The 60,948-nt window shown below is 57.7% G+C and overlaps 4 protein-coding genes across 12 annotated transcripts; 2 read left to right on the forward strand and 2 right to left on the reverse strand.

Annotated features, from left to right (window-relative positions):
• The first annotated feature begins 13,835 nt into the window (after positions 1-13,835).
• Positions 13,836-27,209, forward strand: TTYH1 (tweety family member 1). Of its 2 annotated transcripts, XM_070386795.1 has the most exons (14): positions 13,836-14,043; positions 16,947-17,125; positions 18,963-19,074; positions 19,885-20,105; positions 21,924-22,019; positions 23,293-23,365; positions 23,766-23,841; positions 24,305-24,360; positions 24,514-24,606; positions 24,933-25,025; positions 26,204-26,346; positions 26,474-26,519; positions 26,676-26,756; positions 26,878-27,209. In XM_070386795.1, the coding sequence occupies exons 1-13, from the start codon at positions 13,918-13,920 to the stop codon at positions 26,712-26,714; spliced, it is 1,353 nt and encodes a 450-aa protein (XP_070242896.1). In that variant the 5' UTR covers positions 13,836-13,917; the 3' UTR covers positions 26,715-26,756; positions 26,878-27,209. The 2 variants fall into 2 exon arrangements, with proteins under 2 accessions (XP_070242896.1, XP_070242895.1); XM_070386794.1 differs by lacking the exon at positions 26,474-26,519.
• A 3,135-nt stretch (positions 27,210-30,344) lies between these two features.
• On the forward strand, positions 30,345-40,278 carry LENG8 (leukocyte receptor cluster member 8). 3 transcript variants are annotated; one of them, XM_070387206.1, is made up of 16 exons: positions 30,345-30,500; positions 32,151-32,243; positions 32,777-32,951; positions 33,276-33,377; positions 33,947-34,039; positions 34,274-34,526; positions 34,723-34,864; positions 35,007-35,195; positions 35,467-35,745; positions 35,833-35,973; positions 36,117-36,402; positions 36,809-36,910; positions 37,009-37,077; positions 37,177-37,306; positions 37,382-37,589; positions 39,083-40,278. In XM_070387206.1, the coding sequence occupies exons 2-16, from the start codon at positions 32,206-32,208 to the stop codon at positions 39,243-39,245; spliced, it is 2,370 nt and encodes a 789-aa protein (XP_070243307.1). In that variant the 5' UTR covers positions 30,345-30,500; positions 32,151-32,205; the 3' UTR covers positions 39,246-40,278. The 3 variants fall into 3 exon arrangements, with proteins under 3 accessions (XP_070243307.1, XP_070243305.1, XP_070243306.1); XM_070387204.1 differs by having other exon boundaries at positions 37,382-39,226; XM_070387205.1 differs by having other exon boundaries at positions 34,726-34,864; positions 37,382-39,226.
• Positions 40,223-42,710, reverse strand: LENG9 (leukocyte receptor cluster member 9). The gene has a single exon (XM_070387207.1). The coding sequence runs from the start codon at positions 41,910-41,912 to the stop codon at positions 40,317-40,319; it is 1,596 nt and encodes a 531-aa protein (XP_070243308.1). The 5' UTR covers positions 41,913-42,710; the 3' UTR covers positions 40,223-40,316.
• Positions 42,711-42,847: 137 nt separating this feature from the next.
• Positions 42,848-48,620, reverse strand: CDC42EP5 (CDC42 effector protein 5). 6 transcript variants are annotated; one of them, XM_070387211.1, is made up of 6 exons: positions 48,084-48,615; positions 47,716-47,857; positions 46,708-46,776; positions 44,908-44,991; positions 44,039-44,200; positions 42,848-43,379 (listed from the first exon to the last, which is right to left on the reverse strand). In XM_070387211.1, exon 6 carries the CDS (start codon positions 43,377-43,379, stop codon positions 42,918-42,920), a length of 462 nt encoding a protein of 153 aa, XP_070243312.1. In that variant the 5' UTR covers positions 44,039-44,200; positions 44,908-44,991; positions 46,708-46,776; positions 47,716-47,857; positions 48,084-48,615; the 3' UTR covers positions 42,848-42,917. The 6 variants fall into 6 exon arrangements, with proteins under 6 accessions (XP_070243312.1, XP_070243314.1, XP_070243311.1 ...); XM_070387213.1 differs by lacking the exon at positions 44,039-44,200 and having other exon boundaries at positions 48,084-48,620; XM_070387210.1 differs by lacking the exon at positions 46,708-46,776.
• Between the last annotated feature and the right edge of the window lie 12,328 nt (positions 48,621-60,948).

A 60,948-nucleotide genomic window follows, 5' to 3' on the forward strand; every position in this document is an offset into this window, starting at 1 on the left:
AAGGAAACGTGTCTGCAGTGGAGTGCTTAGTCACTCAGTCGTGTCTCACTGTCTGTGACCCCATGGACTGTGGCTCCTCTGTCCTTGGGTTCTTCAGGCAAGATTACTGGCTTGTGTTGCCATTTCCTCCCCCAGGAGATCTTCCTGACCCAGGAATCGAACCCGCGTTTCCCAAATTGCAGGTTCTTTATCTGCTGAGCCACGGGGGAAGCCCTAGGTGTCTGGCTGCTGCTGCTGCTAAGTCGCTTCAGTCGTGTCCGACTCTGTGAGACCCCAGAGACGGCAGCCCACCAGGCTCCCACATCCCTGGGATTCTCCAGGCAAGAACACTGGAGTGGGTTGCCATTTCCTTCTCCAATGCATGAAAGTGAAAAGTGAAAGTGAAGTCGCTCATTCGTGTCCAACTCTTTGCGACTGCAGCCTACCAGGCTCCTCCATCCATGGGATTTGCCAGGCAAGAGTACTGGAGTGGGGTGCCATTGCCTTCTCTGCTAGGTATCTGGGGCTGCAGAGAATTAACTTGTATCTTGGGCTCCCTCTTGCGACCACAGAGAAGAAGTTCCCTTCCTGCAGGAAGGGAAGGGAAAAAAAATTTTTTTTTAATCTGACAAATTCATTTCTCCATTCAATAAGGATTTGTTGATCCTCTGTGTATCAGACACTCTTCAAGGCTCTTGAGGTCCATCAGTAAACCAAAACAAAAACCCCTGCCCTCGAGGATCTTATCTTCTTGCGGAGGGAGTGTTGTTCAGTCTCTTAGTGAGTCTCTTTATGACCCCAGGGACTGCAGCACACCAGGCCTCCCTGTCCATCACCAACTTCCAGAGCTTGCTCAAACCCATGTCCGAGTCGGTGATGCCATCCAGACTTCTCATGCTCTGTTGTCCCCTTTTCCTCCTGCCCTCTATCTTTCCCAGCATCAGGGTCTTTCCAATGAGCTGGCTCTTTACGTCAGGTGGCCAACATACTGGGAGCTTCAGCTTCAGCCCTTCCAATGAATATTCAGAGGTTGATTTCCTTTAGGATTGACTGGCTTGATCATCTTGCTGACCAAGGGACTCTCAAGAGTCTTCTCAATAAGTAAATCCATTCCTTTTCGAAGAGGAAAAGTGATTTGGAAAAAGGAGAACATGGAGGGAAGGTCTGGGAGATCTACAATGCCTGGGGGGTGGGGAGCAGGCTGAGATGTTTATAAGATAGTCTGAGGAGGAGGAGTTGAGGATATGCGTTTGAGCAAGAGTTAGAATGAGAGACGAAGTTGGTCACTGTTCATCTGGGAGAGCACAGCTCCAAGCGGAGGGGCAGTGGGAGCAAAGGCAGCGGGGTGGGCCTGTGCAGCGGCTCATTCAAAGACCAGCAGGGAGCCCAGTGTTGCTGCTAGGGAGAGGAAAGTGCAGGGGTTAGTTCAGAGAGGCAAGGGCTGGAGGCAACAGTCACAGAGTCACTGCAATCACCCAGAGTGAGGTGGAAAGTGACAAGGCTGACTCTAAAATGAAGACATCCTGGAGTGTGGAGTCAAGTGGGCCTTAGGAAGCATCTCTGTGAACAAAGCTGGTGGAAGTGATGGAGTTCCAGTTGAGCTATTTCAAATCCAAGCTGTTAAAGTGCTGCACTCAGTATGCCAGCAAATTTTGGAAAACTCTGCAGTAGCCACAGGACTGGAGAAGGTCAGTTTTCTTTCCAATCCCAGAGCACCAGAGTGCTTCCTTTGAGATTATCCTTCAGGCCAAAGACGAGGACCATGTTGTGGGTTCAGAGTTCCCATCCCTTCCTCCCCCACATGGGTTCTGGTTTCCCTTCTCTCTGCTTTATCTTCTGTGCAGGATTTCCTGTTAAGCTTGAATTGAGTTGCACTCCCTGCCCTCCATCCCCCCAAAGACAGTGAGTATAAATACCAAGAACTAGGGCTTCCCTAGTAGCTCAGCTGGTATAGAATCCACCTGCAGTGCAGGAAACCCAGTTTGATTCCTGGATCCAGAAAATCCCCCAGAGAATGGATAGGCTACCCGATCCAGTATTCATGGGCTTCCCTGGTGGCTCAGACGGTAACGAATCTGCCTGCAATGCAGAAGACCTGGGTTCGATGCTCGGGTTAGGAAGATCTCCTGGAGAAGGGAACGGATACCCACTCCAATATTCTTGCCTATGAAGAATATTGAATCCCCACGGATAGAGTTCACAAAAAGTCAGACGTGACTGAGTGACTAAGCACACACACACACACACACACACACACACACACACACACAAAGAAAGGAAAAAGAGGAAGGAGAAAAAAACAAAGTGAAAATCCCTGCCTGTCCAGGTGAGACATACCTGCTCAGAGGGGATCCCGGGAGCCTCGAGGTTATGCTGTCTTCCTAGCTGTGTGGCTTGCATGCAATCAACAAACTGGCTTGACTTTTGTCCCACCAGCTAGATCTAAACACATCTCTAGCATCTGGACACACATACCATTTCCTGTCAAACTCCATTCATAGCCACAATGCCACGCCCAGGTTTGCTTAAACCCCACCCCTACCCATGGCTCTGTTGCCTGAAAATAAGCTCTAAGATGCCTCTCAGACTTCAGACCCTGGGAGAGCTGGCCTGCCCACCTCTCCAACCTCGTCCTCCAGAACACCCCTTCCCTTGATCCCACCAGCCACCCCCACAATACACACACACACACGTATTGGTTCTCAGTCTGCTCCTCCAAATCTAAGCTTGTCTCTGCCTCAGGACCTTTGCACAGGCTGTTATTTCTGCCTGAAACTCTCTCCCCACAGCTTCTTCTCATCCTTCAAGGACCATCTTCTATCACTTCCTCCAAAGTACCTCCCCACCATACCAAATAAAGTAGGTTTCCTGTTGCAGCCAAGGGCTTCCCTGGTGATTCAGTTGGTAAAGAATCCACCAGCAATGCAGGAGACTGGGGTTTGATCCTGGGTTGGGAAGATCCCCTGGAGAAGGAAATGGCAACCAACTCGAGTATTCTTGCCAGGGAAATCCTATGGACAGGGGAGCCTGGAGGGCTGCAGTCCATGGGATCGCAAAAGAGTCAGACACAACTTAGCGATTAAGCAACAAAACTCTGGTTATGTAAGATGTTAACATCAGGAAGCTTAAGCAAAAGGTCTGTGTACCACCTTTACAGCTCTTGTGTAGATCTAAAGTCATTTCAAAGTGACAGTGTAGGGAATTCTCTGGTGGTCCAGTGGTTGGGACTCAGAACTTTCACTGCCAAGGGTGAAACCCTGGTCAGGAAACTAAGATCCTGCATGCGGGCAAAAAAACAAAAGAGAAAGCCTTCTCAAAGGAGAGCATAAAAGGATGTTAAAAGAGGGAACAAGAAGAGCCTGGGAGGTGTCAGAAATGTACATTGCCTCGATGGGGGTAATGCTTTTACACTGTATGCTTTTTTTCCAAAGTCACCGAATGGCACGTATTAAATATGTGTGCTTTCTGTATATCACTTATATCTCTGTAAAGCTGTTCAAAACACAGCAGGGGGGATTTCCTCTATTTCTGCAGTTTGAGGCCCCAGGGGGAAAGCCCATGGACGGTAAACGCACGCATGTCCTAAAGAGTAGCTTCATGAGACTTCCCTGGGGATCCAGGGGTTAAGACTCTGTGCTTCCACAGCAGGGGGCTCAGGTTCCATCCCTGGTCTGGGGATTAAGATCCTGCAAGCTGGTGGTTGGAGAAGGAAATGGCAACCCACTCCAGTACTCTTGCCTTCAGAATCCTATGGACAGAGCAGCCCATGGGGTTGCAAAGAGTTGGACACGACTGAGCAACCAACGCACAAGCCGGTGGTGCATCTAATAAATACACAGAAGCATCAGACATGCAGCAGCCTGTATTCTAAGACATCTCAGAGCCTCCCCCTGTCGGAGATGCAGCATGGTGGAAGAAGGCTGATCCTCTGGATTTGGGGGGTGTGAGGTTGAGGTGTTAGTCACTCAGTCGTGTCCGACTCTTTGCGACCCCATGGACTGTAGCCCACCAGGCTCCTTTGTCCGTGGGATGGTCCAGGCAAGAATACTGGAACGGGCTGCCATGCCCTCCTCCAGGGGATCTTCCCAGATCCAAGGATGGAACCCCGGTCTCCTGCATTGCAGGCGGATTCTTTACCGACTGAGCCACCAGGGAAGTGGAGGTTAGGGTGAGGGGAGGTAAAGCTTAGCAGCTGGCACACACGTGCACACACACACACACAGCAGAAGCAGGTGTGATGCCGAGGACGTCGCCAGGCAGTCAGAACACCCCAGAGGCCTGCCCGAGAGGGCGAGGGCCCCGGAGGTGCCAAGGTGGAGAAGAACAGGGGCCAGCAGGGCCAGGGCAGGACAGGAGCCAGCGAGTGTGAGGGACAGGTGCGGCACGGGTGGCTTGGGCTGGAACTGCGACAGGCAGACTCCCACCACGGAGTCTGTCACCGTCTAAGTTACTTCTCCCTCGTGTCCGGGTCTGCTGCGGGCCTCCCCGGACCCGTGGGGGCATCCCACACAGGACCCGGGAGACACGGGCCAGGCCTGGAGGAAGTTTAGTGAGGCTGGTCATGGCTGCAGATACCGCACTGGTCAGAAGCGATCACGCCCACCGGCGCCTGGTGGGAAAGGATGCGCGGGAGGGATGTGAGGTTCCCGGCCGGGCCAGGACCGGCCCGCGGGAAGCGGACAACCTACACATCCCGCCTCGGCCAGGGCCACTGCGCAGCCGCAGCACACACGCTTTCCCAGTGACGGGAGCCTGCTTCCTCGCCTGGTACCCGGTTAGCCTTGCTCTCCTCCGCCCTCCTGCAGACAAGATTTCTTTTTCTTTCTTTCTTCCTTCCTCTTTTTCTTTCTTTCTGTCTCTCTCTCTCTTTCTCTCTTTTTGTATGTCAATTTTAAAAATTAGAGGGTTTTCATTGATTTACAATATCGTGTTGGTTTCAACTGTACAGAAAATATGGGCGTCCCTGGTGGCTCAGCGGGTAAAAAAAGAAAAACCCACTTGCAATGCAGGAGACCTGGGTTTGATCCCTGGATCGGAAAGATCCCCTGGAGAAGGAAATGACAACCCGCTCCAATATTCTTGCCTGGAAACTTCCATGGACAGAGGAGCCTGGCAGGCTACAGTCCATGAGATCGCAAAAGAGTAGGACACAACTTAGAGACTAAATAATAACATTAAGGAGATCAGCCCTGGGATTTCTTTGGAAGGAATGATGCTAAAGCTGAAACTCCAGTACTTTGGCCACCTCATGCCAAGAGTTGACTCATTGGAAAAGACTCTGATGCTGGGAGGGATTGGGGGCAGGAGGAGAAGGGGATGACAGAGGATGAGATGGCTGGATGGCATCACTGACTCGATGGACGTGGGTCTGGGTGAACTCAGGGAGTTGGTGATGGACAGGGAGGCCTGCATGCTGCGATTCATGGGGTCGCAAAGAGTCAGACACGACTGAGCGACTGAACTGAACTGAACTGATATATATATATATATATATATATACACACACACATATATATACATATATATATAGAAATGAATAAAGAACATTTTGTATAGAGAGAGAAAAAATTCTTTTCCATTATAGGTTATTATAAGATTGAATATAGTTCTGCTATACAGTAAATACATAGATCTCTCTTATGTGTCGTAGCTGGTATCTGTTAATCCCATACTCCTAATGTATCCTTCCCTGCCCCTCCCTTTCCCCTTTAGTAACCATAGTTTGTTTTCCATGTCTGTGAGTCTGCCTCTGTTTTGTATATAGATTCTTTTGTATTATTAGTAATTTTCAGATTCCATATTGTGATATCATGTTATTTCTCTTTCTCTGTATGAGTTCACTTAGTGTGATAGTTCTAGGCCCACCCATGTTGGCATTATTTCCCTCTTCTTTATGGCTGAAGAATACTCCATTATATGCGTCCACCATATCTTAAACCAGCCCTCTGTTGACGGACACTTGCGTTGTTTCCACATTCTGGCTATCGTACATAGTGCTGCTACGGATACTGTTGGAGAAGGCAATGGCACCCCACTCCAGTACTCTTGCCTGGAAAATCCCACGGACAGAGGAGCCTGGTAGGCTGCAGACCATGGGGTCGCGAAGAGTCGGACACGACAGAGCGACTTCACTTTCACTTTTCCCTTTCAGGCATTGGAGACGGAAATGGCAGCCCATTCCAGTGTTCTTGCCTGGAGAATCCCAGGGACGGGGAAGCCTGGTGGGCCGCCGTCTATGGGGTCGCACAGAGTCGGACACGACTGAAGCGACTTAGCAGCAGCAGCAGCAGCATGGATACTGTGTGTGTGCTCAGTCGTGTCGACCCCATGGACTGTGGCCCGCCAGGCTCCTCTGGCCATGGGATTCTGCAGGCAGGAACCCTGGCGTGAGTTGCCATTTCCTTCTCCAGGGCATCCTCCTGACCCAGGAATGGAGCCCTTCCTGCGTTTGCAGGCAGATGCTTTACCACTAGCGCCACCTGTGGGCACGGGGGTGCATGAATCTTTTTGAATTAGCGTTGCCGTGTTTTGTGTGCATCTGTCCAGGAGCGGGATTTCCGGGTCCTATGGAAGCTCTATTTGCAGTTTTTGAGGGACCTCCACACTCTTCTCCATCGTGGCTGCACCAGTTTACATTCCCAACAGCAGTGTAGGAGGGCTCCCTTCTCTCCACACCCTCTCCAGTATTTATTGTTTACAGACTTTTTGACCATGGCCATTCTGACTGCTGTGTGGTTTGCCATGAAGCTGTGAACCTCATTGTGGCTTTGGTTAGCGTTTCTCTGATAATCAGTGATGCTGAGCATCTTTTCCTGTGCCTGTTGCCCATCTGTACGTCTTCCTTACAGAAATATCAGTTTAGGGCTTTTGCCCTTTTTTTTTTTGGATTGGGTTTTTTTATATTGAATTGTATGAGCTGTTTGTGGGTAAGATTTCTTGAGACACCCAATCACAGGGTTTCCTCGGCTTCCTGACAACACCCAAATCCAGGGCAAGCTCTCTTCCTCTGACCCTGCTCAAAGTGAGCCAGTAAATCTAAAGCCAATTGTAACACCTTTCTCACACGCTCTGCCTCCCTTTCCTGGACCACCATGGCAAATAACCACAGACTCGGGGGCTTCAACAACAGAAGTTTATTTTCTGACCGTCCTGGAGGCTCAAAGTCTGCGATCAAGGCCCCGGCCCGTTTAGTTTCTTCTGAGACTTCTCTCCTTGGCCCATAAGTGCCCTCATCCTCACTGTGTCCCCAGACGGCTGGCCGTCTGTCATGTGTGTGTCCTAATCTCCTCTTCTAGTGAGGGCAGCAGTCATATTCCATTAGAGCTCCCCTCTAACAACCTCACATTAACTTCATTACCTTGTCAAAGGCCCCTTCTCCAAGTATAGTCACATCTGAGGTGCTGAGGATGACAACTTCAACATGTGAATTTGGTGGGTACCCTGGGCAGCCCATGGACTTCCCTGGTCAAGAATCCACCACCTCTTCGATCATTGGATTGGGAAGACTCCCCTGGAAGAGGAAAAGGCAACCCACCCCAGTGTTCTTGCCTGGGAAATCCCATGGACAGAGGAGCCTGGTGGGTTGCAGTCCATGGGGTTGCAGAGAGTCAGACATGACTGAGCGCTCACAGTGCAGTTCGCAGCACCCTGTTCCTTGGTCTGTGTCACCTCTCAGCCCGTGGTTCTCTCCCACTGTGATGAGTAACAAACCCAGGTTGTTCAACTGCAAGCAAGCGTGTTCCTGGCAGTCTTTGGCTAGAGAGCATCATTAGCAGCAGAAATCTGGTGCTGAGGAAGGGCAGCAGGAATTCTTGGTGGGCTTGAGGGAAGGAGGAAGGGGGATTCCCATGAGACAGAGAGACAGCAGCTGAATGCCTGGCACAACACGGGAAGGAGAGTCTGTCTCAGACTTGGACAAAGAGGGCGAGGTGAGCGGGCAAACCAGCCATGGGCTGGCCCTCTTACCCCCATCTTAGCTCAAGCCTCCCCTTGGAAAACAGGGAGTGACTGAACTAGATGCCAGGGGGGCATTCTGATATTAAATTAGGCTGGACAGTTGACCCCCTGAAATTGGGACAGGTGGAAAACCCCCAGATGGCAAGAAAAATGTAGAATATCTGCTCCTCATATAGCAACAGGGGAGGGAAAGGGGACTCAGGCAGATGGAGCGTGAAGGCAGACGGAGAAGGAATGGAACTGCTTCCTGTTCGCACCAAAGCCTAGACTTTTTTTTTTTTTTTTTACTCTATCATTAAAAAAAAAAAAAATGGGATTGCTTTATTTAAGTCAGTTTTTTATTTTAGAACAGTTTTACACTTCCAGAAAAGTTTGCAAGGACGGTACAGAGAGTTGCTATCCACCCCTGGCCCCTGTTGCCCCCGCCACTAAGATCTGACGTGGCTATGGTACCTCCGTCACAGCAAGTGAGCCTTGGTTCAGGCACGGTTGTTACCCAAGGCCCACACTTTACCTGGAGCTCCGCGGTTTTCACCTCATGTCCTTCTTCTGTTCCAGGCCCCCATCCAAGAGACTACGTGACATGTAAGTCACCGAGTCTCCCGAGGCTCCCCTGGGCTCCAGTGGTTTCTCCCCTTTTCCTTTTTTTGGATAAACTTCACAGCGTTGAAGAGGACCTGCCCAGTGTTTTGTAGGATGTTCCCCCCCCCCACTCCTTGGGGTTTTTTAAAAATAACTTTATTGATTCATTTGTGGCCGTTGGTGGGTCTTTGTTGCTGCGTGGGCTGTTCTCCAGCGGCAGAGGGCTACTCCTTACTTGCAGTGCGTGGGATTCTCATCGCGGTGGCATCTCTTGTTGCACAGCACGGCTCTAGGGCACGTGGCTTGGGTTGCAGCTCACAGGCTCAGAGTTGCAGCTCCAGAGCGCAGGCTCAGTGGCTGTGGTACTCGGGCTGAGTTGCTCATCAGCAAGTGGGATCTTCCTGGATCAGGAGTCCATGGAAAGTTTCAAACAGTCTCCTGCATTGGCAGGCAGACACTTTACCACCAAGCCACCAGGGAAGTCCCTCCCTTGGCATGTGGTGGATGCTTTTCTCACGATTAGCCTGGGGTCCGGGTCTGGGGGAGGAAAACCATGGAACTGAAATGCCAGTCTCCTCACCCCCCATCAAGGCTACGTGCTATCAACAGGACTGTTGATGCTGACCTTGAATTCCTGGCTGAGGCAGGGCTTGTCAGGTTTCTTGACTACAAACTTACTCTTTTTCTCTCACTTTCATGCTGTTCTTTTTAGAAGGATGTCATCTCGCTGAACCCACACTTAAGGAGTTGGGAGTTATGCTCCACCCTTGAGGTGGGAGTATCCACATCAATTATCTGGAATTCTGCTGTGTGGGGAATTTGCCCCTTCTCTCTCATCTATATATTACTTTATTTGATCAATCATTTACATCATTCTAGAATCACAGCCTTTTATTTCTTATTTGGGTTATAATCTAATACTACTTTATTGTGTTGCTGTAATTAGAGTCCTGGGCTTCTCAGGTGGTGCAGCGTTAAAATGGATTCACCTGCCAATGCAGGAGACGTGGGTTCACTCCCCGGGTCGGGAAGGTCCCCTGGAGGAAGGCACGGCAATCCACTCCACTATTCTGGCCTGGAGACTCCCATGGGCAGAGGAGACTGGTGGGCTAAAGTCCATGGGGTCACAAAGAGTCAAACATGACTGAGCAACTATGCATAATTATGGCCTTGCCCTTTTCTTTTCGCAACATTATGAAAAATTTCAAATAGACAAAAAAGTTGAAAGAATGTTACAGTGGGAAAAAAAAAACACACACACAAATAATCTACACTCCATGGGATTCTCCAGGCAAGAGTTCTGGAGTGGGTTGCCATTTCCTTCTCCATGGGATCTTCCCAACCCAGGGATCGAACCCAGGTCTCCCGCATTGCAGGCAGACGCTTTAACCTCTGAGCCACCAGGGAAGCCCAAATATTTCTTTGGGCTGCTTTTTTTTGGGAGGGGTGGCGGAAAGAATACTGGAGTGGGTTACCATTCCCTTTTCCAGGAGATCTCCCCAACCCAGGGATTGAACCCGGGTCTCCCACATTGTAGGCAGACGCTTTACCATCTGAACCACCAGGGAAGTCATAAAATGAGCAAAGGACCTGAACAAACAAGTTTCCAAAGAACCCTACACAGTGTTATATATCAACAATATCTCAATAAAGATGAAGCACTAAAGAATGTTCCACTGAGTAGATAGATACCCACCACCTAGACGCTACCGTGAATATTTTGCTTTATTACCTATCTATCCCCCTGTCAATCCACCTTATTTATTTTTTGATCCATTTCTGACCCATTTCAGGCTTCCCTGGTGGCTCAGAAGGTAAAGAATCTGCCTGCAATGCAGGAGACCTGGGTTCGATCCCTGGGTTGGGAAGATCCCCTGGAGAAGGAAATGGAAACCCACTCTGGTACTCTTGCCTGGAGAATCCCACGGACAGAGGAGCCTGGCAGCCATGCGGTCTTGGAGAGTCAGACACGACTGAGTGACTAACATGCACGCTGATCCATTTCAAAGGAAACTGTAGACACCATTAAACTTGCCCCCATACTTAAGCATGCATATCATTAAATGGTTCTTTTTTTCCTTGGGGTAAAATTTGCAGTGAAATGCAAAATTTGCACAAATCTCAAGTGTACTGCAAAAGAGAAGCCACCCTGTGCAACTCGAAACCTTATCAAGGTATAGAGCAATGACATCATTCTCAGAAACCCCCATCCACCCTCCTACCAGTCAGCCCTGTCCCCACCTCTAGAGGCAACGCCGTTCTGGTGGCTGTTGCCCCCAAAGGTTAAGTCTGCCTGTTATTGAGTATCATCTAAATGGACTTGTAACCATATGTACTCACAATCAGTCCATGAAACAGAAGAGTCTCCCAGAGTTTCACAGGGACCACAGGCTAAACTCTTTAGCCAGGATCTGCCCTTGTCTTTCATCAAGACAGGCTGATCAGGAGGCTTTCCTGGAGGAGGTGGCATTGCTGCCTCCCCAGGCTTCCTGCCTGCCTCTCTGGACTGCTCCTTCTCAGCCTCTTTGCAGGCCCATTTCCCTCCGCTTGCCCCTTCCACAGCGATGCTGCTCAGCGTCTGGCTAGACCAGAGCTTACAAAAACCAGCCAGCTCCAACCCACGGACAGGTTTTATTTGGCCCACACAGTATTTTTTTGTATTTGAATTAGCTTTAACATTTAAAAGCTGAGGGATTTTGCTTTTAAAAATATCCCCATTTCTGTCATCTCTTGAAAATTTGGAACATCTGGCGATGCGGTGTCCCGCTCCCCACACGGCAAGAATTGGCTGGGACAAAGTAGCAACGACCTATGCTCTGAGCACTGCCCCCATGCTGGGGGGGGCGCAGTCCTCACACACCCAAGGCCCAACTTAGATGCCTGCAGAGTCTGAGATGGTACTGGGATGCCTTTTCAGCCTAGAAATGCTCCGGGACCACCCTGGAATAACCGTAGTCTTCCCCAGGAGAAGCAGACCCGGAGAAAAACAGCAGGAGAAGGTCAAGGGGAACAAGTCTCTATCAGAGGGCATCTCAGAGTGCCCATTCATCAACGTGGTCACCATCCTCGCCGTCATCACCACCACCTTCACCACCACCGCCTTCATCATCACCCTCACCATCACCACCTTCACCACCATCACCACCGGCACCACCACCTTCATCCTCACCATCACCATCATCAACAGTCACTATTATCACCACCCTCCTCACCCTCACCATCCTCATCACATCATCACCAGGGCAGCCCCATAATTATCACCGTTGTCATTACCTTCCTGACCGCCCCTCCGGCCTCCCCCCCCCACACCCAGCCACCACCATTACCATCACCGTTATTTTTCCTCCCTGGTCATGAGATGGGCAACTGCCTCCCAGGCCTTTCTCACCAATCTGCAGCAAAATATTGGGGCCCTGTGGATGGAGCACCCCCTCCTTTCTCTGTCCCCCCCAGTCCACCTCATCTCGATACTTCAAGAGAGGCCAGGTATGGGGACCCCAGGTAGCAAAACCTAACCCAGCTCCAAAGGTGTAGGGGAACCCCTAGGACAGTTCCCTGGGAACCTAACTTCAGCAGTGACTGGCTGGGTGGTGGTGTTGAAGTGGCCGGGTCATCTCTGCTTCGGCCTGTATCAGTGTGACATCGGCAGATTCCTGATAAGACTCAGCAGACATAGTGGCTGGAAAAATACTTTATAAACTGTAAAATGAATGACAAGGGGCAAGGTGATCCTCATGCACATGGAAGTAATGATTAATCAGTTTAGAGAGGTTCTTCAACACATGGGAGGCATCCTTATAAAGATGGGAAAGTGAAAGTGAAGTTGCTCAGTCATTTCTGACTCTTTGTCACCCCATAGACTATGGCCTACCAGGCTCCTCTGTCCATGGGATTCTCCAGGCAAGAATACTGGAGTGGGTTGTCATTTCCTTCTCCAGGGGATCTTCCCAACCCAGGGATTGAATCCAGGTCTCCCACATTGGAGGCAGATGCTTTAACCTCTGAGCCACCAGGAAAGCCTATAAAGATGGGAGGAGTCCCCAAATAGATGAGTAGGGTTGTTGTTCAAGTGGGAAGAATCCTTCTACACTTATAAAGACATGTGGGTACACACTCCAGAGTGGTCTGTACACAGACATGCGGGTACGCACCCCGGAATGGTCTGTACATAGACCTGTGGGTACGCACTCTGGAGTGGTCTGTACACAGTCATGTGAGTACTCACTCTGGAGTGGTCTGTACACAGACATGAGGGTACACACTCTGGAGTGGTCTGTACACAGTCATGTGAGTACTCACTTTGGAGTGGTCTGTACACAGACATGAGGGTACACACCCTGGAATGGTCTGTACACAGATGTGTGGGGACGCACCCCGGAGTGGTCTGTACACAGACCTGTGGGGACGCACCCCGGAGTGGTCTGTACACAGACCTGTGGGGACGCACCCCGGAGTGGTCTGTACACAGACCTGTGGGGACGCACTCCGGAGTGGTCTGTACACAGACATGAGGGTATGGTACGCACTCCGGAGTGGTCTGTACACAGTCATGTGAGTACTCACTCTGGAGTGGTCTGTACACAGACATGAGGGTACAGTACGCACTCCGGAGTGGTCTGTACACAGACCTGCAGGTACACACCCTGGAATGGTCTGTACACAGATGTGTGGGTACGCACCCCGGAGTGGTCTGTACACAGACCTGTGGGGACGCACTCCGGAGTGGTCTGTACACAGACCTGTGGGGACGCACTCCGGAGTGGTCTGTACACAGTCAGGTCGGTAGGCACTCCAGAGTGGTCTATACACATAGGGAGGTTTGTGTAGAGAAGCTGTGTCCTTATACAGACTTGAGTGGGAGAAGGTTTTTCGCCCAAATGGGTTACAGGTGAGAATACGCTCATAGCAGTGAGGAATTTTACTGATGCAACAGACCATTCTTGGTAACTGATCCTTATTTGTAAAACGCTGTGCAAATACTGGCGACCTAGATACGAAGGTTCTTCCTGAAGATAAAGGGATCGTGGAGCTGTAGGGTGATACGACAGTACGCGCGGCCCTCTGCTGGATGTCGCTGTTCAGCCCAGCCCTGCCGGGCGCCTCCGAGAGCGAAGCGGTGCAGAGCGCGGGCCGCAGGTGGCGGTGGCCCCCGAGGGCGGGGGGCGCGGGGCGCCGGGCTCGCGCTGCCGCAGTGCTCTCCGCGGCCGCCAGGGGCAGCACCGGCCCCGCCCGGCCGCACCGCCCCCCTCCTCCCCCAATCTCCGCCCCCCACCCCCTCCCTCCCCCCGCGTGCTCCCCCGAGCCCCGAGCCCCGCCAGACCCCGCTCAGCCCGCGCCCGGCTCCGCAGCCCAGGCGCCCGCAGCCCCGGCGTCGGCCCCGCGGAGCCTTCCCCGGGGGCCATGGGGGCGCCCCCGGGCTACCGACCCTCTGCTTGGGTCCATTTGCTCCATCAGCTGCCCCGCGCCGACTTCCAGCTCCGACCGGTGCCCAGCGCCTTCGCGCCCCAAGAACGAGAATACCAGCAGGTGGGAGCGGTCGGGGGGTCTGTGGTGTGGCGGGGGGTGGAGGGGTGGGGGCTCCAAAGCTTCTGGGTCCCGCGGGAGAAGGGGCTGGGGACCGATTCCTGTGTTCTCTGGGGGTTGGGGCCGGGCCCGGACTTTGGGGTACCCGAGGGAGCAGGAGCGTGGTTACCCGTAGCTGGAGGTACCCTTGGGATGGGCGCAGGGAGCCAGACCCCTAGCTCCTTAAATAAGGTGGGGGCTGGGGCCTGGGCCCCAGGGTCCCAGAGGAGGGAGGGGACGGGGGGCCCATGGATTCCCGGGTTTCAGAGAGGATGCTCGAGAAGCCAGCCTCCTGGGTCGTCATCAGAGGGGTCCACCGCGTCCTAAAGGATGACCCTTCCCTCCTTGGATCGGGGCAGTCCAGTTAAACATGTCCCAGTTCAGGCGGGACCCAGGAGACAGGCGCTGGCATGGTGGAGGGGAAGAGGCTGGGGATTGCCGCGCTTCTGGGACAGAATCGAAGCCTGAAATGGGGCAGGGGGTGTGAGGGGTCTTAGGGCCAGAGCTGGGAAAACCACTTGGAGGTGCTGGGAGAGGAGACCTCCAGCCAGTCCCGGGACGGGAGGGGCAGGGGAGGGAGGCTGGGGACGAGGTTCGTTTTGGGAGCCAGAGGGTGGGGCCGGGTGGGAGCCTTCAGGAAACCAGGGTCCCTGGGGAACGGGGCCCAGCCTGGGTCAGGCTCCACTCGGGGCGAAAGAACGGGGTCCCCTGACCCAGTTTAATTCAAGTCCTTGACTTTGAGATTAATGAGCAAGGCTTGGCTGAGCTGGGGGCGGGGCGGGGGTGGGGAGGATGGTGGAGCCTCGGGTGGGTCCCGAGCTCTGCCTGTGAGGTCTGGACCTCTGATCAGTCCTGGGAAGCTCCCGGGACAGGGGGCTGGGGCTTGGCAGGCTTCGGAGGGGGGGTCCCAGGAAAGCGGAGCGGGGATGAGTGCTGTGTTCTGAGCTATTTGGGTCATGGCTGGACTGAGCCGGTAAGCAGCTCCTCCCCGCCCACTCCCCGCCACCCTCTCCCCACCACGCGGCGACCGCCAGCCCTGTGCCCATGGCCTCTGGCTTGCCCAGCCTGGTCCACCGACACCTGCTCATGGCCAAGCAGACCTGTCCACCCCGGTGCCTAGTCGGCCACCACCAGAGGCACTTGGGGAGACCCACTGCGCCCCGTTGTCAACAGTCAGGGTGACAGCTCTGGGACCCTCGGGCAGGAGGGGACATCGCCCCCTAGGGAGAGCACCCTGAGGGCACAGCTGGGAAGATAATCAGGGACTGGGCGCCACTGTGCTGGGGGGGACACACTCACACCCAGCCAGACACACATTCGCACACATGCATTCACACACAAACACACTCACATATGCACACATATACACCCATATACAGGCCTCCCAGGTGGCGCTAGTGGTAAAGAACCCGCCTGCAATGCAGGAGACATGAGACATGGGCTCAATCCCTGGGTCAGGAAGATCCCCTGGAGGAGGGCAGGGCAACCCCCTCTAGGATTCCTGCTGGAGAATCCCACGGACAGAGGAGGCTGGCGGGCTACAGTCCATGGGGTTGCACAGAGCTGGACACGACTGAGTGACTTAGCAAGCAAGCAAGCACACCCATATACAGATACACATTCTTGCAAGACTCACACATGCACACACATATATCACTCATGTAGGCACACATTCAGACACTCATGTGTTCACACACACTGACACCTACATTCACATACTACCTCTTTCACACACACACACACACACACCCCCTACCACCACCAGAGACTACTCACGGATTCAAGGAATTGTGCTCAGAACCGCACAAGTGCATACAGATCACCCCCTCACGCCTGCAGGCGCAGGCACTCCCATAGAGACACACATGCACACTCACCTACACGCCCAGCACACACACCCCAGCATGAGGACAAGGCAGAGCCAGGACTCAGCACTCGTTAGTCCAGAAGTCTGGGTGTGCTGTGGCTGCTGCCCCCGAGTGCTGTGTGGCTGAAGGGAAAGCGTGGCCCCTCTCTGGGCTTCTGGGCAGAGCCCAGAACGGCAGTGGAAAACCCTGCCTCCTACAGGAGCGCCCCGTCGTTGTGCAAGGCTCTTCTGGCTGCAACCACGGCTCCTCTCCCCACCTCTGTCCTCCCACCTTTGGTTCTGTCTCCGTCTCCATCTCTCTCTTTCCTCTGAGTCGCTCCTTCCCCCCACCCCCGCCCATCCTGGATGAGTCTCCCCCATCCTGCCTTTCTCTCCTCCCCGCCTGCTCGGCCCTCACACTCTCAGCCTCCCTGTCCCCATCTCTGAGTTGTGTGCACAGGCACACTGTCAGGGAGGCTGTCACGCCCTCCCCCTGAGGCCCGGGGTGACAGACTCACTGCGGTGGGTGTGCAGAGCTCAGCCTCTGGGGAGAGTGAGCAAGCAGGGAGTGGGGAGGACCAGCAGGAGGAGGGAGGAGGAAGCCTGCCACCCCCAGCCTCAGACACACCACCAGGAGCCCGCATCCCCCCCACCAGCCCCCTGATCCCCACGGTTCCAGGGTCCAGGTTTCTTCGTGTCCTCGGATGGGGCTTCGTCCCAACTACCTGGTTTCTCTGGGGAGGAAACTGAGGCTCAGAGAGGGGACGGGCCCTCCGAAGGTCACACAGCCTTTGGAGGGTACAGCGGAACTGAGCCCAAGACCCGGGCCTCCCAACTGGAAGCGCCCTCCAACCTTAAGCTGCACAGCCCCAGCACAGACCTGAAAACCACGGGGTGGGCTTGCCACTCATCTCGCCAGGATGCCCGCCACCTGCACCGAGATCTCAGACACAGTGCCTCCGGCCACTTGGGGAGGGCGTGCAGAGCCCCTCTGACGCCCTGTCACCCCCTCCTTCCCCAGGCCCTGCTGCTGGTGGCGGCCTTGGCAGGCCTGGGCTTGGGCCTGAGCCTCATTTTCATCGCTGTCTACCTCATCCGCTTCTGCTGCTGCCGGCCCCCCGAACCCCCCGGGGCCAAGAGCCCCCCGCCCGGGGGAGGGTGTGTCACCTGGAATTGCATCGCTGCCCTTCTCGTCGGCTGGTAATGGGGCCCCAGGGTGGGCGGGCAGGGGGACAGGGCTCCCCAAGCTCTCTATCAGCAGCCTTCCTGGTGGTATCCCAGCAGGGAGACTTGCTCTCCCATTCGATGGATGGAGAAACTGAGGCCGGGAGGGGAGACATAACTTCCCTGGCAGGATGGGGTAGGGGCTGAAGGCTGGTCAGTCAGACTGCTGGGGTTGCTGTCTCTGAGTGGAATAGCTGTGTGACCTGCGGGAGTGATATAACTCCTCCAGGCCTCAGTTTCCACATCTCTAGAATGGACACTGTTGTCACACCCACCTCCCAGTTGTGGTGAGAGTGAGTGAAATGTTCAGTGCCTGGTCCCCAGCTGGGCTCTGTAAATGTGAACTAGTGATGTCATTCGTTAACTCATTGATCCATTCATTCAGCAGTTATTTCCTGAGTATCTACAACAGTACCAGGGGAGCCTGACCAAGCCAGACAAGGGCCCTGCCCTCATGGAGCCAGTGATGGCCCCATCAGGGACGGTAGAGGGATGTCTGTGATCCTGGAGCAGACCCGAGCTGGCCTGACTCCTTCCCACGGTGACCTCGCTTGACTCAGAGTTGTCATGACTAGTTCTGAAAAGGGAGGCTCAGAGAGAGGCAACTTCTCAAGGCCGCCTAGGCCAAGTGGCAGAGTGCAGATTCAGACCCAAAAGCCCCTGGGAGCCCAGGGCCGCCTCCTGGGACACCAGCAGAGCGGAGAGGGACAGGACGCCTGAGGAGACACCCTGTGCCCAGGGCTATCTCTGCGGGCGGCCCCTCCCAGCAGGGCACCCCCACCACCCAGGACAGACCAGGGCGCTCAAGATCTGCCCCTGGAGTGGGGACTGGGGGCGGGCAGGGAGGGCCACGGCCAGAAAGATGGTTCTGCCACCCTGCAGGGAGCCCCCCTCCCCGCCCCGTGTGGGGCTTTGGGGTGTGGGTGGGGGCAAGGGCTTCCTCCTCAGGCCCTCCCGAGTTGGGGTAGACTGGGGAGGTGGACGAAGGCCCCGCGGGGGGCGGCACAGCGGCCCCGCGGCCTGGGAACAAGAGCAGCTTTGTGGGACCGTGGACAATGGGTAGCGGCCGGTGTCCGATCCCATGGCTGGGGGCGGGGCGCTGGGAGCTGTGAGGGCGTCCGGGCCTCCTCCGCCCCAGTGCGGCCCTGGCTCCCCTCCGCAAAGGGCCACAGTGCGTTGGGGGTGGGGGGAGATTGGAGACCGTATTCAGGCCCTACAATGGAGCTCTGTCTGCTGGCAACTGAGGTGAAGGAGGGGGCGCCCTGCTTCTGGCCCATCGGCCCACATTCCCTTGCTTCCCTCCCAGCTGTCCAGACACTTGGGTCCCCAGGGGAGGGGGAAGGCTGGGAGCTCCAGGCTCTGGGACCCCCAGGAGGTGGTGGCTCCATGGAACCCCCAGGAGGCGGGGCAGAGGACGGCTGGAGCCTGAAGGGACTGACACTGAGGACCCTGGATGTTTGGGGAAAAGAATAGAGGGGCTGCGGGTGGGGCTAGCAGACCCCAGAGGTGAGAACTCCCCACTCTGGGGCTGAGCACAACAGGGGTTCACTCCGGGGAGGTGCGAGTTAAATCTGGGGGCCCCCTCCCCGCCACCTCTCCACCCACCATTAGCATCACAATGACGTCCCTGGGCCGGGGGAGTGAGACTTCTCGGTTACCTTGGCAACCAGTGGGGACCAGGCTGGAGACGTTGCTTTCCCACGAAGGGCTGAACCAATGGGATGGGGTGGCAGCCACGATTGGGTGTGTGAGGAGGGGGGCGGCCCCCAGGGTCCCAGGACCGTTTGTGATTTCCCGTCCCTCCTCCTCTTAGCGCTGGCATTGGCGTCGGTTTCTATGGCAACAGTGAGACCAGCGATGGGGTGTCCCAGCTCAGCTCTGCACTACTGCATGCCAACCACACGCTCACCGCCATTGACCACCTGGTGAGGAGACCAGACACGGGCCAGACCCTAGACCGACACCCAGACTGCTTCCCCACACCTGGCCAGAAGAACCCCCCTCCCCACCCCCAGGAAGCAGGGTCTGAACTCAGAGCTGAGACCCCAGGTTCAGAATGTCAGGTTCCAACATGCAGATCTCAGACTGTCCACCCAATGCTGACAGCCAGGCAGGGCTCCATGCATGGCACCCTCAGAACCTCAGCCCAGATCTGGGACTAGGGGCTCAAACCCAGACCCCCAGACTCATTGCATCCCCAGCCCTGGGCTTCAATTCACAGCCCAAACCATTCATACACTAAACACCAAGACCCTGCCCTCAGGGCAGATCCAGGGCCAGAGACCTGGCCCCTGGCCAAGTGCGAGGCAGGAGACCTGAACGCTGAGACCCAGGACTCAGCCAGGAAGGCTCCCTCTGACCCCAACGATTCCAGACGTGAGGCCGAGACCCAGCCCGACCTCAGACCTTAGAGTTCATGTCCAGTTGCAGCCCTGGGCCGCAGAACCCAGACTTGCGACCCAGGCTCAGTCCTAGGATGCCAGGCTTCATCTCAGCCCTGGGGCTCACCCGCTCACCTCTCCAACTCCTGAAAGAAGCCACAGAAGCACACTCGCCAGACCGCAGGCCCCCTCCTTCGCTTCCTGCATCCTCAGATGCCCTAGCGCCCAATCCCAGACAGCCAGCCCTGCTCACTCCTGCTTCACCCCCGCCACCCTGGCCCCTGCCCTCCCACCCAGAGGATACCCTCCCCTGACTCCAGATGCCCCCACCCCCACCCCCACCCCCTCGCCCAGGTGCTGGAGATGGTGGAGAGGCTGGACGAGGCCGTGAGGACGGAGCTGACCACGCTGGAGGAGGTGCTGACGCAGCGCACGGAGCTGGTGGCTGCTGCCCGGGGCGCCCGGCGGCAGGCGGAAACCGTGGCCCAGCAGCTCCAGGGGCTGGCCTTCTGGCGGGGGGTGCCCCTGAGCCCCCTGCAGGTGGCCGAGGATGTGTCCTTTGTAGAGGAGTACAGGTGGGTGGCCTCTCTTCCTGTCCTGGGTGGAGAAAATTAGGCAGGAGATGAGAACAGGAGGGTCTGGGGACAGAGGCTGGCAGTTTTGGGGATGCGGGGACGGTCATTCCAGGAAGGCCACACGGAAAAGGTAACATTTGAAGGAGGGGAGAGAACCAGTTATTTGGACATCAGGCAGCCACCCATCCCAGCAGCCAACACGGTGAAGTCCTCGTCGCTTCGTCCACTAGGAATGATTTCTTTGGTTCATCTAACACCTGGGGCCCCGACCAGACATGGGGGCAGAGAGCCAGGGAAGACTTTTGTCCTAGATTCTGTGCTCCAGCAGGGAGGCAGACCCGGGTTGAAGCAGCCCATAATTTGGATGCCCACCATGGGCATCAGACAGGCCTGGGTCCCAGTGAATTCAAGTTCTGGGTTGTGACCAAGTTCAGGGGCCACGGCTCCATTTCGGGGGGCTGGGGGTAGGAGTGTAGACTTTGAAGGGGTGAAGCAGACCCACCATCTACAAGAAATAGCTGTTGGATACACCCAAGAATCTACCTGCAACGCCAGAGACACAGGAGATGTGGGTTTGATCCCTGGGTAGGGAAGATTTCCTGGAGGAGGGCATGGCAACCCACTCCAGTATTCGTGCCTGGAGAATCCTTTGCACAGAGGAGCCTGCGGGGCTACAGTCCATGGGGTCGCAAAGAGTCGGACACGACTGAGCGACTGTGCATGCGTGCACGTGTAGTCATGCACGCATATGAGACTGTCTGGCACTTGGGAGTCCTTCAGGGGACTTGGCCAGTTCTCCCAGAGGGGAAATTTTGCTGTTCGTGGAGGGTAAAGACAGAAGTGCCATCTGCCCTGTGAAACCAGTGAGGCTGGAGCACATGAGCTGTCAGTGGCCACACAGGGAACCTGGAGGTCAGCTGGAGCCACGGGGCCCAGCTTCCCCTTCCTGGAGACAGCCTGACCCTCCCACGGTCCGGGAAAGGAGTGCACAGTCAGTCCCCACGGAGGTCCGAGCAGAGGCTGCCACGGAGAAGGTGGCGGCTCCCTTGCCACTCTGCCCACGTGGGGACCTTTGAGAATGCTGCTATTTATTGAGCATCTCCCATGGGCCAGCACTGTGCTGTAGCTTCCCGGGCTTTGTCCTCTGCAGTCAGAGTGCTGATCATTAACTGATACTGAATTCTTCAGTACGCTTTAGAGTTCCCTGATTCGTGTTCAGGCTAACGGTTAGATGCACCCACATGCTCGGCACACTCCTTGGTGCTTTATGGGTTCTCTCAGCCTTACGACAGCCTCAGGAAGTAGGTGCTGCTGTTCTCCCCAAGAGTTACCAAGGGGAAACCGAGGCACAGAAGCTGTGGGCGGGCAGGAAGTGGAGGGGCTGGCATTGCGGCCCAGCCCATCTGCCTGCAGACGCCAAGCCCTTGGGTTGTGCCCTGTGATGCTGGATGCAGGCCTGAGAACAAGTCCCGCTAAGACGCTCCAGCCTGGGGTGGAGGGGCTGGGGCTCCGAGAGGCTAAATCTCAGAGAGTGCCAGTCACAGGGCTCGTGCATGGCTTGGTGCGGATGCGGTTATGGTGATCTGCCTCAGGCCCTGTGCTCTAAATGGCGATAGTGACCGGCCCCCTGTGCACCCGTTTCAGAGATGAGCTTGGCTGAGGCCTGGAGACTGGCTGTCACGGAGAGCACAGAGATCCAGGCAGAGGCGGGCCCTCGTGGGGGTGCTGTCACCTTCTGCCGTGTCCCAGTCCGGGAACCTGGACACCCGAAAGGCTGGGTTGGCTGCTTCTGCCTCACCCCTGTTGCCCCCTCCCCAGGTGGCTGGCCTACGTCCTCCTGCTGCTCCTGGAGCTGCTGGTCTGTCTCTTCACCCTCCTGGGCCTGGCGAGGCAGAGCAAGTGGCTGGTGATCGTGTAAGTCCGGGTGGCCTTCCTGGCGGTGGGGAACATCACAGGGCGAGATCCCACAGTGCTCTTGTGAGAAGGGCCGCCGTCTTTCCAAGGCTCACGCTGGTTTCATTCCCTTGTCCCACAGACCTCAGAGAGTTCCTAGGGTGGGCAGGCACATAGGGACACAGAGCAGCCCAGGAGGGGCTGGGGCAGCAGACTGTCCTTGTCACAGGGAGTGCAACAAAGTCCCAGAAAAGAAATAACAGTAATAATGCTTGTGCTGAGGATGGGGGGGCGATCACTGCCCCCTTTGGTTGCCATGACAACACTGAGAACCGAGGTGCTGTCAGAGGTCTGTCTGGCAGGCAGATGAGGGCAGAAGGCTGTCACGTGGTGCATGGAATTAAGGACCACACTCTTACTGAAAGGTTCATTCTGTATGCCTGATACTCTTCTGGAACCCTCGCGTTGACCTTACGAAGAGGTCCTTCCCATCACCCCTTTTAACAGAAAGGGAGACTGGTGATCAGAGAGGTTAGGTCACTTGCCCAGGGTTGCACAGCCAGAAAGTGCTGGAGCTGAGATTCCATCCAGGCCAGCCTATCCCACTCAGAGGAGCCCTTGTATCCTCTCTGGCCCTGAGGGGGTCCACGCTGGCACTCACCACCATCCCCACGCTCCCCCCTGGGGTAAGCAGGCCTGCTATTCCATCCAGGCCCTCCTCTGAAGCTTGGAGATGGTAAACATGGTGGACGGTCTGGGACTTGGGGCTGGGCCTTCAGTTTGACCCCCTGCAGGCACCCTTCTCACTCTCAGACCACCCTCCAATGATGATCCGTCCCCCTGCAAAGAGAAAAACCAGGAGGCGATTTCAGCCCTGCACAGCTGAGATCACTCCTGGGCTGAGCTGGAGGCTGACCAATGGGTGAAGCTGGGAGCGGGCTCCTGCGGAATTCAGAGCTGGGAATTGGGGCCCCGGGCTGGGCAGTCGCCCTCCCACGGTCCCACAGTCCAGGGCAAGGCGGGGCAGACCTGGGCAGGAGCTGCCCACACAGGGCCCTTCTCACTGCCAACCCCCTGCCCCCCCCCACCCAGTGGGGCCAGATGTTCAGTTTGACGTCACCATCTACAGGCCCATCCTCTCCCTGCCCACTGCTCTACCCCTAACTGTTATCCTCTTGGCTCCAGAGGTTGGTGGGGGAAGGGTAGGGCTGTGATGTGATCTGGGATGGGAAGCGGTGAGGTGGGAGATTAGGAACCCCAGAACTCCAATCCCACCCCTCCTCCCCCACTACAGGATGACGGTGATGAGTCTCCTGGTTCTGGTCCTGAGCTGGGGCTCCATGGGCCTGGAGGCAGCCACAGCCGTGGTGAGCACCAGGGGTGGGGTGGGGTGGGGACAGGCACCTGGGCTCCAAGACTCCAGGGGCTGAAGGCCCCTGACTCCCAGACCTGGGGACGAGGGGAACAGAGGCCTCAGATCCTGAGAGACAAGACTTGGGAGACAGGCTCACAGGTTCTGCGATTTGAAGCCAGTGTCCTAGGTGCTGAGGGGCTGGAGTCCTGGACCCCTGGGTCTGAGGAGGACGAGCTGGGGACCTGGACCCCTGGGTCTGAGGAAGAGGGGCTGGGGGCCTGGACCCCCAGGTCTGAGGAGGAGGGGCTGGGGACCTGGACCCCCGGGTCTGAGGAGGAGGGGCTGGAGGTCTGGACCCTGAGGCGTGTGAGGCGGGGGCGTGTCTGTCCGAGCCCCCTCTGTGCTGCTCTCAGGGCCTCAGTGACTTCTGCTCCAGTCCAGACAGCTACATCCTGAACCTGACCCAGGAGGAGACTGGCCTTGGCTCAGGTGATCACACCTCCGGGCTCACGCCCTGCATCCTCAGGCCTCTATGCCTGCGGTGGGGTGGGGGTGCCAGCCCTGCCCAGTTCTGCCCAGCAGAAGCTCTCAGCACCTGCCCTAGCGAGCTGGAAAAGAGGGAAGGGATAAGGACGCTGAGACAAGGGATCAGGGAGAGGGGCGGGCTAGGCCACTTGGAGAAAGTGGGTAGCCCAGTTGGGTCAGGGCAGGTGCAGAAGCAGCCCTGTGGGGTGTTCAGATCAGCGCGTTCGGGCTGTGGCTGCAGCAGAAGGGAGTCCGCTGGAGCAGAGGGAGTGGGGGCTCGGAGGCCTGGGGGGCTTGGAGGGCGAGGCCAGCCGGACCACAGGAGGGCTCTGAGAGGGGAGGGTGGAAAGTGTGGCCCTGCCCCGCCGCCTGTCCGCGGGGAGGATCCCGGGGCTTACGGCCTCCCCCGTCTTCGCTCCCGCTTCAGACATCCTGAACTACTACTTCCTCTGCAACCAGGCCGTCTCCAACCCCTTTCAACAGGTTAGGGCTGCGGGCGAGGGAGCCGGGGGAGGAGGGTGCGGCTGGGGCCTGGATCTAGGGACCCCGGGGTGGGAGGAGAGGAGGCGGGGGGTGGGGCGGGTGGCGGGGGTGGTCAACCGCTGGGCCCTCCTCCCTCCCTCCGTCTTCTCGCAGAGGCTGACTCTGTCCCAGCGAGCTCTGGCCAACATCCACTCCCAGCTGCAGGGCCTGGAGCGGGAAGCTGTGCCCCAGTTCCCTTCTGCGCAGGTCGGCGGGCCGGGTGCTCCCCCTACACCCCAACTCCCAGACGGGGGAGGGGGCGGGGCCTGGAGCGGTGGGCGGAGTCTTAGGAAGGGGCGGGTCACCGGTTGTGGGAGGGGCCCGCCTAAGGGGAAGGCCGAGGGCTGTGAGTGGGGCCCCGGGGAAAGGGGCGGGCGGGGCGGGCGGGGCCTGAATGTGTGGGTGGAGTCAGGAAGGGGCGGACCGGCGGTTGTGGGCGGGGCCCAGGGCGTGGGGCGGACAGAGGGGTGGGGCCTGGTGCGGTGGGCGGAGCCCGGAGAGTTCCTGGGATAACAACCCCCTTCCCACCGCAGAAGCCTGTGCTGTCCTTGGAGGAGACGCTGAACGTAACAGAAGGAAACTTCCACCAGTTGGTGGCACTGCTACATTGTCGTGGCCTGCACAAGGTGACACCTGTCCCCCTCCCCGAGTTATGCTCCCAGGGGACCCTCTGCCTGGACCCGGAAACCTAGGCCTCTCCATGTGGCTTCCTGCCCCTACCCTCAACAACCCTTCCTCCAGCAAGTCCTTCTGGACTCCAAGCACAGCTCACGCTAGCACCTCTGCTCCCGACGGCGGCAGAGCCTCTTCCCTCTCCCCACAGCAGCCGCAGCCCAGTGAGCCTTTTAAACACAATCTGATCTTCTTCCTCCGCTTAGAAGCCTCCAGCAGTTCCCCCAGCCTGCGGATTAAAGTCCTGGCTTCTCGCCTGACTTCCAGGGGCCCATGTGGTTAGCCCTGGCTGGTTTCCGGCCTCAGCCCTTTGCACCCCCATCCTCCCCGTCCCCCTCCTCCTCAGGGAGCGGGCATGGACCTCCCACCGCAGAGTTCCTTCCTGCCTGTACCATCTCTGCTGTAGCGGGGAGGGGAGGGGCGCCCGGTACTGTCCAAACCGCCGCTCTCATCAGCTCCACGTGGTCTGAGTGACCTTCTGGGGCTTGGTTACCGAAGTTGCCCCGGCGCTTGGAGCAGCGCCTGGCACCGAGCAGGCCGTCTGTCATTCATGCCAGTTCCTGCTGAATGACTGAGAGTCCGGCATTCAGGAATCGCTGGTTTCTAGGGATGACAGCCGTGTCAGCCAGTGTTTCCTGAGCAGGCGTTACCGTGCAGGGGGGCAGGTCTACGCCAGTTGTTTTGCTAAAGCCTTCTTCTCAGTGTTGTTCTAAGCCAGGGATTTTTGCCCCGGGGGACAGTGTGTGGAGGCATCCTTGGGAGTCTCAGCCCCAGAAGAGAGTGCTGTGGGAAGAGGCCAGGGATGCACCCCCGCCCCTCAACACACACACACACAGTGTGGGGAGTGTCCGGGATGAGACGTCTGGCACCCAATAAGGGCCAAGCTGCAGCGCGGCTGGGCGTGCGGTGGTGGGTTCTCAGTGATGGACAGGAAGTTGTGACTTGGGGTCATGCCTGCAGGTGTGATAAATGACAGTGACCACAGCACCTACCGTGCGCTGAGTGCTTTCTGTGACAGGGGAGGAAACTGTGGCACAGAGAGGCTGACGGATTTTCTCAGTGAGGCACAGCCGGGTGGACGGTCCGGGCCATGGGTATTGCCCGCTGACCCCTCCCGTCTCTCCCGCCCCAGGATTATGGCTCAGCCCTGCGTGGCCTGTGTGAAGACACCCTGGAAGGACTGCTCTTTTTGCTTCTCTTCTCCCTCCTGTCTGCTGGGGCCCTGGCCACTGTCCTCTGCAGCCTGCCCCGAGCCTGGGCCCTCTTCCCACCCAGGTCAGGAGGGGAGGGGGCCGAAGTCCTGGGGGAGGGGATGAGGGAGCACCATTGAGCCACTGCTGGGGACCACGCTCTCATGGGCCCCCCTTCCTGCTTCTCTGCTACGCCCCTTGTTGCACCCCAGTGACGACTATGAGGACACAGATGATGATGACCCTTTCAACCCTCAGGTACCGGGCCCCTGGGTCTGAGGGAGGAAGGGCTGGGGGCATGGACCCCCTGGTCTGACGGAAGAGGGGCTGGGGGCCTGGAGTCCTGGTTTGAGGGCACACATTGCCAAGCCATTTCCCTAATCATGCCCTCCCCTGCTCACGTCTCCCTGGCAGGAATCCAAGCGCTTCGTGCAGTGGCAGTCATCAATCTGAGCCCTTTTTCCAGTCCAGACTGGAGCCTGGTCTCCATCTCTGGTGAGTGTCTAGACTGACACCCCAGCTCCCAAGCTGGCCTCCAGCCCCTGACCGCACCTCCTTCCCTCATTCCTTCTCTCCCTCCCACCTGCATCTGGTCTGTTTTTGCCTCTCTCTGCAGTTCCTTCCCCGGCTGCCGGAGAAGACCCCACTAATCCAGCCTCACTGGGCTCCCACCACTAACAACGCCCTGGCCACGGATACCTTAAACAGGACTGCCTCCCTGCCCTTCCCCTCTCTGTGTCCTTAGCCCTGGAAGTAAGCCCGGAGGGCAGGCCTGGGCCTAGGGCCTTGGTGGGGAGAGAGGAGAAAGCCAGCCCCGCCACCCCTCATCCCTGGAGGGATGAGAGTGCCCTCTAGCCCCCGCCACACCCCAGAGGACTTAGGGCCCCTGCTCTCCACTTGCAGCACCCAACCTGGGAATGGGCTGATTTGAAATAAAAGGGAAGACTTTATTTTACAAGCAGCTGGGTCCTTATTTCTCCCTGATCTGGCCTCACAGTTGGGGGTGGGGGTGGGCAGAGAGCCCATCACCTCTGCTCCCACCTGGCTTCCTGGCTCCCAGGTGTTTCTGCTCCTGTCCCGATGCTGCACCACTTTCTTTACAAAAAAAAAAAAAACACACACACACACACAACAATCCCCCCTCCCCTGGCACCCTATCTAAAGCAGCACAAATGTCCTGACACAGGAAGAGATGCGGATCCCTGGAACAGAAGACATCTAGAAATAGATCTCAGAGTGTGTGTGTGTCTGACAGAAGACAGATTTCAAGTCGGGGCAAAAAGAGCTGGTTTCAAAGGAATGCTGATATGATTAGCTCTCCGTCTGGAAGAAAACAGTCTGCATACAACACGGGCAAAAAAAACCCAAATGCAGACGAGTAAGGGGCTTCCCTGGTGGCTCAGATGGTGAAGAATCTGCCTGCAATGCGGGAGACATGAGTTCCATCCTTGGATCTGGAAGATCCCCTGGAGGAGGGCATGGCAGCCCACTCCACTGTTCCTGCCTGGAGAATCCCATGAACGGAGAAGCCTGGCAGGCTACAGTCCATGGGGTTGCAGAGTCAGGCACGACTGAGTGACTAAGCATAGCACAGCACAAGGGAACAGAAGTATTTCAAGAGAAAGGAGACTCTTGTATCTCTTAGTTGTAGAGGGAGGGCTTTCAGTGAGATATCCTGAAGACAGAAACAAAAAAGTAACTTATTTGACAAATTGTGGAATGAGAAAAATACCATAGAGTCCAGAGGCAGATTGACAGTCTGGGGAAAATTAAAACAACAGCAATGAAATAGATAATTCTTCATACATATAAGCTGCAAAGTTATATCCACAAATCAAGAAAAAGACCACCCAACATAAAAATAAGCAAGGGAAAAGACCATTTAACAAAATGAAAATCCAAACACCAGGGGACAGACTAAAAGGCATTCAAACCCTGAGGATTAGGAAGTGCACTTTAAAACTTTGGGCATCTCCGGTGGCTCAGTGGTAAAGAATCTGCCTGCAGTGCAGGAGACCTGGGTTCGATCCCTGTATCAGGAAGACCCCCTGGAGAAGGGAATGGCAACCTGCTCCAGTATTCTTGCCTGGAAACTCTCATGGACAGAGAAGCCTGGTGGAATATACAGTCCACGAGGTCACAAGAGAGTCGGACACAGCTGAGCGACTAAACAACAAGTTGCCTGTCTGTTGTGAATGTCCATCTGTGTCTCTGTGGGAACACTGATGGGGTTACTCCTGATGCTGAGTACTAAGGGTTATGTCCTCTGTGGAAAATAAACCAAATGTTCTCTCTTGAAAAAAGCCCCAAGGGTTTTAGGTCAAGGCCTCTTGGCCCAAAGCACCAGATGCCCGATGTGGGGCCTGCCATGGGGGGACTGCTCCATGCTTGCTAATCATTTCCATCTTGAGCGCTGCAAGAAATGTTCAAGAAAGCCCTTGATGTGTGGGCCTGAAGCTGGCAAAGAGAAATGGACCATGGTTTCCAAAGAGGGACACCGAGGCAACCCACAGGTCACTCTCAAGACTGAGCTGTTCGGTGCCCTGTTGAGGGGTTGGCCTGGAGGCTCTTCTAGCTGCTTTGCTCTCAAATGCTGCCCTCTAGTGCCTCTGAGTCTGTGTTCAGAAGCCGATGCCGCTGGATGTGTTGGACATTCACAGAGTACTTTGAGATTCACGCTGCCTGATTTTCTGGGAGTCATCATTAACTGGGAAGCCTGGTGACTCTGATGCCTAAGAGACTCCCTGTAATGCAGGAGACCCAGATTCCAGCCCCCCTGGAGAAGGGAATGGCTACTCACTTCAGTATTTGTGCCTGGAGAATTCCATGGACAGAGGAGCCTGGCAGGCTACAGTCCTAATCAAGGAAAAAAACCCATTTTGGTCTAACTTTAACAAAAGTTAAATCTATTTTCATTTTCTGGGCAAAGTGGTGAAATTCAAACAAAGTCTGCGTTAACAATATTGTGCCAACGTTGGTGTCTTAGTTTTAACAAACATTACTACAGTGTTGCATGGAAACTGGGTGTAGGGTAGGCAGGACTCTGAATTATCTTTGCAACATTACTGTAAGCCTAAAATTGCTCTAAAACGAAGAGTTTAATTTAAAAAGTGAAGGGATGAAAAAAAAAAAGATCAACTGTGCTAATACTAACAAAATGACACGCATTATCAGCAAAAGTTTTTAATAACAGAAAATCGGAAAGAAATTGCTGCTTCTTAAATACCACCTACTGCAACCACAGTGACCCGCCAGTGAACTGCAGTGGATAATTCTATCATTCAGAATTGTGGGTGGGAACAGGATTACTGAAAAGATTACTTGCAAGGAATCTACAGACAGGCCTTTTTAAATTGTGCGTGTGTGTGTCAAGTCGTTTCAGTCGTGTCCAACTCTTTGAAACAGTCTACTATGGACTACAGCTGTCTAGAGTCCTCTGTCCATGGGATTCTCCAGGCAAGAATACTGTAGTGGGTTGCCATGCCTTCCTCCAGGAATCAAACCTGTGTCTCTTGTGTCTCCTGTATTGGCCGGCAGGCTCTTTACCACTAGCGCCACCGGGGAAGCCCTTTTTTAAACAGGAGGGTCCCAATTCTTCTGCCGGACCAGGATGGCCTTTCAGAACCTGCTACCTGCAAACATCCATAGACCTATCTCTTGACGCCAGGACCCCTCACTTCTGTTCCACCAGAGCCACCCCGCAATTCCCAAGGTACGCCTGCTTCCCGCCCCTGTGTGTTTGCACACTTCCAGTTTCATTTCCTAGGGAAGTTCCCCTTTCCGGCCAGAGGCTGTTCTCAGGCCTTCTTTGGGTCCATCGTCCCACATCACTGCACGGTGGGGACTCTCAGAACTACTCAGCACACTGATTTATACCTATAAATAATAATGGCTGCCATCAGCTGGGCCAAAACAAGGACGCCTGGAAAGGCGCAGGGCCCGAGCGCTCTACCGAGTGTGTCCCCTCAGGGCCACCGTCCACAGTCCAGTTTCCGCCTTGTCTTAAAATGCCCACCCCCGTGGTTGCGTCACAGGAGGGCGGGTTCTAAGCAAGTTCGCGGCGTCTATTGGCTGTCCGCGGTGACGGGAGGCGGGGCGAAGCATCGGCGTGACGTCAAGACGCCGCGGTCCGGACGTCGAAACTTAAAGACAGGAGCCAGCCGGGTCAAGAGCAGTCGCGGAGCCCTGTTGCCGTCGCCTGGAACCTCCGCTGACGAGTCCCGGGGTCGTACGGCCGAGGTGGGTGTGGCGAGCAGGGGTGGCCGGGCGGGCGGACGGAGACGGCGTTTCCTTCTGGCCTTCCGCCCCGCGGCCCCCGAGGCCTTGGCGGTCGTCGCATCAACGGACGCCGCGCGCGAGCGACGACAGGGTGTGGCGGGGACGCGGACCAGTGCGCCTGCGCGCGGGGAGCGGGGCGGGCGGCCGCGCACCGTCGCGCCTGCGCCATTGGGCGCCGCACCCCCCTCCCCCCCGCGCTCGGAATTCCTGGGCCCCGAGCACCCCTTTCTTCAACTCCCATTGACGCGGCGGTTCCACCGGAGGACCGCGTTGCCCCAGGCGACGGGCCCTCTTGCTCTTCTTCGCCGCCTCGCCCCGCTCCCCGGGACGTGGTGCGCAGGCGCGGCGCGGGGCGGCCGGGGCGGTGTCTCCGGGGCCGATGGCTGGGATCGGGATCCGGGCAGGCTGTTCTTCCGTCCGGCGTCCTCGTTTGCTTTCCCTGGGCTTGCGGGACGGCCAGGTGCCCCACTCGCATCCGCGTTTCCTTCCTCCCCTTCAGACCTGCCCGGAAACCTCCCTCCCGAGTTGCACCAGACCTTACCCTAAGTCTTGCTGTCCTGGGCTCCCCCTCAATGCCCCTACCTCACGGGACCGCCGGTCTCCACGCTCCCCACCCTTTCGCTCACTCCCGTTCCTTCTCTTCTCTGAGGCCCATTCTTCTTTAGGACTTTTCCCGGCTCTAGACTCCTGTTCCTGTCTCCCCACTTGTAGGACTTCTGGGTTCCCCAGCGGATCAGGCTTTTGAACACACTCATCCTTCTCAGTTATCCCCTCGAGTCCGGGTCCCTCCCACCCAGTCTTCGCCCCCAGGGCCCTCCTTCACTTTCTTGCAGTCCTCTCCCTCCCGCTCTTAAGTCCCTAACGATATTAGGGGTCTTTTCAGGCACGCGCAAAACTTTCTGTCCAGACCCCCAGCCAAGAGGATTTGATGCCTCTTCTCTCGGACCTACTGCTATTTCTAGGAACCTCCCGTATAAGAGTTTTCTCTGTCCTTAGGGGACCTTCCGGAAATTAGTCTAAGTTTTCTAAGAACTGCTTTCTTTACTTCAGGGTTCTTCTCTTTGCCTTCTTCTGGCTCAAGGAGTAACTTCTGGAAATCCTCATTTCCTCCCAGGTTTCTCCATTCTCCAGTGTTTTCTCTTCTCTCAAGACTCCTTCAAACACGTCCCTCTTTACAGGCTTTCTTTCAGAAGTCTTTCCCAGCCTCCCAGCCTTAAGCTTCACTCAGACCTTGTTCATTAGCGCTTCCTCCCTACCCCTTGCCTGAGGTCCCCCCAGCCACCCTCTGCCCCTCCTCCGATCTGTCTCAGGGTTTCCCTTGAACTTTTCCCTTTCTTCATTTGGGTTTCAGATCCTTCTTTTTCTCTTTGGGAAATTCCTTTCAACTTTTTTGCTTTCAAATCCTTCATTTTCCATCTAGAGTGCTGCAGGGGGCAGCCAGGGTCTTTCCCTGAGACTGTAGCCCATTTATTTATTTATTCTCTTCAGGCTGTTTACCCCATTGGCTCCTTCCTTCTCTGGCTTCTTGTGAGTCATCTGCTTCCCTTCGCTGGTTTGTGACATGTTTCTTGCTCCTTCTTGATTCTCCCTAATTCGTTTTTTGCCTTACAGTCAGTGAAAAAGCATTCTGGCTCCCGAGGTCCACCCCTTACACCCCAGGGTGCAGATGGCGGCCAACGTGGGTGATCAGCGCAGCACAGATTGGTTAGTGGGGCTGGAGGGATGGCATGGGGGTGGGGGGTGGTGAGAGGAAGCAAGGCCCAGTGTTGGGCTCTGGGTGGGCCCTCACTCAGCATGGGGGTCATGATGCGATCGTCCCTGTGCTTGGGCTGGGGGTGAGGCTTGTGTGGGCTTCATACTCAATTTATTTTATTTTTTTTTTAGTTCCTTATTTTTTCCAAAACAGCGTGGTGATTAACTTTCTGACTGAAGTGGCATCAGACAGAATTTGTGGATTCCTAAAACATTTAGGCCTGCTCGGCCCCAGGTTTTAAGTTCTGTGAATACTGGGCATCTTCTTATTTGACTTTCAACAGCTGTATGTAGCAGGCGTCTGGTGAAGCACCTTAGGTAGGCAGTGGCGTTCACGGCTCACGGAGAGCTGTGAGCAGGAACTGTCAGCACGCCTCAGGTTAGACGCTGAGGCTGTAGGATTCCAGCCCTGTCGTTTGCTGGCCTCCATCCTGCCCACCGTCTGTGGTGGGAGCGGGGGCTGACTCCACGTGCTCTTCCTGCAGGTCCTCTCAGTACAGTATGGTGGCCGGGGCAGGCAGAGAGAACGGCATGGAGACTCCCATGCACGAGAATCCAGAGTGGGAGAAGGCCCGCCAGGCCCTGGCCAGCATCAGCAAAGCAGGAGCCGCCGGCAGCTCCGCCAAGGCCAGCAGCAACGGGCCTGTGGCCGGTGCACAAGTGAGAGAAGTCCCCGCGGGACTGGGAACCCTGAGCGGGGCGGGGAGCACAGTGCTGTCCTCTGGGGTCACCAGGGCAGGGCGTTCTGCAGACGCTCCTGGAGCCCTTGAGTGGGGATGCCCGGTCTGTCTCCTCGAGGAGTCTAGGGCTATATGGTCCTCACCGTGGGGAGTCCAGCCTAAGGAGGGAGAGGTGCCTGGGTGGGATGGCAGAGGGGGTGGTCTCCGTGGAGAGGTGCAGCCCCGGCTCCGTCCCTGAGCAGTTAACTCCTGGGAAATGGGGCTCCCGCCTGCAGTGCTCAGGCCTGCCACCCTCTGCCCGCAGTACGTGTCGCAGGCAGAGGCCTCGGCCCTGCAGCAGCAGCAGTACTACCAGTGGTACCAGCAGTACAACTACACCTACCCTTACAGCTACTACTACCCCGTGGTGAGTGCCCCGCGGGGCGGGCTCCAGGGCAGCTGATGGACTGACCACAGCAGGGGCGGCTGCAGGAAGACCCTCCCCGGCTTGCAGCCTTCCGCGGCGCACCCCAGGCCCACTCCTGCTCCCTACTCCCTGCCCTCTTGTCCCTGCGCTCCTTGCAGAGGGCTACCCGGAACAGGCTTCCTTGGAGTGGCAGGCCCGCCGCCCACCCTGCCTGCCACTTGGCTTCTCTGCTTGGCCTTCTTTCTTCACTCACTGGGGGGAGTGTTAGGTGCCTGCAGCTGATTTCATCAGAACTGGGTTTCTGTGTGTGCAGTTGTTCTGTTGTGTTTAGACGGGGTAGCGCTCAGTAGATGGCTGTTGAACACGGTGAAACGTGGGACAGAGGGAGGTTTTCATCTTATCTTGTGACCTGTAGCATGAGCCAGTTTGGTGCGTTTATGCTGTGGAGAGGGGAGGGGTGAGAGGTCAGTGGTGGATTGCCTCTGAGGACTGGGAGAGAGCAGGGCCAGGCCCCCCGCCCTGGAAGGAGTGGGCCTGCGGCTGACCCCTTCCTTCCTTGCCCCCGGCAGAGCGTGTACCAGAGCTACGGTTCCCCCTCCCAGTACGGCATGGCCAGCTCCTACGGCTCAGCCGCGCCCCAGCACCAAGGGCCTCTGAACCAGGTAATGCCCGTGCCCATCCCTGCAGCCCGTCCAGGCAGGGGTATGGTGGGAGGTAAGGAGGAGCCCAAGCCCCCTGGCGGTCAGCAGGGTGGCTGTGGTAGCTAAGTCTGCACCCGAGGGTCGCTCTGAGGTCGGGGTGGGGAGAGCTGCACGCTGAAGGATGCGATGGTGAAAACTGGAGCGAGGGCCGGCCTGGAGCGCCTGCTCCACCCTCAGCGCCCGTTTCTCCCATAGCCCCCCGTCCCGGGCATGGACGAAGGCATGCCCTACCAGGCGCCCCCTCAGCAGCTGCCCGCGGCCCAGCCCCCGCAGCCTGCCAACCCCCAGCACGGGACCCATCCTCTGAGCAGTGGCCCCCAGCCTGGGACAGCCCCCGCCACCCAGCACAGCCAGGCAGGACCCGCATCAGGCCAGGCCTACGGGCAGCACACCTACCCTGAGCCCGTCAAGCCCAAGAAGGGCCAGCAGCTGTGGAATCGCATGAAGCGTGAGCGCCTCGGGGTGGGGAGCGGGGGCACGGGGCAGGGTCCTCTCTTGGGCACCCTGCACCCTGACCTGGCTTCCCATGTTGGGACCACCCAGGCTGTGGGTGTGGCTGCTCGAGAAGGAGGCGGGATTCCCAGCTCAGGTGTCCAGTTCTGAGGGGTGGGGCCAGCTGACCCCAGCTTTTCACGCCCTCACAGCAGCCCCTGGGACTGGGGGACTCAAGTTCAACATCCAGAAACGGCCCTTTCCTGTCACAAACCAGAACTTCAGTTCCACCACGGAGGGCCAGCACAGCGGCTTTGGCCCCCAGCCCAACTCCGAGAAAGTCCAGAACCACAGGTGAGTGCCCACCCATCCCTGAGAAAGTAGACCCTCCCTCCCTGGGTGTTACAAGGAGGGCTGACCCAGGAGGTCAAGGAGGGTCCTGGCCCAGGTGTGGGGGCTGCTTCCCAACCAGCTGTACACGCCCGCCCTCCGCCAGGGGGAACCTGTCTGGGAAGCCGGACGACTGGCCACAGGACATGAAGGAGTACGTGGAACGCTGCTTCACGGCCTGTGAGTCAGAGGAGGACAAGGACCGCACAGAGAAGCTGCTCAAGGAGGTGCTACAGGCACGGCTGCAGGACGGCTCGGCCTACACCATCGACTGGAGCCGTGAGCCCCTGCCCGGGTGAGTCGGGGGAAGACACAGGGGGCCTGGGGCTGAAGGGAGCCCTGCAGAGAAGTGGGCAGGAGGGTTGGGTCCTGGAGCGGGAGTTGGCTGGGCTGGAATTCCGGGGCATGCGAGCTGGGGGGCGTGTTATTCAGCGGCCCGGAGCACCTCCCCTTTCTGTACCTTGTTAGCTGCGTGTGATGCCTGGGGAGGTGTCCTTCCTCCTGAAGGCACAGGGCAGGGAACAGGAGGCGCCAGACTGTAATGCTCTGCCCTGCCGTGTTCTCAGGCTGACTCGGGAGCCTGTGGCTGAGAGCCCCAAGAAGAAGCGGTGGGAGGCGCCCAGCACCCTCCATCCTCCCAGGGGGGCAGCCTCCGCGACCAGGGGTGGGGGTGCCCAGTCCCAGCGAGGGACGCCGGGGGCTGGGGGCGCTGGCCGAGCCCGAGGCAGCAGCTTCGCCAAGTTCGGCAACCGCAACGTCTTCATGAAGGACCACAGCTCCTCCTCCAGCACCGACTCCCGCTCCCGCTCCTCCTCCCGCTCCCCCACCCGCCACTTCCGCCGCAGGTGCCAGGGTCCCCAGGCGGGCGACGGGGAGGGGAGGCCCCACAGGGACCAGGCCAGGCCTTACCTTCCCGCCCCTCCCTCCGGCAGCGACTCACACTCGGATTCCGAGAGTTCCTGCTCAGGCAACGAGTGTCACCCTGTGGGCCGCAGGAACCCACCCCCGAAGGGCCGGGGAGGCAGGGGAGCCCACATGGACCGGGGCCGGGGTCGGGCACAGCGGGGCAAGAGGTGAGCCTTGGGCTGACGGCGGGAGGGGCTGGTTTGGGGGTCCTGGGAGGAAGAGGGCGGTTGGTGTCTCTGGGGAGCGTCTGAGAGGGCAATGCCATGCCCCTCACCCCGTACCCCCATGCCCCCCCACCCCCTCCCCCCAGGCACGACCTGGCGCCCACCAAGCGCAGCCGCAAGAAGATGGCAGCCCTGGAGTGTGAGGAGCCAGAGCGCGAGCTGAAGAAGCAGAAGCGGGCGGCGCGCTTCCAGCACGGACACTCGCGCCGCCTGCGCCTGGAGCCCCTGGTGCTGCAGGTGGGCAGCCTGGAGGGCGGTGCAGCCGACCCTGACTGGCAGGAGCTGCAGATCGTGGGCACCTGCCTGGATGTCACCAAGCACTACCTGCGCCTCACCTGTGCTCCCGACCCGTCCACAGTGCGCCCTGTGCCGGTGAGTGCCCAGCGCGAGGGCAGCGCCTCCGTGCCCGGGAGGCCAGGCCAGGGATGGGCGGTGATGAGCAGGGAGCTGCCACACCCAGGGGTGCTGACCCGGAGCTTGCACTCGGGAGACGAGTCCGGGAGGCGGGGCGGCCTCGGTGCCTCCATCCCTACTGAGGAGGCCTGTGCCTACGAGACCTGGTGCGTCCCCGAGGCCCGAGCTGGGCGCACAGGTGCGGGAGGCTGAGGCCAGGAGTGCGCTCTTACTGTTGGCAGTGCTCGTTTCTAATGTTGACACGCACTGAGGGTCTGACGTTGAGCCCCCACTTTGGGACTCGGGTCCGTGGGCCCCTAGCAGATTTTAGCCCTTCTGACTGGTCCTGCCCAGGTCACACTGAGCCTTACTTCACCTGCCCCAGGTTCTGAAGAAGTCGCTGTGCATGGTCAAGTCCCACTGGAAGGAGAAGCAGGACTACGCCTTTGCCTGCGAGCAGATGAAGTCCATCCGGCAGGACCTCACGGTGAGGCGGGGGCCGGGGAGGGGGTCGGGGAGGGGGTCGGGGAGGGGGCCGATGGGGTGATGCCGGCTCTGCCCTGACGTCCGCTCTCCTGCCATCAGGTGCAGGGTGTGCGCACCGAGTTCACGGTGGAGGTATACGAGACCCATGCGCGCATCGCTTTGGAGAAGGTGAGGGGCGGGCAGGGCCCCACCTCACCCCGGGCTTTCAGCCGTCCCCCTATCCAGCCGTGTGGGGCTCACTCTGCCCCCTCACGCTGTGCCCTCCAGGGGGACCACGAAGAGTTCAACCAGTGCCAGACGCAGCTCAAGTCGCTGTACGCCGAGAACCTGCCGGGCAACGTGGGCGAATTTACCGCCTACCGGATCCTCTATTACATCTTCACCAAGAACTCGGGAGGTGAGGCGCAGGACCGCGGCCCCGGGCTCCCAACGCGGCCCCCCAAGCCCCCTGACCCCGAGTCTCTGGCCGCAGACATCACCACGGAGCTGGCATACCTGACTCGGGAGCTGAAGGCGGACCCTTGCGTGGCCCACGCCCTGGCGCTCAGGGCCGCCTGGGCTCTGGGCAACTACCACCGCTTTTTCCGGCTCTACTCTCACGCGCCCTGCATGTCTGGCTACCTCGTGGACAAGTTTGCAGACCGGGAGCGCAAGGCTGCGCTCAAGGCAATGATCAAAACGTATGTAAAGCTGAGCTCTGCCCCGGCCCTCCGCCCCTGTGCCCCGCCCTGGCCGCGGGCGCCCTGTCTCCTCCCCCTACCTGTGTGCTCCGCCCTCTTCTGGACCCGCCCCCTTCTGCACAGCCACCTCCCCCCCCCTGCTGCTCTCTGCTCTCGGCAGCCTGGACCCCCCACATCATCCCCTTGTCCAGGCCCCCTTCCTCCAAGGCCTCCTGCCTCCCTGACCCTCCTGAGGCCGAGTCCCCCCAGAGGCTGAGCGCCCCGTGGGGCAGCCTGCAGAGCCGGCCCCGCCCTCAGTAGCTGTGGGCTCAGCAACCGGGCCTTGTGCCCTGAGAGCTCAGATGAGTTTACGGCCAGGTGTCATGGGCAAGCGACGCCGGACGGCCCCCAAAGAGGGTGCCCTCTGCCCTGGGCAACGGTGTGCTCACATCTGTTAGGAGGGAGGCGCCCCAGGTGGGCTCAGGACACCCCTTTTTTTGTCACAGCCGGGGTTGTCCCGGCTTCTAGGGCTGGAGGCCAGGGATGCACTGAGTGTTGAGCGGTGCCCAGGTCACCCCCAGCAGGGCCACCTCCTGAGGTGACAGGCTACCAAGCCCTGCTCAGAAGTCCCAAGGGCCTTGGGAGCCACGGGGCGCAGTCTGGGTGGGGATGAACACCCACTGAAGGTTAGGAGGCTCCTTGTGGGCTTCAGTGTGGGGTAAGAACGTTTAAGGGTGAGGTAGAGGGTGGGGCCGCGGAAAGACAGGCAGTGGGGCAGACTCAGCAGACCAGGCAGGGCGCGGGCTGCTGCCTGCCCAGAGCACCGAGGGGCCTGTGTCTGAAGGGGCCCACGTCTTTGGCAGAGACCGCCTCCTGTCCCAGGGCCAGTCCCGCAGACGGCCAGGGTTCGAGGCGGGAGGGGTCCCGTGTCCCCACTAGTGCACGTGCAGCGGCCGTGGCCCTGGAGCCTTGCTCCTGGAGCCTTGCTCCTGGGTGCATACAGCTGGGTGGGCCCACTGCTGGGAGGGCGCACACAGCTGCTGGCTGGCACCGGCCCACCACCTCTTAGCTGGGTGCTCAGCCTCCTCTGACCAGGGTGAGGCAAGCAGGAGGGTTGGTCCCCAGATAGGGTCAGTCCCGGCCCCTCACATCGACCCCTGCCCTTCGCATCGACCCCTGCCTCCCCGCCCCCCCGGCCGCGGTGGGCCCTCTTGTGAGGCTCTGCGCAGGCCCCCAGCCAGCAGAGGAGCCAGCTGGCCCTTCCCTCCCATCCCCTCCTCCTGTCCCCCGCTCAGGTAAGTGAGGGCGAGGGGGGGCGCAGCCGGGGCTGGGGCCCCGACCCCACCCCGGGCCCCCCCGAGCCGCTGAGGTGGGGAGGCTGCGGGTGGGAGCAGCCTGGCAGCTAACGCGCTGAGGAAACCTCTCTGGCGCCCGAACGGGGGCGCCCCCTCCCAGCCCAGGGGGCCTTCCCGCGTCCACTGCCGCCTCATCACCTTCTCCTCTTGTCTCCGTAGCTTCCGCCCAGCGCTGCCCGTCTCCTACCTGCAGGCCGAGCTGGCCTTCGAGGGCGAGGCCGCCTGCCGGGCCTTCTTGGAGCCCCTGGGCCTGGCCTACACGGGCCCGGACAACTCCAGCATCGACTGCCGCCTCAGCCTGGCGCAGCTGCCAGCCTTCTGAGCACCAGCGCCGCGGGGGCGGGGGGCCGGGTTGCAGATCTTGTCTTTGAGCCATGGACTTGGGATGTAAATTAATTCGTGGGGAGAGGGCTCCAGGAAGAGCCCTCGTCCCTGCCCCCGTTTTCCCACCGGGGAGTCTGTACAGAGATTTTTCTACATTTTTATTTTTGGCCTCAGAGGGTCGGGCTAGGGAAGGAGTGGGGGCAGCGGAGGGCTGGGGGCGCGGTCTGTAGGCTGGTCTGTCCGTCTGGCCCTCCACTAATGCTGTCTCAGTGTTTTTTCTCTCTCTCTCTCGAGCTCGTACTCCGGTACCGACCCAGCACCCTGGCCCGTCCCATGCCGGGGGGCAGGGCAAGAAGACAGGCCGCTCCGCCCGCGCCCGCCTGCGGTGGGGGCATGCCCGCTGCCCGCCGCCCGCCTGCCGCTCCACAGACTCTTGTTGCCAGCCCTCCGGGGCCTCAGTGTTTGGGGCGAGGGGAGCCGCCTAGAGACTGTGCCCTGCCCTCGGCCCCCGAGCCCAGAAGCCACCGTCGCCGCCGCCACCCGTCACGCCGCCGCCACACTGAGGACTCCGGAGGCCGCCGCGGGACCTCGCCGGCCGGGCCGCCTCGTCTGCAGTTGTATTGAGTTGTCTCCGTGTCCCCCTCCCCCGTGTCTCCCCTGCCCCGTCCTCCCCCTCCTCGCACTCTTCCCTCGGTTCAGCACAGGTAAAGCGGTTACCCTCCCTCCCTGCCTCATGGATCACCAGCTCACGTCATGTTTCCTTCTCTTTTCTTTTTGTGTGTGTTTATTTAAGTTATTTTTCTTCCTCCCCTTTTCTTTTCCGTCTCCCTCCCTCTTCTGCCATGTAACTGGAGGGTGCGATGAGTTGCAAACAGCTGGACTGTCAGGCTGCTTCTCTTGCAGATGTCCTCCTCTGCCTCCCCTCTCCCCCCTCTCCCCTCCCCTTTCCTTCCTTCATTCTTTTCCTTGGAGCACTGAGCACCACTTGGAAGCTTGAGAGAAACCAAAATTAAAGAGAGAGAGAGAGAGAAGCCACGTGTGCGCTTTGTCCTTGTCTGGGGCCCGGCCCTTATTTCTGGGGTTGACCTCCCAGGGGGAGCTCGGCCAGGGCCTGGTAGGTGCCCCCGGCCCTGCCCACGCGGCACAGCCAGAGTGTCCTCAGGGGCTGGCTCCCCAGCTCCTGCCGCGGGCTGACCTCGGGAAGGCAGACTTGGGCGCCCTGGTGCACCTTGGCCAGGGTGAGGTGGGGGCGTATCCCCCCGAGGGGCTGCAACACCCTCAGCCCCTCGGCCTCCAGCCTCTGGCTCAGCCTCTGGGCCAGGCTCTCCAGGGGTGGGGACGGGGGAGCGCAGAGCACGTGGGAGCCCAGGCACACCAGGCGACCGAACCTCAGCCTCAGAGGGACCTCAAGCCTGGGGTCAGAGAGCGCGTGTCTGAGCGCGGTGACGGCCGCCGCTACCTCCCCGGGGCCCGCCAGCCTCAGCAGGGCCAGGGTCAGGTGGAGGGCTTCAGCCGGCACCGTGAAGGCCGCGCAAGCTGGTGCGCCTCGTACCAGGTCTTCCTGGACCTTGGCCACCTCGGCCCGCAGCTCAGGCTCCGTCACCATGAGCGCCACAAAGTGCGTGGGGCGGGGCTGGCGAGGGCCCACAGCCGCGGTCGCTCCTCGGTCCACAGGCCAGATCCCGGGACCCCACTCCGTTCCCATCTCAGAGAAGCTTTCCGGGGGCTTCCCGCCACGGGTCTGCATGGCCCTGGCGGCGGCGGCGGCAGCAGCTGGCTTCAGCGCCCCTCCTGGCGCCACCCACGGGCAAGCTTGGCCTCCAGAGTCCGCCGACTGGGTCCTCGCTAATACGCCTGCCAGCGTCAGGCGCCCAGCTTCGGGGCTTCCCCCGTCCGAGGCCAAAGCTGCCCGGAGTCGCGTCTGGGCTGGCTGTACGGGCCCCCCTGCGTCCGTGCCAAGGCGGGTGGCAGCTACGCTGTCCAGTGCGCCTCCGGTCCGGTCCGTATCCTCACCTCCGAGCGCATCTCCGACTGAGTTGGCATCCTCGCCGTCACTCGCCTCCCCGTTCCCGTGCGCGTCCCCGCTCCGGGCCCCACCGTCGTGCACGTCCCCGGGCCGGTGCGCGTTCACGCCGTCGCTCTCGCCTCCGGGTCCGTGCGCGTCCTCGCCGTGGAGCGCGTCCAGGATGGTGGGCCCACGGCCAGCCGCCAAACCGGAGCCAAAGACGAGGTCGGTGCGCGAGGCGCGGTCCCATACCAGGCGGCCGCGGAAGCGGAAGTAGCGCACCCGGTGCTGCGGCACGGCCAGAACACCCGGCGCGAGCGCCGCTAGCGGCTCGTCCCAGCAGAAGGAAAGGAAGGGCTCCTCGCGCACGCCCAGGAAGCGGTCGACGTAGCCCACGGAGAAGTCGGCCGGGTTGAGGCGAGGGTCCCAGCGGATGCGCTGGATGACGGCCTCAGCCGTGCGCAGCGGCGGCTTCTTGGCTTTGGCCTGGTCTTCGGCCTCGCCTCTAGGCTGCGGCAGCGCCGGCGCCCCGGGGTGGGGTTGGCGGCAGCGGGCGCCGAAGCGGCAGCGGCCTTCCAGGAAGAAGCGGCAGGCCGGCGGGGGCCCGGGTTCTGCAACCGAGACCCCCGCGGGCGGCTCCGGCCCTCCAGCCGCCGCCATAGGCGTAGCGTACGGCGGGCGCGCTCGCCCGGCACGGGCCGCTCCTCGCGGGGTCAGCCCTGCCCGGCCCGCCGTGACGTCACGGGCGCGGCTCCGGCCCCGGCCCAGCCTGGAAGCACCCCACGCGTGGGCCCGCCCTGCGCCGAGCCCGGGTAAGCCCGACACCTGCGGGCGATCGGGTTATGTTGTGGCCTCGCCCCTGCCCACGCCCCATCGCGTGTGGCCCCGCCTCTCCCGGGCGCGTAGCCAGCGCGGCTCAGCTCCCCTAGGGTTCGCAGGCGCCGCTCGGCTCCCCTAGGGTTCGCAAGCGCGGCTCGCCACTCGCGCGCCCCGGAGAACCTGGTTGCCCCCGCCCCGCTAAGGATCTGCACTGCTGCCACGCTCCTCCGGGCCCCGCTCGGGCCTCGTCCTCCGCGGGAGAACTGGACGCCTGCGGGCTCAGCATGAACTTCTCAGCCCGGACTCCGGGCACCCCTGTCGGCCTCGGGGCGTCCCTTTCCTTGGGGGCCACGCCTCCTCCCGGCCACTTTTCCTGCGCGGCCGCTCCCAGGGTAAAGGGCAGCCCTCCTGGGCGGGATCCACCGGCGGCGTGGAGCTCCCTGGGTCACAGCCCTTGGCCAGCCCCCGGGAAGCGTCGGGCCGAGCCCGGAACCGCGTCCGGCCGGCAGCGGCTCGCGGCCCACTTTGCTGAAAGAACTGTGCAGTGGGAGCGACCACGTGGGGGCTCCGCCCCTGGGAGCCACGCCACGCCACGCCCCTGCCCCTCTTAAAGGGGCCGCATCCCATTACACCAGGACCACCGAATTTCTACCACTATCCACCCGGCGGGTACCAGAACCCCCCCGCGACACACCTGGCTCTTAGGGGCGCCGGGACCCCATCACCCCGTCCCGTTACCGCTCTCCACGTGCAAAGTGAACAAACGAAACCCGGGACACAGACCTTGTCGGTTTATGTAGAAAGAAGTGGGGCGCTGGGCGGTAAGAGCGCAGGGAATGGGGGTGCCTACAGGCCGATGACGTCGTCCGGCTCGAGGTCCGCGTTGGCGAGGCAGCGGGCCCGGGGGTGCTGCGCCCCGGGGCCGGGGTCCACGTCCGGCTTGGCGGCAGCGGCGCCCGGGCGCTCCGCGTCCATGACGCCCAGCACCGCGTCCAGCATGGAGGGGCCCAAATCCAGGTGGAAGGACAGCAGTGGGTCGGCGGGCGCGGGCGCGCGGAGGGCGGGCGGCGAGGCCTGCGGCACGGCGGGCGGCGGCGCGGTGCGCGGCGCCCCCGCGGGCGGCGCCCTGGGCTCAGGGGGCGGCCCGCCGCCGTGGCGGCTCAGGAACGAGGTGTCCCCGAAGGCGTCGCCGCCGCGCCCCACGTGCAGCGTGTGCCGGAAGTCGCCGAGAGGCGCGGAGATGGACAAGGCGCCGCGCTCCGGCCGCTTCTTGGGCTGCGCGGGGCCCAACTGCTTCAGCACCGGCATCTGCGGGGTAGGGGCGGGTTAGCACGGCCTCCCCCAGGGACGCTGCCGAGGCCTGCCTGCCGAGTTCCCAGCCCTGGCCTAGCCCGCGGTGCAAAGGATGCTCCGGATACGCACAGCACGACCGTGGTGGGGGGTACGGGGGTTACTCCATTTTACAGCTGCGTAAACTGAGGCCCGAAGTCATAGCTGCTTGATTAAAAACTCAGACTCAAATTTAGGTCTGCCTGTATGTTAACTGCACTTAGAACTAACGTTTGAGGATTTCATACTGCAGAGAACCAGCAAAACACGCTTCACCAAACCTGCAGACTGCTTCCCAAACGGCAGAAACTCCACCTTGAAGACGGGCTCCCCTAGTGCCTCAGACGGTAAAGAATCTGCCTGCAATACAGCAGACCCCAGTTCGATCCCTGGGTCGAGAAGTCACCTGGAGAAGAGACTCCAGTACTCTTGCCTAGAAGATTCCCTGGACAGAGGAGCCTGGCGGGCTAAGGTCCATGGGGTCACAAAGAGTTGGACACGACTGAGCGACTATCACTCATTCCACCCTTAAGACAGAGCTGCCCCTGTCCTTTAGGGGCAGAGACACGGTGCCCAGCGCCTGCCACACTTCTAGAGGCCCGCACACAGTTTTAAACGCTTTAATTTATTATTATTACCTTTCTGAGCCTCGGTCCTTAACTGAGGCCGCTGGCCGCCAGCTCACACAGGGCGGGGACAGGCGCAGGTCTTCCTCTCCGGCACCACCTTCCGGGCCCACAGAGCTCACACAGCCCAGAGGAGGGCAGAGGAGACCCTCTCAGACGAGGGGAGCCCCCACCCTGTCAATACACAAGGTACAGAAGCCCCTTCTGAGCCGAGGGACGCTGTGTTTTGATTTATTTCAAAATGTCTGGATTATGTTTGTCTTTATACCAACACGGTCATAAAATATAATTATAACATAGATAATTATGTCCATGAAAGCTTTGCCTGGGACACACAAAAGTCATAATGTAGGCTGGACTGAGGATTCTAATTTGGGAGGTTTAGGGTGGGCCTGGGAATCTGTATACTTGCACATGTACGTGTGTGTGCGTGTGTCCGCATGCACGCTCAGTCGTGTCTGACTCTTTACAACCCCATGGACTGGAGTCAGCCAGGCTCCTCTCTCCATGGGGTTCTCCAGGCAAGAACACTGGAGTGGGTTGCCATTTCCTCCTCCAGGGCATCTTCCCCACCCAGGGATCAAACCTGCATCTCCTGTATTTGTGGGTGGGCTCTTTATCACTTAGACCATCCCCCCGACACCCACAGCGTTTTACACAGTGTTTTACAATTTCAAATTATCTGGTTTTGAAACAAGCAGCATAATACCTTACTTCTTGCTAAGAGTAACAGTAATAATAATGCAAAATTTCCTATGTTAAAACATGGCAAGAATGGCATAAATTCCAGTCTGGCAGCACATGCACTATAAACCAGGTGTCCTATGGCCACATGACTTCATGACTTCATGACTTGATGGTAAATAGATATGCCCACCAACCTTTGCCCATATCCTGGAACTTGGCTGTTTTTACGGAACTTCTGGGAGGGACTTGATGACCTTGTACTTTTGTTTTAACAGTCACTGTTGGAATAATAATAAACATTCTTTCTATTTGAATTGAAGCCCCACCCTTTGCCAACTGTATGAACTGAGATAAATGATGTGATCGCTTGGCTTGTTTTCTATCTGAAAATGGGTAAAATAACACTACCTTCCTTGTAGGGCACACAGAAACACTCAGAGAAAACTATATTTGTAACACCACCAGTCAATTGATAGTGATAGCATTGGGGGTGGGGGGAGATGTGTCCCCAGACAAAACTGTGGAACAAAATTTAGATTTCATAAAATCCTCTGAAGCAGGCAAAGCATTGTCCTTTTAGTAACAACCACCCTGGGAAATACCAGCTTTTATGTGGAGAAAAATTAAAGCCAAAGGATTTGAAATAATTATAGATGGCTGTGGTCTGAGGGCTGTCCACTCCCCTACTCAAACACACATACACACTTTACATTTATTTCTCTTGAAAAACCAGTCTTGCTTGACCACCTCTATAGCGCTTCTCAAAATTCCCTAACCTCCACCCAGGTGAATAAATATATTTTACTGCAATCTGGAACACAATCACCATTCCTTCCCCACCCCACCCAGTGTGTAAGGGAAACATTTTATGAAATGAGACTACTCAGCACATGCTAGGCACTTGGATAGTTTCGATTCTAATCTATAGTATTATTTTGGCCGTGCTATGCAGGACCCTAGTTCCCCATCCAGGCATTGAACCCACACCCCCTGCAGTGGAAGCCCAGAGTCCTAACCACTGGACCACCAGGGAATTCCCTGTTAGTCTTTTTCAACGCTGACCTCTGCTCATTAATGAATCTCAATCTACAGTTAAAAAAAAAAAAAAAATTCTGTCTCAGAGCTAGCAGTGCCCCCTGTCTCACTGAGCCATGAATTATAGGTGAAAAAAAGCAGAACTCAGAAAGCCAGCTGCCCAGACTTGGATCTGACTGTGCACATTGCTGGGTTGCTTTGGGCAAATCACTTACCCTTTCTGACCTCACTTCCTCATCTCAAAAATGGAATGTTACTCACAGGATAGTTCTTAGTCTCTTTGCAAGAAATAGTGAGGGGGAATTCCCTGGCAGTCTGGTAGTGAGGACTATGAGCTTTCACTGCCAAGGGCACTGGTTCAATCCCTGTTTAGGGAACTAAGACCCTGTTAGCCAACCAGTGCAACAACAACAACAAAAGAATTGGTGAGATATTGCCCCAGGGAAAGTCTTAGCACGGTAGCCAGCACACAGAAAATGCTGTGTGCTCCGGGTTCAACCTTGGATCATCCTCACCTGTCCCAGAGAAGGAAACAGATGCTCAGAGAGGGTATGTGACTTGCCCGAGGTCACAAAGCAGCTCTGCGGGCCTCCAGAGCCCAGAGTTATGGCTTCAGCTGCCAGCTGCCCCAAGCATTGGCCCTCCCTGCACGGCTCTCCACCTCTGCTTCCTCTCCCTGCCCACCCCCCACCTTGCCCTCATCCTGTCCTCCCACCACCCTACAGGGTGATAGCTCTGGCATTTTCTAACACTTAGCAGCTCCTTAAGATTTTGGTCTCTCACAAGCCATGCAGACAGAAGGAGGAAAACAAAAACAAAAACAAAACACAGCCGGAACTAACTCTCTCAACCTCACACCTCAGTTTGCTCCTCTGAAAACTGGGAAGTCGGAATGCCTATTTGCAAGGGGCTGTCCTAGAGTGGACTCATGGTGCTGACATTGTTTCCCAAGCACTTACCCTGGGCCAGGCAGGGGTCTAAGCGCTTCAGGCACATGAAGGAACTCATGTAGTCCTCCCAACAGTCCCCTATGAGGGGAGAACCCTGCTATTATGTTCATTTTAGAGATGTGGGTGACAGCTTGAGCCACAGAGAGGTGAGGTAACTGGCCCTGGGTCACACAGCAGCAAAACCCGCCTGAATCTGGAACGCAGCCAGACGAACTCCGGAGCTGGAAGGACGTTGTATCGCTCATGGTCCCCAAAGGGTAGGGCGTGCAGACCCGTGGGAAAATAAATAATGCTTTCATATCAAGGCCAGGGACCTACACCCTTGACCCTGTTTGTTTGCTTTTTTTTTTCCATTCCAGGTAAGAACAACGAGTTAGAAATTGTTTTTGAAAGCCACCGCTCCTCCTGGCTAGTTCTGAGAACTCGGGGTGACTGGGGGAGGGCTGGGGTGGGGTGGAGAGGGTGTGGGGAGCAGTCCATCCACTTCTCCGAGCCTCGGTGTCCCCTGAAATTGAAGGCTCGGATCTCCCTTGTGTGCCTGATGCAATGAGGTCATGCTCGGAAAGAGCCAGTGGCGGGGCCAACTCCGCACAGAGGAGCTGTTGTGTGTGACGACCTCGGGCCGGGCAGAGAGCAGGAGCCGCGACCCTGGACCCGCGCGCCCCTCCTCCCGCCTCCACGCGCCCCCCCCCTTTCCTGCCGAGGCTCCAGCTGCAGGGGAGGGTGGGGACGCACAGCTGGCTCTGCTCCGTCCTCTCCGGGCCCCAGCCCGCCCCACATCCAGCCTGGCTGGTTCTCAGCCCCGTGGGAGAGGCGACCAGGCGGGCGGCACCCGGACGGCGCAGGGGGACCGGGGACCGGGACCCCACCCCGACCCCCCTGGGGCTCCAGAGCGCGCTTCCTGAGGCCACGTGGCTGCGGCCCGGGCTTCAGCGGCCGCCGTCCTTTCGGCCGTTTGTCTGCCCCGCTCCCCTCTGGACTTGCCTGGGGAGCCCGGGGCCGCCAGTATCCCCTTACCTCGTGGTCCTTGCCGAACCGGACGGGCGCGCTCTCAGGCTCCGGCTCCGCCCGGGACCCGCTCCTCTCGGTTCGGGGCCCGCCTCCGCCTCCTGGTCCCAGGCCCGCGCCTCCCTCCGCCTTCCTCCGGGCGGGATCTCACCTGCGAAGGGCCCGTCAGGCGGAACCTGGAGGGGCACTCACGACCCGGGCGGCCGGCCCGCAGCGCCCCCTGCTTCTCTCTTGGGTCCCGGGAGCCCTGACTCAGTTCCTCCTCGGCCTCAGGACGCGAGGGGGTCCCAGACCATCCCCCGGCCTCCCCTCCACCAGCCCCGGGAGTCTGAGCCCCACGCCCGCCTCCAGACCCTGCCACCGGGTGCCCTCTTTACCTGCACCGGGAACGGAAGCCTCAGCCCCTCTCGGGGGCCATGATGGGAGCCCAGAGGGGCGCAGAGTTCCCGCCCAGTCCCGTCTGGGGCCGAGAGGGTTAAGGCAGTAGGCCCCTCCCAGGCCTCCCTTATCCCCCTCCCCCGACCGCCCCCACCCCCCAAAAAAAGTTGGCCTCTAGGATTTAAGGACTAAGAAGCCGCGGCGGAAAAGCGGAGGCCCCTCCAGGCTGAGTGTGGGGGCGGGAAGTGGCCGGGACTGGATGTGCGAGTGGAAGGACCGCGGAGGGGGTGGGGGATTGGATGGACGGGGCGGCCCCCCATCCCGGCCCCTCCCCTGCCAGCCTGGAATTTCCTGCAAGTGGGGAAGTCTGGCTGTTTGGAAAGAGTAATTTCTTCCAGATTGCAGCGGTTGGGGGAGCGAGTGTGGGGCCTGGAAGAGAAAGAGAAGCCGACAAGGTCAGGCAGTGAGACCGGCGGTAGGAGCGGGTGGAGGTGGCCGCAGAGGGCGGCTCCCTGCCTGCGTTGGGGAGTTGAAGGTCCGGGCCTGGGCGTCACCTCGCTGGGGCTCCGCGCCGAGCGGTACGAGAAGACTCAGGGTTGGGGGTGGGGGGTGGATGGCGGGAGGACGATCCCCAAGAGGGTGAGTGCGGGAAAAGCCCCACCCCGGGGAGGAGGCCGGCTCGGTTGTGAGCTGGGACGGAGGGGCTGGAGAGGAGGGAAAGAAAGAGGAGGCGCTCAGTCGTGTCCGACTCTCATGGACTGGGGCCCACCCGGCTCCTCTGTCCTTGGAGATTCTCCATGCCAGGCAAGCATACTGGAGAGGGATCTTCCCCACCCAGGGCTCGAACTCAGATCTCCGACTTTGCAGACAGACGCTTTACCGTCTGATCCATCTTTGCGGCCAAAAGCAGGGAGGGTCCTGGATAAGGAGGAGGTGTGGCTTGACTTGAATCTTCCGAAGCGGGAGAAGTACGTGTTTACAGGGTTGAGGACCGGAGGGAGCGGGCCAGGCCGCCAGGTGGAGCCCAGGGCCCTGAGGCCCCGGGTGGAGCCTGGTTTGCCTGGAGAGATCGGGGTTGGAAGCCACGGGGAGCTTCTGATTTGTCCTGAGTCGGGTATTAAGCGGGAAAAACAGGGTCAGAACTTGAAGGGGCAGAGAGTCCACTTCACAGTCCAGAAGGGGGATGGGCTGAAACAGGCTGGGACGGTGGCTCAGATGGTAAAGAATCCGCTAGCGATGCAGGAGACCCAGGTTCCATCCCCGAGCTGGGAAGATCCCCTGGAGGAGGGCACGGCAACCCACTCCAGTAGTCTTGCCTGGAGAATCCCACGGAGAGAGGAGCTTGGCGGGCTACGGTCCATGGAGTCGCAAAGAGGCGGACACGACTGAGCGACTAATACTTTTTTCTTTCACGTTCAAGGCAAAGTTTAAGGTGGGGGTGGGAGAGCGGTCACCCAAGATAAATGCTTAAATAACAACAGCATTTTAGTTATTTTCTGTTGATGTTTGGATTCACATTACAGTGCATCATTATAAAGGGATTTAGTATATTCTCAATGTCGTACAATCACCACCTCTATCTGATTCCAAAACACTCATCACCTCAAGCAAACAAAAGACAAACTCCCCCACCTGGTCTGGTCTGCACCTGCTCTGCTGCCGGCAGGCTGCCTGCGTCCTTCTGCGGCATTCACCCTGTCTCTCTACCTGAGTCCCTCTTAGGCTTCAAACTCCCTGACTTGCAAGCCTGCTCCACTGTCCTGCCTCTGGCCAGAGAAGGTCCTCTGCTTTTAGGGCTCACGTGATTACGTGAGGTCCACCTGGATAACAGCCATGGTAATGGCTAGATCTAATGCGTTACTCTGTAATCAGTACAAGTTACATGCTGCTGAGGTGTCTGTGCCTTCCCAGTGGCTCAGTGGTTATGAACCCGCCTGCCAATGCAGGGGACATGGGTTCAATCCCTGATCCCAGAAGATCCCACATGCTGCAGAGCGACTAAGCCCTGGAGCCACAACCACTGAGCCTGCATTCTAGAGGCTGTGAACCATAGGCACTGCGCCCTCACGTGGCAACCGCTGGAGACCACGGGCCAGAGCCTGCGCTCTGCAAAAGCACCCACTGCAACGGGAGGCCCTTGCACCTGAATCAGACAGTAGCCCCACTCACAGAAACTAGAGAAAGTCCACATGCTGCAACAAAGGCCTAATGTAGCTAAAAAAACCCCAAGAATCCAACTGCAGTGCAGGAGACACAGGAGACCCTGGTTCAGTTCCTGGGTTGGGAAGATCCCCTGGAGGAGGAAATTGCAACCCACTCCAGTATTCTTACATGGGAAATCGAATGGACAGAGGAGCCTGGCGGGCTACAGTCCATGGGGTTGCAAAGAGTCGGACACAACTGAAGCGACTTAGCACACACGCAACCTAGTCATAGGTTCCAAGGATTTGTGCCTGGACGTCTTTAGACGTGCATTCTGTCTACCCCAAGGACCTGCAGAGGGCAGGTCCCGGGGGATGCTGGGGCGACCGCCAAGCTGGAGAGCCTGGGAGGAGGAGCAGGAGAACAAGATTCCCCGGAGACCCTGATCTAGAGCAGACGGAAGGGCAGTCAGCCCCACCAGAGCAGAGGGGAGCGCCTGTACGGTCCCTGGGGGTGCCGTGCCCACCAGGGCCCTGTACTTGTTTAATGGTTTGCTCTATCTTGAACTATTAATCCTTTTGAACAAAGGACCCCGCATCTTCCTTTGCCACGCACCCTGAAAACTATGTAGCTGGTTCTGATTGAAGTGGGAAGAACAGAGGCCGGAGATGAAGTGGCTGCAAAGGGTGACACTGAGAGATAAAAAGGGGAGGCACTTGGGCCAGAGCCCAGCAGCCACAGAGAAGGAACCATGAGGAGTCTGTGTCCACACATGTCCCCTCGCTGCAGGCTCAGAAGCAGACCAAGGCTGAGTTAAAAAAAAAAAAAAATCCACTGCATTTGGTAACAAACCAGAGGCCACCGGTGGCCGAGTGAGAACTGCCCCTGGGGGCTGGGTGGGTGGGAGCCAGCTTGCTGTGGGGGAGGGGAGGGAGACAGGGAGGAGGATTGCGGAATCCAAGGAAGGAAGGGGAAGGAGACAGGGTATCCCTAGGAAGAGGTGGGGTCAGAGAAGGCATTTTGTTTCTTTGCTTGGTTTGGATACATTTGCCGCTATTTTGTTTCTTTTTTCAAAAAAGTAATTTTTAGTTACATAAAGGGTACCTGAACACATCCTCCTTGAAAAAGAGAAAAAAACGCTAGCTAGTAAGGTTTTGGGAGAAGGCAATGGCACCCCATTCCAGTACTCTTGCCTGGAAAATCCCATGGACGAAAGAGCCTGGTGGGCTGCAGTCCATGGGGTCACTAAGAGTTGGACACAACTGAGCGACTTCCTTTTCACTTTTCCCTTTCACGAACTGGAGAAGGAAATGGCAACCCACTCCAGTGTTCTTGCCTGGAGAATCCCAGGGATGGGGGAGCCTGGTGGGCTGCCGTCTATGGGGTCTCACAGAGTCGGACACGACTGAAGTGACTTAGCGGCAGCAGCAGCAGTAAGGTTTTGATGATCTTGTCCAGTCCAAGGCCATGAAATTAGTTTGAGGTATAAACCTTCCAGGGCTTCCCTGGTGGCTCAGATGGTAGAGTCTGCCTGCAGTGCAGGAGACCCCTGGGTTGGATCCCTGGGTCAGGAAGATCCCCCTGGAGGAGGAAATGGCAACCCATTCCAGTATTCTTGCCTAGAAAATCCCATGGGTGGAGGAGCCTGGCAGGCTACAGTCCGTGGGGTGGCAACGAGTCAGACACGGCTGAGCGACTTCACTTTATACACCTTTCAAGGGGCTTCCCTGTTGGCTTAGTGGTAAAGAACCCACCTGCCAATTCAGGAGATGCAGGTTCAATCCCTGGGTTGGGAAGATCCCCTGGAGAAGGAAATGGCAACCCACTCCAGTAGTCTTGCCTGGGAAATTGAATGGTCGGAGGAGCCTGGCGGGCCACAGTCCGTGGGGTCGCAAAGAGTCGCCCACGGCTGAGCGACTAAACAACAGCAATGCACCATTCCACTGGGTTGAGCTCTTACGCGTAGCCCTGTGGTCCGACAGGGAGCTACCAACATCTGGGGCTGGGTCACTGCTTGTGGTGGGGGCGGCCTGTGCACTGGGGGATGCTTGGCAGGGTCCCAGGGCTCCACCCGCCGATGCCAGTAGCTCTCCCTCCCTGTGATTTAGACTCATCACTGTTTCCAAACGGCCCCCAGGAGGGGGATAAAGGCCCGGCTTAAGAACAGCCGATCAACGTGGTGCTCTAAGTAAACACATTTTAAACACACAAAGGCGGGGCCTCCCTGGTGGTCCAGGGGCTGACTCCGTGCTGCCACTGCAGGGGGGCCCAGGTTCAATTCCTGGTCAGGGAACTAGATCACACGTGCTACAACCAAGACCCTGTGCGGCCAAAGACGCAGCTGCTAAACACACGCAAAGGGACTCGCTGCGTGACTTTGGGCCGCCACTTCTTTCCCACTTGGCAGTCTCTTTTGGAACTCATTCATGCAGATTTTAAAAAGGGGCTATGAACTTATTTCAGCATCTTGAAGAAAGTACATAACAACAAGAATAGCAGCTAATGCTCATGGAAGGGTCAGAATCGTTTAGGAGCAGTTCTAAGCTCTCTTCTTAGGTAATCTTAATCTTTGGAATAACTCTGTGGGTGAGAGGAGGGTGGTATTACTATTCCCAATGGGTTTTCCACTTTGTTTTGCCTTAGGAAACTTAGTTCATGCAGCTGTAAAGCTGTGTGGGTGGGATTTGAACTCAGGCAGGCCGACCCTGAGGAGAGATGGAAAATACAGGAGAGGAAGGTTGTATGATGGACAGGACCTCGGAGCCGGCGGGGCGGGGGTGGGGGGGTGGCTGGGGATCTGTCCCACAGAACCTTCGGCACAAGCTGGAATCAAGATGGCCAAGAGAAATATCAATAAACTCAGAGATGCAGAAGACACCACCCTTATGGCAGAAAGTGAAGAGGAACTAAAGAGCCTCTTGATGAAAGTGAAAGAGGAGAGTGAAAAACTTGGCTTAAAACTCATCATTCAGAAAACTAAAATCATGGCATCCAGTCCTATCACTTCATGGCAAATACATCGGGAAATGGTGGAAACAGTGGCTGACTTTATTTTGGGGGGCTCCAAAATCACTGCAGATGGTGATTGCAGCCATGAAATTAAAAGACGCTTGCTTCTTGGAAGAAAAGCTATGACCAACCTAGACAGCATATTAAAAAGCAGAGACATTACTTTGTCAACAAAGGTCCATCTAGTCAAGGCTATGGTTTTTCCAGTAGTCATGTATGGATGTGAGAGTTGGACTATAAAGAAAGCTGAATGCAGAAGAATTGATGCTTTTGAACTGTGGTGTTGGAGAAGACTCTTGAGAGTCCCTTGGACTGCAAGCAGATCCAACCAGTCCATCCTAAAGGAAATCAGTCCTAGGTGCTCATTGGAAGGACTGATGTTGAAGCTGAAACTCCAATACCTTAGCCACCTGATGCAAAGAGCTGACTCATTTGAAAAGATCCTGATGCCAGGAAAGATTGAGGGCAGGAGGAGAAGGGGACGACAGAGGATGAGGTGGTTGGATGGCATCACTGACTCAATGGACATGAGTTTGGGTGGACTCTGGGAGTTGGTGATGGACAGGGAGGCCTGGCGTGCTGCAGCAGTTCATGGGGCCGCAAAGAGTCAGACACGACTGAGCAACTGAACTGAACTGAACTGAACCTTCTGGAATGATGGGCATGTCCGGTACAATAACCACATGTGGCTGTCGGCACTTGAACTGTAGCTAGTGGGGCCAGAACTAAAATTTTAATGGTATTTCATATTGATTCTACAAGTAAATCACCACTTGGCCAGTGGTCCAGGTGTCAGGTAGCCCCATCTAGGGCACCTGAGGAGGGTTTAGCTCCCCAGCAGGGGCTCCGCTTGGAAAGCAGGAGGAAGGGCGGAGGGGAGGCTGCAGCCTGGACTAGTAGGCGGGGGTGCTTGTGGGGCTCTGTCCTGCTGGCCCTGGCCTGGGTGATGAGGTTCAGCTGTGCTGGGAAGGGAAGGGAAGCTGGTTCAGATCCGAAAGTGTCAGTTGCCCAGTCATGTTTGACTGTTTGCGACCCCCAAGGACTGTGGCACGCCAGGCTCCTCTGTCCGTGGGATTCTCCAGGCAGGAACACTGGAGGGGGCAGTCATTCCCTTCTCCAGGGGATCTTCCCTACCCAGGGGTCAAACTGCAGGACATCTACGGAACACCTTGCTGTGCGCAGGCTCTGTCCCAAGCCCTGCTCCCATGCTCTCTCATTTAGGCCTTGAACCAACCTATGAGGCAGGTGCATTAGGTCCACTGAACGGACGAGGAAACTGAGTCAGCGTGGCAGGGCCCCTCCCAAGGCCAGCAGTGCGCTGACCTACACCGGAAGTGTGGAATTTCCCCTGTTGCTCAGGGATGCGAGCAGAGGATGCTGCTGATCGGGGGAGTGACCCAGGTTTCGCGTTTTGCCATCAGGAAGTATTTCCAAGAACCAAAAGGACTTTGAAGGAGCCTCCTTCTAGAGGCAGAGCGGGAAGGGAGGGAGCCAGGGAGGGTAGGGACAGACCGAGTGAGACTGAGAGCAAGGGAGGGAGGGAGAGACAGAAAGAGAGAAATCAGGAGAGAGGCTGAAGAGAGAGACAGGATCGCGTCCACCATCCGCAGGTGGAGCCCTAGGGCTGAGGCCAGCCTCTGGAGCTCCCCACTCCTTCCAGCTGCGCGCTCTGAGGGCCGCCTGCAATCCCCCAACACCCCGCCCCCACCCCCTACAGTTTAGAAGCAGTTTTGTTTCTTTGGTTTGGATACACCCGCTACTATTTTTGTTTCTTTTTTGTAAATGTACTTTTCAGTTACATAAATGATACTCCCTCCTTATAAAGACAGAAAGGAAGGATTTGGGGACGGTGGTGGGGAATCCGCACCACACAGATTGTGAGATCTTAGTTCCCCCACCAGGGACTTAACCTAGATCCTCAGCAGGGACAGTGCAGAGCCCTAACCAGTGGACCGCTTGGGAATCCCTGTCCCTGCAAAGGTAGAAAGGAAAAGTAACCCTACCAATAAGGTTTTGATGACCTCATCCAATCCAATTCTCATGAAACTGGTGTGGGGTATACACCTTCCAAGTTTGTGTTGGTCTCTTACACACAGACCAGCGTTTCTGCACCCAGAGCTATTGGCATTTGGGGCCAGGTCATTCTTTGTGGGGTGTAGGGTTCTGTGCACTGTGAGATGCTCAGCTCAGCCCTAGGGCTCCGCCCACTGGATGCCAGAGCTCCTCCTCCCCGTGGTTGGATAACTGACAATATTTCCAAATGACTGTCTGCAGTTCCCGCCTCCTGGCTGCAACGCCAGCAGGAAAAGCTCCTGGGATCCACCGGAGGGTCCATGAAGGAAGGGAGTATCCGGGCACAATTGGCAAAGGTGAGGAAATAGAGAAGGGCTTAGAGATAATTTGTGCAAACCTCTGGTCAAACTACCATGAGCCCTGGTCTTCCATCTGGGGATGGGGGTGGGGGATTCCCAAGGTTCTTCCTGCCTTGCTGCTAAAGGGGGGCAGGTGGGACCACGCATTGGTGTCAGATGGCCTTGATTGGAGCCCCAGTTTCCTAGGCAAGTCACTTTTCAGCTTGTAGCTTTAGTTTCTTCATCAGTATCAGAGGTCTAAGGACCCTCACAGAAACCCTAAGAATAATTCATGAAAGCAGCGGTCATCACCAAGCAGAAGTAGTTTTTCAGACTGTGTCTAGGTGCTTGGTGATGACGGTGGTGGTAATAGCAGTGATAACAGCCCGCTTTCTTGAATGCATGCCAAGTACGTGCCAGACATTTTACCCCATGCATCACACGTAAAGCATTTAGTTTCTCACGAAAACCCTACAGAGCAGGTCCTGGCATTATCTTCACTTGGTAGATGACAAACTAGTGGCATGACTTTGTCTAAGTCACAAAGTTAATAAAAGGCAGCTGTTGTTCAGTTGCTAAGTCCTTTCTGACTCTTTGTGACCCCCGTGGACTGCAGCATGCCAGGCCTCCCTGTCCATCACCAATTCCCGGGGTTTACTCAAACTCATGTCCAGCGAGTCGGTGATGCCATCCAACCATTTCATCCTCTCCCGCCCCCTTCTCCTCCTGCCTTCAATCTTTCCCACCATCAGGGACTTTTCCAGTGAGTCAGCTGTTTGCATCAGGTGGTCAAAGTATTGGAGCTTCAGCATCAGTCAGGATTCTGATACAATCCGAGGACCTCTTCCTCCAGATCCTGCCTCTTAGCTAAACAGCTCGCCTCCTATGAGAAACAGAATATAATAGTCTCTGACCATCTGCTTCCCATTAAGTAGACACCATTGTTACTGCCATTTCACAGAAAAGCAAAGTGAGCCTCAGGGAGTCATAACGATGTTCCCAAGGACACAGAGCAAGTGAGAGGCAGATCTAGGTTTTGAAACCTGCTTTGGTGTGAGCCCAGTCTGTTATCTTTGGGCCACACCTAGATATCTGGTACGCTGACCCTGGTCTGGTAGAAGACAGTTCTGAGCGGGTAGAGGAAAACGAACATCATATGACCCCCTGGCTGCTCCAGCGGTGGTGACGCTGAGCGCGGCGCCAGCACCACGAGCTTCGGCACTGTACTCCTCATCGGGGTGCATGGATCATGAACGGAATTTGAGTCACTGTCAACTACTACGACCCTCCTGGTGTTTTTCCAGTTTACCCACATGCTCTGGTTGGATGTTTTGTTTAACTCCTGCGTGGAGACCACACAAGAGGACCATGGATGGGGCTCAGCTGATGAAAATTGGCCCACCGAGACAGCAGGAAATGATGGAGGCTGCCTTGCCTTCATAGACTCTGACCGTGGTGCTGAAACCAGACTCAACCGTCGAATCCCGGTCAGCACCGCGGACAGCAGCCGCAGAGCCTGCCTCCCTGGGGTTGGGTCCTGGCGGGTCAAAGAGGGAGGGTGTCCAGATACAGGTAGGGAGGTATGGGGGCCACCCAGAGGAGGCGCCAGAACTGTTCAGGAGGGAGGGGAGCTCAATAACGCAGGACATGAGGATCAGACTGACCACATAGTACTGCCATCGGAAGACAACTCCTTGGACTCCCTGCTGGTCCCGTGGATAAGAATCCTCCTGCCAATGCAGGGGACATGGGCTCGGTCCCTGGCCCCGGGGGACATTCTACATGCCCCGGAGCAAATAAAGCCTGTACGCCACAACTACTGAGCCCTCGCGCCCTAGAGCTTGTGCTCCACAAGAGAAGCCGCTGCAGTGAGAAATCCACGCAATGCAATGAAGAGTAGCCCCCACCTCCACGCCTGGCTCAGCTCCCTGAGCCTGGTCTCACCTGGACATCACGAGGGCCTGGACACTGAGCCCCAGCATCGGTGGTGGGGGGCGCACAGATCCGACCCTACTGGGCTGCTGCGAATGGGCTTCCAGAGATGGGGGAGAGAGACCCCTTCAGTGGAACCTGTGTCTTGTCCCCCAGACAAGGGTCAGAATGTGTGGCTCCTCCAGGCCGACTGCCCGCCACCGCCCCCCTCCCCCGTGGTGAGGTCCACTCTTCACCGGGCAAGTCACAAGGACCAGGGCTGGATGGTGCTTCAGAGCACCTTTGGGGGGAGGCCGTGCCTGTCCTGTGTGTGGTCAGCCCCCAGGGTGTCCTGGAGTCGGGGTCCATCCAGCACACTCTGACCCCCCACGCCCAGAGGAGGTCACCACCAGAGGAGGTCACCATGAAAAGTCTGGGCAGTGATGCGGGGCACAGTTCCGGGAGGTACAGAGGGTGTGACCCCAGCACGATGGAGCAGGGGGCTCCACCTTGTCTGGCCCCAGCCCCCTTTTCTCAGGAATCTCGGGGTGTTGTCCGGGGTTGAGTGAAGGCCGTGCATGGCCCATGGTCGGATGCTCAGGATGGAGAGCCGCCAGGCTGAGTGGAACAGACCCTGGGCAGCCCCCACACAGCAACAGTCCTTCTCCTGTCCCCCCACCATCACAGGAGCCCCTGGAGGCATCAGCTCCCCCACCACTCAGTGCTGCTCCTTGGCTGGTAAGTAGCTGATCCCCGCCTGGAGGGGTGTCTGGGAGGTGGCCTGTGCTGGGATGGGGGCACAGCCCTCTCCCGGGCTTGGCTCAGGGACGGTGAGAGCGCAGCACGGGGCTAGCAGGCACAGGGCACCGGGGTGTCTCTGACACTCATAAGGACCCTGGGAACAGCACCCACCTGGCTAGATGACCCTGCACCAGACGCCTGATGGCAGTAATGCCAGGACCGCCCATCGTGGGCGGCACCTCCCAGACCTTCTCAGAGCCTCCGTCCCTTTTCCTATGCAGAAAGGAGGTCACAGGTTCTTGTCCAAAAGGGCAAGGATTGGAAGGGAGGAACCAGCCCAGGGCAGCCAGACTGGACCCCAGACTCGGGGGTTTGGCCGAAGCTCTGCACCGCCCCCTTGAGGTCAGGGTCACTGCGGGCCGGGCTCCACGCTGAGAGAGGGACAGGGCCACTGGCACACTAGGAGAGGGAAGGGACCGCTGATGGTTATGCCTGGGCAGCCTAGAAGGGAAGTCACTCTTGCAAAAGCCTAAAACGGACGTTGAGAGGGTTTCCCTGTGGAATCATTCCTTTCTGGAAAGTCATCGAGTCAATTCTGCTGCAGGCAAGAACTAGAGTCCTGAGACCCACCATCAACTTCTGGGAGTTTCAGTATCCATGTGGTCCCTCCCACAGTCAACTAGCTCCTTGGAGAGAAGGTGTAGCACCTGTTTCCAGAGACCCAGCTTTGGTGCTTGGCTGTTTCCAGAGACCCAGTTATGTTCTTACAGTTGTTCAGCTGATTTCAGACATGTTCTGTGAATCCTCCACTACCCCCCAGAGATGCGTTTTCATTGTCTTCTGAGCTGACTCTGCAAACTTCCTAGAGTGCGGGTGGTGATCTTGAATCTGGGCTGCACTCATGTAGCTGATAGCTGATACCCAGTTTTCTGGATCACACTTCACCTTGTTTGTCAGTCAATGTTCTCACAGGTCCAAGAGCGTCAGCCCCGCATGTGGCGCTGGGTACACAGGTTCTAGGTCCCAGTCCCTGCTCCACCGTCCCCCAAAACTCAGTGAGGGAAACAAGACAAAAACAAGACAATCAGTGTTTTCTGACCCAAGAGTGTGTCTGAGGGGACTTGTGTCTGGGTGAAGGCGCAGAGCTGCCCCACCTGCATACAGCTCCCATCCCTTCACAAGCACACAGCCATGCATGCACAAATGCACTAATATGTACCCAAACACACCTGCACAGTGTAAAGTGTATACATGCATACATACCCCCTGAATGCACATATACACACAGAGACATATATGCACACACTGTACACACACATACACTCATGCAGACACCCACGTGTGGGCAGGGTGGGCTGGCCAAGGGAGTTGGTGAGGCCATGACCGCACAGGGAGGGCCCCTCAGGCTTTAGGTCCACCCGGAGGAACCGGCAGGCCCCCATCTCCCACCCCACCCCAGTTCATTCCCACTGGACGCCATGCATTCCCCAAACACGAGAGGGCCCAGCAGCTGTAGGACACTGTCCTTGACCTGACCTTCACCCCTCACCGGGCTAATGCCTGTCAGATTTGGGATTGGAGGCCATTCATCCCTACAAGCATACAACTGCTGTAACAAATCACCACTCACACAGCAGCACCAAACAACGCAGCTTATTTCCCTACAGTTCAGGAAGTCAGAAGTCTGAGATCAGTTACACGAGGCTGAAATCCGGGGTGGGCAGGGCTGTGTTCCTTCTGGAGGCTCCACGGGAGGCTCCATTCCTTTACCTTTTGCAGCGTCTGGGGGCCATTTGCACTCCTTGGATCATGGCCCCTTCCTCCATCTTCGGATCCTCTCTCTGACTAGGACTCCTGCTTCTGTGGTCATGTCTCATCTCACTCTCTGACCCGCTTGCTTCTCTTATAAGGACTCTGGTGATTACATTGAGTCTACCTAGAATATCCAAGCTCATCTCCCCTTCTCAAGAGCCTTAACTCAGTCACACTTGCAAAGACCCCTTTTGCACCTAAGGTAACACAGCAGCTGGTTCCTGTCTTCCTGAGTGGGTGTCCATCCACAGCACCACCTCCGTTCGTGGGCTCCTCTGGGCTTGAATGCCTCACTCTAAATTCTACGCATCTCCTTGCAGGGATGTGTCCTTCTGTTTCCACTAGCTTGTGAAATAATGAATTCTTGAGAGTCTATTTCCTGTGTCCTAGAACCTCTGTGTAAGAGGAGGTCGGGTAGGAAGCAGTGGAGACTAGAAACACCCCCACCGTGTGATCCCAGGTGCCCATAGGGACAGGTGGCCCCTGTGTGACAAGACTGTGGCTGCCCACAGCACCGTGTCCTCCCTTCCTGGGCGCCCAGCGAGATGGTCTCCCAGCCTCCTTGCAGTTATGTGTGTCCTGGGATGACGTTCACAGTGAGCAGGATGCACGGAGCTGCTTCCAGGCCTGGCCCCAAACCCTCCCTCACAAGATCCTCACTGTTGGTCATTCTGCTGGAGGATGCGGATGCCCTGGGCGACCTTGGCAGCACACTGAGAGTGGTGCCTGGCTGCCAGGATGACAGGGGAGTAGAGCTCCCTGTACCTGTTGCATTAGTCCTGTTTCAGGTTTCTGTAAAGTTGATGCTTTAACATGTGTGATACATGTACAGTAAAAATGAATTGAAAATAGAGTTGGGAAGCCCCGAGGCAGAGCTCTTTCACCATTGCTTTCTGCT

Source organism: Bos mutus, chromosome 18, assembly GCF_027580195.1.
Source record: "Bos mutus isolate GX-2022 chromosome 18, NWIPB_WYAK_1.1, whole genome shotgun sequence".
Taxonomy (NCBI): Eukaryota; Metazoa; Chordata; class Mammalia; order Artiodactyla; family Bovidae; genus Bos; species Bos mutus.

Coding starts and splice junctions, on each gene's coding strand:
- TTYH1 (XM_070386794.1), top strand. CDS start 13,918: ATGGGGGCGCCCCCGGGCTACCGACCCTCTGCTTGGGTCCATTTGCTC. Junction 14,044..16,946: donor AAGAACGAGAATACCAGCAG/GTGGGAGCGGTC, acceptor CTCCTTCCCCAG/GCCCTGCTGCTGGTGGCGGC. Junction 17,126..18,962: donor GCTGCCCTTCTCGTCGGCTG/GTAATGGGGCCC, acceptor TCCTCCTCTTAG/CGCTGGCATTGGCGTCGGTT.
- LENG8 (XM_070387204.1), top strand. CDS start 32,206: ATGGCGGCCAACGTGGGTGATCAGCGCAGCACAGATTG. Junction 35,746..35,832: donor ACCCGCCACTTCCGCCGCAG/GTGCCAGGGTCC, acceptor TCCCTCCGGCAG/CGACTCACACTCGGATTCCG. Junction 35,974..36,116: donor CGGGCACAGCGGGGCAAGAG/GTGAGCCTTGGG, acceptor CCCTCCCCCCAG/GCACGACCTGGCGCCCACCA.
- LENG9 (XM_070387207.1), bottom strand. CDS start 41,912: ATGGCGGCGGCTGGAGGGCCGGAGCCGCCCGCGGGGGTCTCGGTTGCA.
- CDC42EP5 (XM_070387212.1), bottom strand. CDS start 43,379: ATGCCGGTGCTGAAGCAGTTGGGCCCCGCGCAGCCCAAGAAGCGGCCG.